The 72,089-nt window shown below is 43.7% G+C and overlaps 1 protein-coding gene across 1 annotated transcript; it reads right to left on the bottom strand.

Annotated features, from left to right (window-relative positions):
• Window positions 1-6,250: 6,250 nt before the first annotated feature.
• PTCHD1 (patched domain containing 1) lies at window positions 6,251-57,792 on the bottom strand. Its single transcript, XM_068962974.1, has 3 exons — window positions 57,442-57,792; window positions 19,910-20,570; window positions 6,251-7,905 (listed from the first exon to the last, which is right to left on the bottom strand). The coding sequence occupies exons 1-3, from the start codon at window positions 57,790-57,792 to the stop codon at window positions 6,251-6,253; spliced, it is 2,667 nt and encodes an 888-aa protein (XP_068819075.1).
• Window positions 57,793-72,089: the final 14,297 nt, after the last annotated feature.

Raw genomic sequence — 72,089 nt, forward strand, 5'->3', positions numbered from 1 at the left:
AAGAATAAAGATATGAAAATCTGCACCAAACATGTTGAAGTTTCACCCTGGAAATTAAATACATTGTTTTGCCAAAGAGAATCCTATGGGTTTTCCCCAGGATGAACCTGGAATTGGTAATGGAAATGGGCTGAATCTTTGCCATTTTGTAGGAATTAAACAAAGCATTTTATAGATCTCAGTGAGCAAAGCCTTCAGGCTTCAAATAACATGCTACAAAGTGGGGCTCATACTCTTCCCCCTCATCAGAAGACTTCCCTCGTCATGGCTGGACAGAGAACTGTGTAAATGTCACCAGTGCCACCTCTCTGCTTCAGGGAGGGCCAAGCAGTGTTCCCTCAGCCTGGCCCTTTGGACAACCCAGCTGCATTCTGCTGTGCCTAAACTTGTTCCAGAAGAAGCACAACAAACAGTACGAGTAGAGTCATTTATTCTTCAGCTTGCTCCATCAATGGCCACTACATCTAACTTATGGCTGACAGTCAAGAGAACTGAGCTTCAATTTGCACATACACCTGTCCTTAAGTGGAATCATATGTCCATGGATATGATTTCCTGTTTGTTCACTGCAAATATCTCCAAGATGAATGAGACACATTCTCTCCCTATCTTGAATAGGGATCACTTGGGAGCAGCCCTTCAAGGCTGTGGCATGCTGCTGCCACAAGTGTAGACCTAGAAAGCTCAGAAATAAGTTGCTCAGCTCTTCCTTCTCTCACCTCCACGTGTATTCTTTCTGCCAATGAAAGCATGATGCAGAGGGGTCCTTTACCTGTCTTGCCCTGGAGTGTGTTTAACTGGTGCTGGAACATGAATTGGACAAGGAAAATGTATGCAGATTAAATGAATGAATGAATGAGGAAAAAAGAGTAGTGACAGGCACTTCACTGGGCATGAAGAGACCAATACCTAGAAGCAGTTCTGGCTCCTTGGAGAAAAGATGGTTGAGAAATTCTTGATTGCCCATTAGCCAAAATGAGGACACCAGGATGACACCCCCAATGAGGTCTTTATTAATTTAGGACAGTGGTTCTTTACTCTTTTGGGGTCGTAGACCTCTTTTGATATCTGATGACAACTATGAACTCTCTTTAGGAAAATGCACATAGGGAACATATACACACATTTTTGCATATAATTTAATTTTAGGGAGTGCAGAGTCCACCCTCCCACCAACTCATCTATGTCCCCAGGTGAAGACCCCATGATATAGACATATAGAATTTGGCAGTAAAGTGGCAGAGTGGAGAAAGGAGTGAGGCTAGGAACTAGGAGACTGCAGTCACAGCCCTGTATCTGCTTCTAACTAGCTCTGTGCATGTCATTTCACTTCTCCAGCTTTCCATTTTCTTAAGTGAGAAACAGGAGACTAAGCTTGATTCTCTCCAAAGGTTCATCTCATGTCAACATTTTGGAGGGAGGAGAGGCTGGTGCCTCTCACAGCAACAGCATTCCATCCACCAAGGGCCCTTCATTGGTTGCCTCCTTGGTGGACACTGCTTTTTTTGTACTTTGCAAAGAAGCCTTCTTTCTCCAGATCAACTCCTCCAAACCTTTGCCATGCTAATTTTAATCTAACCTGAAAATCGACACACAGGCCAGAGCTCTCTGCTCCTTCACTTCGTCTTCCTTGCATGGCACCCTCACAGATATCAAAGAGGGCTTCAAACACATCACCTGGGCAGCAGTGGGGCAGGTGAGAAACAGGCTGGGGAGGACATCCTGACAACTGCCTATTCAGGTGAATGGATTTTAGCTCATTCACTTTCCTCTTTGCTTTTTCCTGGACTGGCATGAAACAGAAATAAACAGTTGTAACCACCACAGGGAGGAACTCTGCAATGTGTTGGCTGAAGCAATTCTCAGTTCTTTGCCAGAGAATCCAGTAGTACTAATTTAATGTTTTCCTTCTGTGTGGAAAATAGGAACTTTGTCTTCAAATACCTGATGCTTTTTATGTAGCTAAGACTCAAAAGCAAATTACCGTAAAGGAGTGTCTTCAGACAAGCCAGGCACAGTAATGAAATATGTGCCGCCCCCAACTCCATCCCGGACTGCCTGTGCCTCTTTCTTTCAAGGATTACTATCCAACTCCACCATCTAGAGCCTGTGCCCCCTTCCCACTCGCCCCACTAAGTGATGATCTAGCCAAATTTTGAATGTCTTAAAATGACCAGGACAATTCATTGCATTTTTATATAGCCCTAATCCTGGGCTCAAGCCTACAGAAATCTGCTTCTCTGTAGCTTTACATCCTGAGCTCAAGTGCTACTGTGTGGGATGGACAAATTACAAATAATAATGTCTTGAGTTCCTTCTTTACACGAGGCCTTGCCACAAGTGCTTTCTGAACACCTTCTCATTTAATCCTTTCAGTAAATCCGCAACATCACTCAAATGTACACTCTCGAGGGCAGATTTTTTTAACAGTCTCATTAGTTCACTGCTGTCCACAGTCTCCAGAACAGTACCTGGGTGATATTAGGCACTCAGTAAGTATTTGATGTATTGAAAGATAGTTACTGTATTATCGCCATTTTACAAATGAGAAAACAGATTCACAGAAAGCAAACACTACTATAAGCTGCAGGGCTGCTTTAATAGGATCCGAAGGAATAAAAAGCCATTTGGAGGAGGATATCATTTGTGTCCAAGAGGCTCTGCCTCACACCACACCCCCCAGGGCGGCTGCCCAGTCCACCCGTTCTTGAGATAGACACAGCCACGCTTCATTGCTGGGGCTGGAGGAAAGTGATGTCATGGTCCCAGAATGCCACTTAGAACAATTGGGTGGTGGTTAGTTAAAATAAAAGAGTTATCAAGGGCCTTGTTCAGAGCAGCATATTGCATAAGTAACTGTAGCCATGGAGGATGGCATCAGATGGGATTATCTCACTTCTGCCTGAAAATTGAGGGAATAAAAATGGTAGGACAGGCAGGAGGAAAACAAGCTAACACAAACATCACAGCCAAAGGAAAACAACCCCCCCAAACCTTAAAATCCCCAAACCCCAAAACCCAAAACAAAACTTATGAGCTGGAACAGTGGAGAAGGAGTTGCATTGGCATTTATCTTATTTTTTTTTCCTGTGGAACAGACATACTCTTTTTAGCCTGAGGAGCCCTCATGCTGTTTGCTGGGCCATTGCTATAGGGCTAACAATAACGCCCTATTTCAAGTATCATTTTCTTTCTTGCAAACCCCAAGTTTCTTGTGAATTTACACCTTCTGCTGTTTCACTCATTGAAAGAATATCACCCTTACCCTGATTTTTCTTTTTTTCCTTATGGATGGCCAAGAAAGCCCAAGTATCAGTTTTTTTCTTTTAGTTGAGCAGGAGAAATATTTCTGATGGATGGAATATTTTCTTTGGTAAACAAACAATAAATAGCAACTCAAAACCAACCAAATCAGTTTCTTTGGTAAAGTGAACATTAATGTCTTGGTTGGAATTAATTGAAAAAGAAAACTTTTGCAAGTGTTTGCTAGGATCGTTCCCTCCCTCTTGATAGCAATTGTAAAAGTAAAACTTCATGAAGTAAGGACTTAAATTTGCAGATGTGATTCTGAGCTATTTCTAAAATGTCTTATCCATGGTGGGGCTAAACCAATGTTATTAGAGCAATTATCAATAATCAATATTAACAAATAAATAATAATGATCTCACAATAAATAATAAGTAGTAAATCTTGGCATGCAGAGTCCCCCAGTAAAAATAATTCATTCTTTTCACAGTCAGAATTCCATAAGCTTTGATTTCAAGTGCTGAAAAGAGAAGTTGACAAGTTTTAAAATGCCCTTCATTTAAAAATACAATATCCCAAGGTATACAGAGACCCAGTCAAGTTGGAAAACTACTATCTGTCATAAAATAAAGTTCCACACTAAGTCATTCTGGTTGACCCAATTGAATGCTTAAATTCTCAACAAAATCCACTTAATTGGTGTGTGTGTTGTATCAATTTTATGGAGTCACTGTAACCCAAGGTATTCCACGTGGCCAACACTAAATCAATGGCTGATTTAGAACACATTTTTCAGAAAATGACTTAGCAACATATGATTTAGGAATAAAACCAATCCCCTCTTCAGCTGTGTTTTATCAGTAACCGCCTAGTTGCAGGCCCCTTGGAGAGAGAATTGATCACAGATCTATTATGAGAACTTGCCCTTTCTCGAGGATTGCATTTGTCCTTAGATTAAAGCTCATTATCTTCTAGTTGAGTGCATAACACGTTGGTATGATCACTTAGTGTGTTTGCAGGAGAGATTGAACAAGTGTGTAATGCACTAGCTATGATCCCCTGCACATATATTTAGAACTGTGTGAACAACAGTACATGAAATAGAAAGCACAGGTTTGCACTTGGTGTAGTTACATCTGAATCATTTGGGCATTTTTGCTGTCTGGGAAGACAATGGTAAACCTAAATCCCAAACATTACCCAGACATTTGAAAAAAAAAGTCTGCCTTGTGGCCAATAAGTCCTATGTTTCTTCCTTGGAAATGTACTTTGAAGGGAGTAATAGCCCTCTTATGAGAAGATCTAAAATTGGCCTGCCCTGTCTTAGGCATGCTGAAATGATGGAAACCCTCCAGTGGTGTGACCCTGGGTGAGTCGCTTTATTCTCCTAGGTCTCAGTTTCCTCCTCTGCAGGGATGGGGAAGTTGCACAGTACGTCCGCTAAGGTCCAGAAAGGCAAGGTGCTTTGGGGAAATGCTTATCACTACAGATGTCTAAATAAGCTACGTCTCTAAAAGGGAAAAATACTGTAGACATTTGCCTCAAGTGTGACCAGGTTTTAGCTTCATTTTTATAGACTGAAAGAAATGCAGGGATCTGGGGTGACATACACAGCCTCTTCAGATCAAACCATTTCTGTTTAGATCCTGTAGATACTGCAAGCCCACAGTATAAACATCTAGGCTTGATAATGTACAGAAAGGCCGTGCACGGAAGGAGAGGGGGCACCAACGAAGGTGTAGGGGGGCCAGGAGGATTAAAGTGCAGCCAGGTGAGCAGGAAAGCTTGACTGTCATCATTGATAGATTTATATTGGTGATTACATCTTCCCATCAGTTCCATTTTTGTCATTTTCAGCCCTTTGTGTCTTTGCCTGAAGTTCTCAGTTTCAGGACTTACACAGTTTCAGGACTTTTCTTCTCTGTGTCTCTGAGCAGGCAGGTCTCCTGAGCAAAGGTGGACTGGCACTACAAGTGGCAAGCTGTGGCCGATAACTTTTCCTTCCTCAGCTATGCGTGGGCAGATGTTGTTTCTGGGCATCCATGCAAAAATGCATGTAGGGCCAAACCACAAACAGCTGTACCAGCTGGCCATTTTTTGTTGTTAAAATGGAAACACTGTCTCTGGGTTCATTTAGACACCTGCTTTTTCTCCATCATGCCAGGTATTTGGGTTTGGCTTTGTGGTTCTGGGTACTCAGAGCCTCCTGCCAAAAGCTGCAATTACTATTGCAGATCCATTTGGTGACAAGCGACAAAATATTCCAAAATAGACTGCCCTTAACTTTGCATTACTGAAGCTGTCACTGGTTTAAAGGTATATTAACCAAATCATACAAACATTAAAAGTATATTGATGGTGGGTGCGTGGGGGGTATGATAAATTAACTCTCAACAAGAAAACTGCCTCACCTGGGTGACTTTAGAGGTGACTCAGTTTCAGCCCATAGGTGATGGCCATTCCACCGCATGTCAGTTTCTGAGGTTCTGGCTGCTTTTTCTGGCCAGAACTTTTACAAGCATCTCCTTGGGGTGTTGGGGAGCTAGATGAGATGGTGAAGACCTTAAACCATAGACCCTGCTTGGAGCTACTGCTTTGCAAAAGTTCTGGAAGCCTTATTGTTTGAACAGTGCTCAAAGCTATTTCTGCCTTGGCAGCTGACCTTTCAATCAGAAGGGTTTTGTCACCATACCAGCAACATCTGCAGTGTGAATAAAATAGGATTCTGCTTGTTAATAAGCTTTCTCTTATTCAATCTTAGTTTAAGAGACTATGAGTCTCCTAGGGTGTGTGTGTGTGTGTGTGTGTAAGTAAATTTTCTCTGATGACAACCTTTTGTTTTAAAGGTTGACAATTTCCCCATTTCCCCTAGTCCTTTACTGTTTTTGGCAATGCCTGTTTCTTATCCTTAAAAACCAAAAAACAACTTTAAATGTGTTGCCATGAACATCATCCCTTTGCTCTTGATAAGACCTAGGGTGAAACTGTAACAGGCAGATGCCCTCACACTGTTGTAATCTGGTCAACCACTCGGGTGCTATCGATATCCACCATTTCGACACACTCAATTTCCTCCCGATTTTCAGGATTTTTCTTCTCTTTCCTTTTTTTCTTAGAGGGTGGCAGGAAAGTCAGTATCACAGGTAAAATGGCAAAGCAGTGAAAGAAGGTGACCAACGCTATTAAAAACAAGCACCTGAACAGTGTACAGGTCAGATTTGAAGGCACAGCTGCAAGAGGAATCAGACCAACAAGATAGCAGAGGTAACTCTGTAAAATCGCTACCCCATGCACTTCCAGGGCATTTTTTACCCACTTCGTTCTTGTGAAATCCTTGCCCAGAACAAAGGTGGATAAGAGTGGAGCACAGTTGTCAATTGTGTAGTTAATTCCATATATTAAGCATAGCACGGAAATGCAGTCCAGTTGCACTTTCCATAATGTCATGAAACCTATAACTCCAAACTCCACGGACACAACCGTTAGAGTGAGCCAGACGTTAATCAGAGAGTCTGCCACCAGGAATGCCGAGAAGAAGAGCAGGAACAAAGCACTGATGCAGGAGTTGTGCAGGGGGGCTCCCAGGGAGGAGGCGTATCGATCCATGTACACGAAGGACGGGTTGAAGACAATGAACTTCACCTTGGAGGTGACAGAAAGTCTCCTCAGGGTCTCCAGGAGATCATAGAGTTCTTCTCTGTTCGTTTCCATGGTCTTGGCCACCAAGAACATTCTGGAGGCCACTACGTCAACCTCATCATTATACTTTTTAGAGAAGATTATGTCCTCTTGAAAATGGGAAAATTGGGGGGCTTTCAGGAAGGAATTTCTCAACATGTCTGTGAAGTTTTTCTTAGGCAAGCCAGTGGACACATTGAGTTTCCGAAGGTAATTTAAGTAGCTCTCAAACCAGGATATTCGCACAAACCCCTTGGTGTATTCTAGCACGTCTTCTTGGACACTAGTGTTCCAGTATTCTATAGATTCGTATATGTAAAATCCAATCACCGGACTGTAGTTGCTAAAGTACTTTTGCTGGGCAGTAGTGTACTCAATGGTTTGTGTCGCCGTCGCTACGATGTTACTAAGGTCTGACCCTTCACTGACCTGCAGATAGCCCATTAAGGCAAAGGAAATATAAATAAGGTAAAATAGAACTACAAAAGGCTTGACATAGGTGTTGGTTATCCAGTCACAGTAATAGCGTTTGAGGAAACATACCAATAGGTGACTCTCGTAAGTGTTCGCTTCCTCACCGTCTGCAGTGTCCTCGCTGAATCTGGCCGTTAGGAGAAACCTGTACCATGCCGGCTTCTCCTGCAATGCCTCAGGCTTTGGGACTTTCCTACAGAAGATACTATGCTGGTAATTGTTTTCTATGTAGCCAGTGAATACCAGGCTGGAACCATAAAACGAGAGTACATAGAGGTAGTTGAAGAAAATTGCGATACAAGAATTGCAGCAGAAAATCCTGGCTGCCTCAATGTTCGTGAAAGGGCTGGCCCCTATGCCGAAGGTGACCAGGTACATGGCAGTGGTGAGAGAAAAGGAGAGCATGGAGTCTGCATAGACTGCTGCAGTTCTCTCTTTAACATGTTGGTCTTCTCTAGTTTTCCTCCAGGAGGATAACATTTCAAAAGTCCCATATAATCCATGACCTGAGGGGGCAGAAAAAGACCAGATCAAAAGTTTAAAATACTAAGGTCTCTAAAGAGGGGAACCGACTTGGTCCTGGGGAACAACTGGGTCAAAGGACACGTAACCCATCCTAGCGGTGACAGGTCAATGTCAGTGCTTTCTCCTGTGGAGACCACACTTGTGTTTTGGTGAGTCAGACATGTTAAGGGAGAGAGGGCAGATAGAGGAGCTAAGATCTTCATGCTTCCTTCTGGCTGAAGAAAGCTGGGTGGACTTTTGCCTAAGAGATCTGAGTAGACTTGCACCTGTGTCTCTTGGGGCTTATGCACATTGATGGTTTAGGACTCTGGTTGCAGTTTTCAGAGTATTTGGTTGGTCAGCACTCCAGAGAGGATGCCTGGCCACTCAGCATTTGGCTTGTCATCCCCACAAGGCTGGAGGTTAGCACAGAGGAAGGCAGTGGGCAGGGGGTCTGAGTTAGTGTCTCATCACCTCATTTAAGTTTGGCCAAGTGGAAGGCTTTAGGGAGAAAGAAGCACTGTATTTAATCTGAGCCTTGACAGGAACTAAATCACAGCCTCTTTTTTTTTTTTTCCTTCTTCTCCAAGAATCAATGCAGGATGCAATAAATCTGAGAAACAGAGGGGAACAAAATAAGTAGGGACAAGTTTGTGTGAACAGGAAGGATGGAAGAAGGAACAAGATTCACAGGAACTCTCCCTGCAGTGGATAAAAATGAATTCAGGTTGAAGGTTTATGGCTTGTCTCTGGTCTTCGGGGACCTGTCCAATCCATTTGGGTTGGATGATGTCTCAAGCTAGTGGTGACTGCTGGCTTCTTTACACTACTTGGCAATGGCCTCTGAGGGCCAGGGCCGGATCAGTAAACTCTCTCCTGAACTACTTAATGCCCTTCCTCCTTGGTTAGTATTCCAGTAACCCTGCAACAGCAGACTTACAGTAAGTGCTCCTGTTTGACTTTACTGCCTGCAACTAGATCTAGTTTAACTTCTCTCATCTCTCTTGGTGGGGGCCAGACATTTCCCAGAGGGGCTTCCCTGGGTTTCTAGGCCACCGTAACATTGAAACCCGCCCCCCCTCCCACAAGTGACCTGTTGTGGCTTTCTCTCACCCCTATCTTGGCACTGGGATCTGCAGATCTCATTTTCTGCTCCTCTGCCTTGGCATATTCAATCCCATTACTGAGGATAATAAAATCTTTACCCTGTGGTACAACGTCTTGTTTTTAAAAAGGAATTTAAAATCTCCAGCCAAGCGTAATGCTGAGTGAAGTGAGTCACTGTGCTCTTGTGTGTACAATAACTGAGCGCTCGTCTGCCCTCGTGCCCAGGCTGGTATTTATATACTGATTGTGAAGTCTTGGCCTCAAACCCACATACCCATTTCACAGTCATGATATAGGCCTGTTTCCTCAGAGGAATTTGGCATTTATCTTAATTTACTGGGCATCATTTTACAGCCACTTTTAGAGGTCAGGTCAAGACTGTCAATTTGATAACTAGCACCATGACCCCTATTAAAGTGAAGACACCTAAACTCCCTAGACAAGAAGTAAAAAGTCCACTTGTTGACTGACATACTGTTTTTAATTATGTTTTAGATAGTTAACATCTAGTCTTAAGAGGGAAAACTGTTTATTAAGTTTGTTTCCACTGGGTTCTCTGGAAGGATCAGCCAACCTTTGATTAAAATAACTGATCCCTTGAAATGAGGGTAAAGAAAGTACCTCCGAGGCACCTGCCCCCTGGGGAAACAGTACTGACCATTTCATCTGGGGCCAGGGAGAATAAGTTCTGATAGGAAAACACACTTTAGAGTTTCACTGAAAAGGCAAATGGAATTGTATAAGTGTTTTCTTTCTAGAAAGAAAAAGAATTTTTAAAACAAGGCTTTGGTGCTGAGTCATTAAATGTGGTAAGAAAATAAAGATGCATAAAGCAGGATTAGAATTACTGGTATGGTAGGATTTAAATTAAATCTGTTTTGCAGCCCTTTTTACAGTGGGTATGTTTTATAATGACATTATCTGACCCTGACTCTTGTTGGAAAATACAATAAGAATTCCTTTATTACCTTGGTATTGAATAATCTTAGAAGCTAATTGAGAAAAGGATTTTGAATTAACAGAGCTATTAGGTAAAAAGAGTAAGACTTTTGAGGGTCCTGAATGAAAATAATCAAACTCAAGGAATGTGGAAGTAGGCTGTTAGTGTATCTCTTGAGTTCTGTTGCTGCATTTTTTTGAATACTGCTACAAAATTTTAATATTATAGCAAAAATTCAATACAATATTAAAAGAATATCATACCATATCAAAGATGTTTATATCAGGAAATCTCCTAATCAGCTGACTTTATTTTTTTTTAACTTTTTGGTTCATATTGGAGTATAACTGATTAACGGTGTTGTGATAGTATCAGGTGAACGGCAAAGGGACTCAGCCACATGGCTGCTGCATTTTAAATGCCTTGTCCTTCTGAGTCTGATCACTTTCCTTGTGCATGACATGTTCTTGGTTCTGGGGGCAGTTCCAGAAGATTCAGATTTTACTCATAGGGGCTTTTGGAAACTCTGCTTCTCCTTCATTCTTCTCAGGGGTGTGCCTGCATGACTTAGAGAGGCCAGAAGAGGAGGCCCTGAGAAAGAGTCTGTTTTACCTGATCATTCAGCCTTTGTTGCTAGTGGTTGTTGGCCCAGTGCCGAGGCCCCCACCATTACTTCTGATAGGCCAGACTCTTGTTTCTCAAGCCCACCTTCCCACTAGCAGATGCCTACACCCTCAACTCCAAATTCTAGTTGTGCACTGTCTTTAGAGAACTCTTTGGATTTCAGGGACAACTGGTAACACTTTACCTGGGCCTCCTCACTGAAGCTCAGTCAGTCAAGGGGGGAAGGCATACCAACATGGCTGCTGGTGCCTCCCAGGGAAGAATAGCCTGGAGTGCCTAGCTAGCACCAGACCTGATTCACAGCTGGGCACTTGTGTTGAAGAGGTTAGCCTGTTACCGTAATGGAAAGCTCAACTGTGGGGCTCCTGTTCTCTGGCCTGGACTCCAGGGAGACATGTTCCATAAGCTGTAGGACTTGAAGAATGCCCTGTTCCCCAAGAAGGCCTGCTCTGTCTGTCACCACAGCTGAATTCCCTTTGGTTTGACCTTCACGGGATTCTTTTAAATGCAACCCCCTGTGCAATAGTTGTCTATTGAAGCCACTTCCCTTTACTCAGGGGAGTGGGACAAAGAAGGGAGATGGGGAGGGAGGGCAGAGAACATCACAGGTAAGAGGATCTCACAGAGACTTAACTCCTTCACAGTGTTTCCTGCAGCCAGCCCTGGGCTTCATTTTGATATCCATGTCAGAAACTGGGACAGTGGAAATCAAGGAAAGGCAGGGAGGAAAGATTTGAGGAGATTCTGTTCCTCTCCACTTTCTTCTCTCAGCAGCTGCCTCCCAGCACCCAGAGATCCTCCTCTCTTTTGGTCACTGTACTTAAAGCTGAAGAGTTACCAGAGGGAACTGTTAAACTACACATACTGATGCTATCAAATTCTGAAGGTAAAGAAGACTTGAAAGCATTCAGTTAGTCTTTGAAAAGCACATTCAAGATGTTTGTTTCTGTTTTGGTTCAGTGCATGTCTGTATAGTTAAATGCATATGAACACGTCTATCAGTGTGCGTCAAGACATACGCACACCAGTCGAAGTTCTAATTATTCATGAGTGACTGCTTTGTGGCAGCACAGGCTTTTAGCCAGGCCCTGGGATAAGGACAGTAGAGCTCTTCGCTGGTGTTCAGACAGTTTGTACTAGGAATGCAATTTAAATTTTATTAGCAGTAGACTTTGGGATTTTCATCTAGTAAAATCAAATACTAAAGGGTTTAGGCTAATCAGTTTTATTCTTTTCCAAAGAATTTTCTATCTTTTTGTGCAGTTACCTTTCAGATTTTGGAGGCAGTGAAAAGACAGCACAGATGATAAATAACACTAATGGTGGAAAATCCTCCAATCATTTAGAGTGAGTCTCAGGAATACTCACAAATTAAATAAAATCTCACTCTTACCCAGACTCTTTTCTGGGACCTGACTGAAGCCTTCAGGATTGCTTACAATCCACTGACCCAGGAATTGACAAATGAATAGTGTAGTGTTCACCTAACTTTACCCAGTAGATACACTTCTGGAAGGTTATTCATAAAGTCAGTGATATTTTTAATGTATTTAATGGTTTTGCTATCAGAGGCAATCTGGGTGATTTGTTTATTTTTATTTTTTGTCAATGAATATCATAGGCAAATCAATCTACTTGGTACACTGGGATTTTGTAAGGCAGATTTTTCTTGAGGCCCAGAACCTCCTGCCTTCTCCAGCACACAGAGCCACAGCACAGAGGCTAATGCCTTTGGGCTCTCCTTGCATTTTAATCCTTTAATCCTAGCAGGATTTCCTCATCCTGAGTTCCTACAAGTAAGGAATAACTGAGAAGATTGGGAGGGAAAATGGGATGGCTCTAAGTTTCAATGTGAAAACATTTAATATCAGGAGATAATAAAGCCATTTATAGCATGCCTGGGCAGTGCCAGATTTCCTATATGAAAATAAAATTACTACATTCTTCTAGAAAATCCATAGAGTATAATGAATGCATGAGCAAAATCTGCTTAAAACATATTTTATTCTTAGACAAGCTCCACTAAGTAGCTCATGTTTATAAAAAGCTTTTCCTTCCATGACATCCACATAAATTCATGTTTTTTTTTTTAAAGAAATTTAAAGTGTGTATGTGTCTGGCTTGAGTAACATTTGTTTTTAGAGAGAAGTTCATTAATTGGGTTACATTTACACTTTTACTGTTATAAACATTTACTTTCTATGCTGAGTTGTTTGGTTTATCACAGCCTGTTTTGTCTCACAGTTAAGAGTGAGAGTAAAGGTGTACTTTGCTTAAGCTAAGACAGATGCTCACATCAGGGTGAATACATACAGCTAAACTCTTTCTACTAGAGGCTTGTCACATTTTGGTAATTCTAATCACAGCATTGACTTTTAATCTGAGAAATGATTTCCTTCACTCAAGAGCTGCAAATAAGAGTCCAGGAAATGAAAAGCTGTTTTGTGTTTAAAGATAAAGTATTTACATTCTCTGTGTGTGTGTGTGTGCGTGCACATGCACGCACTATATAAAATCAGTGTGTACAACTGAAGCTCATAATATATGCTACGGTCATTGTGTGATATCTCTTCATACAGAAGACATGTAGTATTTATATATGTCGCATATCTTATTCAAATACATTTAATATATTTACATATAAAATGTGTGAATATATACTATGTAATATAGAGAGAAATGTACTGAATTTCTCTTCAAACATTCAAACAATATGTATACATAATATGTTATAAACACATAAAATATATATACACAACATAAACTTATTATATAATATATCACATTACATATAATATAGGTAATGTGATGTATAATATATATTATACACCCAGATTATACACACACATACAGATATATGCACAAAATGACTAGTAGGTTGATGTGCAATTTATTTTACTGGTGAGGAAGAGAAATGTTAGTGTTGTTCCATCTACATTTTGGTTCATGGCTGGTGAAATAGTCTAGGTGAAATGCAGGGTTTCCTTGACAATGACTATGAATCTGCTTGCATCATGAGCTACTGCAAATCCATCTGGTCAATACTACCTGGCCCCAGCAATGACTTTCAGAGATGTTAATCCAAATGCAACAACCAACCAGGTGTCCCTCCTTCTGTTTTTTTTTTTTTTTTTACCAGCTCAGTGTCCTTGATTTCAGCTATGATACCTTCATGGAATCGGCCACCCCCTATTCCCTAGACTAGCTGGCTAGACCATCCAGAGGATGCCCAGGAGACCTGGGTCAGAGACGAATAGCCTTGCATTCCTCTGCCTGATTGTTCTCTGCCTCCCTGGACTTGTGCCCCTAGTCCCATTCTTGCCATCCTTTGTGGTTAAGGATAGAACAATAAAACGTGTCTGATCCATCCCCTCAGACCTATTTCTCCCCATCCACCTTGTACTGTAGTATGACTGGTGGAAGATAAGAATAAAAAGATGAGAACTAGACACAAAGTAACACAATATCCTTTTAAATTAGTCCCACAGTGATCATAGAGCATCACAAAAAGGATATTTGGGGGAAAAAACACTTTGAAAATAGTATATGGAATTACTCTCTTATATCAAATCAGATGTAAGCAACAATGGGAACAACAAAACACCTATAAATCAGTTTTTTTTGCAGACACCATAGAACCTGTTAGTAATTTATACCTAAGCAGAGTATTTCCACAGCATTCTTAACATACTTTTACTCCATCATGTCGATTGTCATATTGTTGCAAGTAATGAACGTATACCATAATGTAGGAGATTGAATCTTAAGAAATTCCTGCTTTTGGACATCAAAAATAGCCAGATATTGGCACCAATTTTGTAGGTGAAGAATGGTTGAATATTGACAATTTTGTATTTGCTTTGAACTTTAAGAGTTCCAGTTTCTTAGAACTAAATTTCTTGTGCTGGACCTTTTACCTCTTTGTAAGCCTGAGCTCTGTATACTGCATCACATTCCAGTTGGCAGCAAATAAAAACAATTTCTCAGAGAACTGAACCTTATCTTCTGGTTTCTGCTAAATACAGATAATCTTAGGATGTATACCTGAAGGAAGCCAAACATCCTTGCTATTAGTCTCTTCCTAGCATTTAATCGGAGAAGGCAATGGCACCCCACTCCAGCACTCTTGCCTGGAAAATCCCATGGATGGAGGAGCCTGGTGGGCTGCAGTCCATGGGGTCGCTAAGAGTTGGACACGACTGAGCGACATCCCTTTCACTTTTCACTTTCATGCATTGGAGAAGGAAATGGCAACCCACTCCAGTGTTCTTGCCTGGAGAATCCCAGGGTGGGCTGCCATCTATGGGGTCACACAGAGTCGGACATGACTGAAGTGACTTAGCAGCAGCAGCATTTAATCACATCCTTGCTTCTTTCCTATCCTTGAATTTGAATGGCCTGGCTGGATAATTTAGAAGGAAGAGGGAACCTTGGATCTGACATTAGACCTTCTCAAAATCCCAAACATTTTAAAGGGCTTGAAGAACATTTTTCTTAAAGAATATTTTTCATCTCATCTGATCTTTGAGGCTCTTGTATCTTAATAAATGCAAAGCCACCCTTATAAATTAGATTACCACATATAAACTAATATTCAAAATACCTTTCAGCACGACTTCAATTTTCCCCTTTTAGCTGTACAGAATATACATGAAACACCAAACCTACCAGATGAATAAGGAAGAAAACCTTCCTTCCGTTCCCTTCTATATTCCCCAACATTCCATTCCTTTCCTGATTTGTGTCTAATCAGCAAAGCTGTGGAAATATTAAGCCTGTAAGGAGAGCTGGCATGTACAAAACCTGTGCCAATTTCTTAAATCATACCCAACTGCCGGGCAATGTTGTAAATCCTTATCCCTTAAAGGAAATTCCATAATAGATTAACATGATGAGTGTCAAATGTTTACAAATGGCAGTTCAAGTACCTTGATGCCTGGTGTTAATATAGTTTGGAAAGAAAAGATATTACTTTACACACAAAGGGTGTGGATGAAATAAGCTCCTCTCCAAAGTATAATAACTAAAAAATGTCAATGAGCATTTATGATACTGTAGACCTTTAAGAATTTCAGCTCTAAATAAACTGATCTGACTCATGGACAGGGGTTTTGGCAGAAGTAGGGCTGTCTAATATGCCTGACACTGATTAAAAACATTCTAAATCCTGATGTATCTATGCTTACATCATTGCCCAAATGATTCATCTGTGTAGGATATATTCTTATTGCCAGAGATGTCACGTATCGTCTTGGCTACAAACACACAGTCACATCCCATTATGGTGAACTCTCAGAGTTTATCCAAATCCTTTCCTATTCTGGAATTTTGTCAGGTTAATACGGTTTGACACACGTGGTCTTAAAATTTTCCATTCTAAATCTGCTGCCATTTTGGCATTTGGCTGGGTCTGGCCTTAAGTGACCGGCATCACACTGAGAATGTTTAGTTTGTTGAATTTTAAATCTATAATTGTGTATCACATTATAGACCTATTGTCGGCCAAGGAAATTTCATCTGGAAAGGACTAAGAGATTTTTTTTCTAAGATACCTTTCCTTCTAAAAGAAGCCATATATTTTTTAGTTTTATTTGACTGTATATTAATACCACAGAAAATCAAGAAGTTTTGCTTAAATCTGCTTAGTTTAAGCATAACCATTTGATGCTATAGACGGGCAAATTTAGAAGCTGGACAAGTTTAGTGAGCCACACACTGCAAAACCCTTAGCACTGCATTTCTTCTTGGTCATTTGAAATATTTATTGGCATTTTAGGACTGGTCATCAAAAAAACAGAAACATTGGTACCGAACACAACATTTATGAACGTGCTCTTGCTTAGATTTCATTTTACAATCAAATCTGAGAATGATGAGTTTATCTGAGAAATACAGAAGGGCAGCCATCCTAAATCCAGGTGCTGCTGGCTTTATGAGCATATTAAGCACCCATTACATGGTGCAAAGTATTTATTGCAAATGGGCCTTAGCTACTAAAACACGTCGCTTCCTTTCATGTTGTGACTAAGTAATTTGAGATCTCTTTGAACTGAAAATGTACAGAATGGTTGTCTACTGACTGTCAGCAGGGAAAACTGCCATCAAATCAATTCATGTGACATTCCTCACAAATTACAAACAAGGGTTTTTTGGGCACTGCAGCGCTTGGTCTCTTTCGCTACAGATGCTAGGTTTTTCTGAGTTGAATTAATGTGAAATTCACTGATACTAGGTCTTGGTGAAGTTGTGGCACTACTCTTTCTGAATTTGTCTTTTAAAGATGCTCCCTGGCTAGCAGCATCTTTCCATCTCTTCCATCCCATCCCTCCCCATACCAGTACTGTCTGGTGTATTCCTTTTTGCATTCAGTTTTGCTTACAATATTTAAAACTTATTTAAAAAGGATAAAAATAAATTTTAAGAGATTTGAAATACTGTGATTTCTTTTACTTAATAAAATTCAAGACATCTTGAATATTTAATTTCATTTTTACTTACAATGAAATTGATTTTTAGTGAAATTATGGGGAGAAGTTTTAATGTTACTGTTGTATTTTGCTTAAAAATTAATTTTAAGAAGCTCTAAATATTGTAGTTTTACTGAATGCAATTAGTTTTTAGGAAGTTTTAAATATTGTACCCTTCTTTGAGCTCACGATAATTACTTAGTGAAGTTGCTCAGTCGTGTCCGACTCTTTGCAACCTGTAGCCTACCAGGCTCCTCTGTCCATGGGATTTTCCAGGCGATAGTCCTGGAGTGGATTGCCATTTCCTTCTCCAGAGGATCTTCCCAACCCAGGGATCGAACCTGGGTCTCCCGCATTGTAGACAGACACTTTACCATCTGAGCCACCAGGGAAGTCACTCAATAATTACTTAAGAGTGTCAAAAACCAGGAATGATACTTCTTTTTCTAGCCCTAACATCTTTTTTCCTCACTTAAGAACCTGTCTCCCTTCAGTTTCCTGTGAACCCTTATCCCTGTTTATCTTCCTCCCACAGAAACAATCACAGCAAAAAACACTGTATTTTTAAAATGAAAAGCTAAAAAAAAAAAAACAAAACACCCCAAGCATGTGACTAATCATGAGCAAAACATCTTAATTTAAATCTTGACTCAACCCTCTGTGGAAGCTACTCACAGCCACTCCTTACTCAGGCTGCAAGGAACCGCCCTGTATTCCACCATTGACCCACATCATCTTGAGGTTATTTTAAAGAGGCAAGTTATGCTGCCATCTTAGCAGACTGATTTCAGGAGGAAGTATAGCAGCTTCCTCCTCTGCTGTGTTCGGCAGAGATGAGTAAACTGATCTGGTAAATTCACAGCTCTCTCAGTCTCCACACAGTGCCCCACTTTTCCACAAAAGCTACTAGTATATGTTTATTGCTTGGGTCTCAGTTCCTGCTGCTGCTGCTGCTGCTGCTAAGTTGCTTCAGTTGTGTCCGACTCTGTGTGACCCCATAGACGGCAGCCCACCAGGATCCCCCGTCCCTGGGATTCTCCAGGCAAGAACACTGGAGTGGGTTGCCATTCCTTCTCCAATGCATGAAGGTGAAAAGTGAAAGTGAAGTTGCTCAGTTGTGTCTGACTCTTAGCGACCCCATGGACTACAGCCCACCAGGCTCCTCCGTCCATGGGATTTTCCAGGCAAGAGTACTGGAGTGCTTTGCCATTACCTTCTCCACAATTCCTGCAGAGCATGGAGTAAAAGTGAAAGTGAAAGTGGCTCAGTTGAGTCCAACTCTTTGTGACCCCATGGACTGTAGCCTGCCAGGCATCTCCATCCATGGAATTCTCCAGGCCAGAATAACTCAGGGATCAAACCCAGGTTTCCCGCATTGCAGGCTGATTCTTTACTGGCTGAGCCACCAGGGAAGTCCAGAATACTGGAGTTGGTAGCCTATCCCTTCTCCAACAGATCTTCCCGACCCAGGCATTGAACTGAGGTCTCCTGCATTGCAGGCGAATTCTTTACCAGCTGAGCTACTAGAGCAGAGCATGGAGGGCAGCACATAATTCTGTGGCCCCACCAGCCCCTGTGTATTATCATTTAACCATCATGCAGTTAAGATGTCCTGAGTAAATTCCTTTTTTTCCTACTACCTCTAAACGGGGCATCAGGCATACTTATGAACTCAATCAGAGTTATTTCTCAGCCAGTTAGAAATGCCACTTCATTTGTCATGTCAGTATCTGATTCCAAATGACATTTTAATTTTGCTAAAGGAATTGATGAGAAGTTGCCAAAGAAGAGGGAGAAGCTAAGTGTTTGGGTCCTTGGCCCATGAGAAACTCGGTACCAGGCTTGCTGGACCTCTGCCATCATCAATATCAGATGGACAGAGCAACTGACATTATATTATGAGCACTATGGCTTTACATATACCAGAATCTCCATGAGGAAATTTCTGCAGCCCCCAAGAGACTACATAATAGGATTCATTTTAAAATATTCTCCTGAGTTCATAGCAAAGACAAGAAAAAGTTACCTTCCTATTTATGTCTAGCTTGTTGCCTTCAGAGTTCTTGTCTACTGACCATATCCTTCCGTGTGATGTTCGCATCCACCCTGCCCATCGGGTAGGGAAACCAAGGGCTGGTGGACACTGTTGGTGCCCCACTCGTGGCCCTCCAAGTCCTCGTTCTTGAGCTCACAGAAGCCTTCTTACTCCAAATACTGGTGACCTGAGAGATTTCTCCAGCTTCAGGAATGTGATCAGTCTTTCCCGGGAAGTGCTGGGGAGCTAATGACCCAGGGGAGAACCCTCAATGAATCATACATAGGGTTTCTGGGTCCATACTGCAGCTGAAAGAGTCCTCACCCCTCAAGGACACCTCTGAGGTCTCTCCAAGGTCCCCAGTGGGACTGAACCACAGATGCCCACAGTGGTAACCTGCTGATTAACATACCTCAGATCGTCTTCCTTCCCCGTCTCATGTCCCTGCTTCCAGGTTGTGGTCTCCCGGGCTAACCTCCCCAATAAACTTATTTGTATCCAGATCCTTGTCTCAGGGTCTGCTCCTGGGGAAGCCCGACCTAAAACACTGATACACAGAGATTAATATCTGCTGAATTTAAATTAATATCTACAGCTACTTCATGGAGGTCCAGGACTAGAAGCCAGGGCTTTGGGCTTCTGGCACATCAACCAGATAAAGTTGCTTCTTGAGACCCAGCACCACCTTACAGAATTTGTCCCAGGGCTTCTGGACTAAAGGAAGATGCTATAAATGAAACAAAGTTGTTAGACAGCTGCTCCCAGCCTTTCAGGAACCCTGTCACCACCACAAGAAGGAGGAAATAGAAGGAAAAAAAAAGGACAATAATTACCTAGCATGACGAAAGGGACTCCCAGGAAGGTGGAATTGTATTTCCCACCAGTCAGATTGATGATCCCAGCCGCAGTGAGGGTGGCGAGGCTTATGGTCACCAGCCCGAGCAGGCCCAGCCAGGGTTTGCTGCGGACGCAGTCTTGCATGGAGCAGCAGAGGATGGCCATGGTGACCACCAGGATCAGGCTGGTGACCAGGTAACGTTCTGATACACGGCTGGTCTTCTGGAAGTCTTCCCTCAGCGAGGAGGATGTGTAAGGGTACATTTTGACTTTGCTGTTAGATTTCTGGAACAGTCGGACGGTGTCACAGAAGCTGGACTCCCACCTCTCTGCCACCATGTCGTTGAGACTGTTGATGGACTGCAGGTAGTAGGTGAGCTGGACGGCCTCTGCGGATTTCACTCGATCCTTGCTGTGCACAGTGACGCCTCCCAGCTGGTGCCCATTATAAACTGCCCTCCCATCTTTTAAGTGAGTGATCGGGTACGTGATAGCAAAATTGGTCCGGTTGGTGGCCCGAGCATTCTTTAGCTCCTCTAGGACATGCACGATGTCGTCCACAATGCAAGTCTTATCGTTATTCAGGATACAGATGTGAGCAAATGTGTAATTAAATCCAGGCCTTGGAACCTGGATCCTGGTCACAGCAGCATGCAACTATGGGGAAAAAAATGAAAGTCAGTGTTGATGACCAAAAATAAGACATTCCTAACTGACAGCTCTGTGGACCCAAAGGTCTCTATTTTTTTTTTTGTAGGAGAAGGGAAAGGGAGTCACTCATGCCATCTCCAAGCTAAAGAGTTCAAATGAAATGTTAGGACCTTACATCACAACTGAGTAGTAAGGATGTAGGACACCCATCTGACTCGAGGGCCTCCTAGTGTGGTCCCTGGACCAGCAGCATCAGCACCACCTGGGGACTTGTCAGAAATGAAAATTCCCAGGCCCCATCTCAGATCTGGTAAGTCACACTCTCTGGGGTGGGGCCTAGGAATCTGGGTTTTCACAAGCCCTCCAAGGGAGGCCGATACAAAAGTTGGAGAAGCACAGCATTATTTCTCCATGTTGTGTTCTTTAAGTGTGATTCAGTGGGCCTGTAACTATCTGAGAATCTCAACAGGTCTACCATTCAGTCTCCTCCTTGAAAATATAATGGCACAAGTGAATTAAAGCACAAGTCCAAGCACAGAGGTCCTATGTAGGCCCATCCCTTGTGGCTGATTTGGAGGGCAGTGATATGTTTTCCCCATTCAGTGCAATCACTTTGAGGCATACAAGACAAGCAGTTCACCTTGAGGATCCTCATAGTCCTGCTTCTACAGGAAGGGAGCTGTAGTTGCAGAGCTTGGCTGGGGTACAGGGCAGTCATGCTAAGGAAGTGCAGCAGGATTTATTCTGTAAAGCTTGCCCTAAGTCAAACATGCCCATGCCCTGGTTCTGTATGCCTGTGATCCAGGTGCCCGTGGGAATACAGACACTCATGTAACATCACCTACTACATACCAGGCACAGTTCCATGCCCTTCCTACAGATTATGTCATTTAATCCTTACAAGAAACTGCAGTAGGTACAAGTACCCGCCTTGTGTTACAAATGAGGAAACTGAGGCACAGAGAGGCCAAGTCACCTGCCCAAAGTTGCACAGAGCTGGGCTGCCCCAGGCAGTCTGGCTCTAATACTTGTCCTCCTAGCTCCTCACCAGACACCTCCAGGTTGGCAATGCCAGCAGCTGGATAAATCCTGATTTGGGGCTTTCACCACCTCACCCCTAAGAAATTACAAGTGCTCCATCAAGTTCAGATATGTAGGAACATGTGTATTCTGTGGTCTAAGGTGAGAAAGTAAGGCCTTCTCCCTGTGAAATGAGGCCAGTTTCCAAAATGAGGCCAGTGGTGGCCGTGAGAATTACATGAGCACACCTAGGACCATGCCGAGTGCAGAGCACTCTCCTGAGCAGAGCTGGCCATTGTTCCACACCTGGTGAGTGGAGAACACTTCCCACAGAAAGGGAATGAAAGCCTCACACCCAGAGTTGCCATACTGTTGCTGCACCATTGTGATTCATAACCTTCTGAGTGTCTCCATGACCCTGATAGATTTGCTTGGAAATCTGCTGTAGCTGGTTTATTTGCTAAGACATTTTGCTGTGCATGCCTGTGGCAGGGTGAATGGGATATTGATTATGGTTTTAGAAAATGTCTGAGGGGCACCAGCTATCAAAGTCCTTTAATTTGTGCAGAGCATGAGTTGTTAATCCTAATTCTCAGTGTCTCCTCCCTCACATCTCCTCATAGGCCACAACCCTGAGGTTCAGGAAACACTTCAGTGTATTACATTTGGCTGAAATATTCCGAGTCCTTTCCTACACACACGCACACACACACACACACACGCAGAGTTGATGTCCCAGAGATAGCTAGGAGACTGTTTTCACCAAACTCTAACCATATACTAAATTTTTGTTTTGATGCTTTGGGATTGATGAGGAGCAGAATGACTCAAATGGTTTTAAACATCGAGAGTGTGTTTAGACACACCAAGAGTGTGTTCTAAGCTTGGTCCAGTGAGTTTTGATTAAAAGAACTCCTAACTAAAAAAGAAAATTCCCAAATATGAAAGGTTACTGAGGAGGAGGGAAGAACCAAGAGGAATTTAGTGACAAGAGGGAGTTAAAAGAAAGACTTTGGGGGAAAGATTCAGAATAGGCTAGAAAAGGAGTGGTATTGAAAGCATGCATATGTGTAATATTTAGTGCATTGTTTGTTCCCATGAACGGTCTAATAAATCTCCCTTGGAGTGATTACTAAATATGTCAAGAGAAAAAGATTGCCAAATAAGATGGTGTTAAGCCACAGGGCTGAACCCAATTATAGCAAGGGGATATTTTCCATCCATTCTCTGAGGCGACCATGCCACGCTGGGTGGGGAGTTGTAAACCATTTAGTGATCTGGCAGCTCTGGGACTCCTGGGACCACAGACCAAAGAAAGCAGACATGCTGTTAACCCCTGTACCACCAGCACATAGGAGGGAAGCTTGGAAAGTGAGAACCTCAGTGAAATTAGAGAGGGGAGGTTTCTTAACTCTCAGTACCAAAGCTTCTGTGGGGTTCACCTGCTTTGAATTTCTGAAGGTCAGGTGGGTAGAACATGTGGCACTCCCACTTCTCAGTGGCAGGGACATGCTGGGTGACAAAGCAGCCAGAGACGGGGTGTTGGCTGAAGCCACCCACCTGGCAGGGGGCGTCTGCGTGATTCTCCTGGGGGTAAGAGGGGAGTGGATAGTGGGAGGCTTGGGAAAGGAGAGTGGAGATTCCCTCCTGGGACTTCTGGAGTGTGTGTGGCTCTTCCCGGAGCCATGGGCAGACACACTGCACATGCTACTTGGACTTCTTCCTGCATAGTGTTTTAGAATGCCCAGATTTACTTTCCTAAAGGAGCCCCACTCAGGACAGCAGACACATTAGTAGATGATCTTAGTCCATTCACAGGGGAGAATAGAAACCAGAGATCACAGCTATGTGTTGTCGTCATTGGTCTATACTTACTTTAAATTTCTGTACTGGAAAAGAAAAGCAAGATGAAAATGATGACAAGTTAGTTTACAGTGACTTCATCTTAGCCTTTAAATAAAATTTTGCTCTTAGGGGCAGAAGAGGGAAAGAAAGATAGGAAAACATCAAAGCATGATAGTAAAATGGTTACAACACACTTCAGTCTACAGAATGGACAGTCTCAGTTGCTGCAAGATTATTATTAGTTACAGACGCTTGGAAAAGAAAAGGAGAGGGAAACATCATGATGTAATAGTCCTGACCCTTAATATAGTCTGGATCTGTCATGTGGCCCAACATAGAATCCGTTTCTATAACTCTGTATAAGTTTTTAGATTATTCACTCAACACACATTCAATAAGTACTCATCAAATCTACTGTGTTGTCAATAATAGGATAAATTCCATGAATTTAGGGTGCTCACACTTACATATGGAAAATCACATAAAAGATCTGATGTCCAAAACAAAGGAATGATCCTAACAATAGACAATGCTGAGCACTCTAGCAAAGCATAATCCAGTGTCAGTCTTGATCACAATATGTTTATTGTAATTTGCTGCCAAAGAGGCCAGTGTTTGTACATGTGTGTGCTCAGTTGCATCTGACTCTTGTGATCCTATGAACTGTAGCCCACTGGGCTTCTCTGTCCATGGGATTTCCCAGGGAAGAATAGTGGAGTGGGTTGCCATTTTCTTCTTCAGGGGATCTTCCCAACCCAGGGATCAAACCCATATATACTGCATTGGCAGGCGGATTCTTTAGCACTGAGCCACCTGGGAAGCCCCTCAAAGAGGCCAGACTGAATGGTACATTGAGATTCATTCTAAGGCTCTGTTTAAATTGTTATATTCTTTGCTCTCATTACCCTTCAGGTTAAGAATGATGATAGTAATAGTAACTAGTCTGCTTAGTACTGTCTATACAGTTTTCAAATTTTATTGAATACAAGACTCTATGGAAATGGTTAAATCATTATTTTCATGTTATAACTGGAGCAACTGAGGCCTAGAGAATCTAGACCAGGACAGCTTTAGAACTTTAGTAAGGTTGAAGAGGACGTGGGGAAGAATGAAGAATTGTCTGCCCACCTGGTTCACATGACCTGCCTTCATGTGACTGAGCTGCGGGGCAGCTGCACCTGGGTTTATGGGGTCCATTGAGAGAGACCAGAAATAATCCAAAGAGCCAACTTCATGTTTAGGCAGCAACCGAATGTGGTGATGTGAACAAGTAATGAAGGATGGGTTTGAACTTACTGACTTTGCTTATTCTCCATCCAGCCTCTTCAGTTGCCAAAGAAAACTTTTAAAACAGACTTACCAAGCAAAGAGACTGTGGGGCATAATGGAATTCAGTAATAAGTTTTGAGTTGAAATCTGGCTTTTGCTGCTGAGATAGGAATGTCAGAGACCCTAGGAATGTCACTCTACTTCATATCTCAGATTTTTCAGTAAAAAACGGAGGTTGGTCCCACTAATCTCTGAGGACAGACCGTTTGGTTCTAACATGACATAATTCTAAGATGAGTGACATCCACAAAGTATACAATCAGATCCTCAGCAAGAGAAAGTTAACTCCATAAATATCAATTTGAGATTTATTACAGCTGCTTGAAGTATGCTTTTTCAACACACTGAAGTACCTTTTAGGTCAATGACAGATCTGATAGTAGATGAAACCCAGAAAGAAAACCACATGGTAGGGAAAAATAGGTTTACTGGAGAGAAAAAAAAAAAATTCCCTCCTCTGAGTGATTTCCCGGGCTGGGGAGGCACTGACTCTTATAATCCCCTTCTGCCAGAGCCTGGGACAAAGCCAGTGTGGGCTGCTGGGCACGACAGGCCAGAGTCTCATTTCCTCTCTGCCTCTCCTTGGCACAGGCAGATCTTCCTCAGAAGACAGCAGGGGCACCTTGTCGAGGAGAGTACAGAGGGATCCGGGAGGAAGTGTCTGCTCCTGAGTGGTAATTAACATAGGAAAAATACCTGTGGGTTCAGAAGAGCTCTTCTGACACCTTCCAGCTTTTTTTGTATTTGTTTCATGTTGAAAAGGGGGGACAGATAAAGGTGGAAGGCCATCCTGCCAGGCAGGGCAATTAACACCCTCTGCTGTCCCCCAGAAAGCTCAGCTGCACTGAGGCTGTGAGGAGGGTGCAGGTCCCCAGGGGTATCAGTCTGGTGACACCACCTTTATGGGCTCCCTTCCTTTCCCTATCTTACCTTGCTGCTCCCTCCTTTTGCTACTCCCAAATAAGCTGCTCACGGGACAATAGTTGAAAAGGGGAAATTATTGGTTTGCTTGACTAACCTAACCTATATTATTTGCCCCCAAATACTTCCTTCGAAGTGACATGAGATAAAAATTGCTTCAGAATGCTTTCAAGGAATATCAGGATTTCACCCCCAAGTGAAGCATTTTATTCACTGAACCCCTCCACATTCCATGCCTTGATCAAGGTTGATATTCTGCCCCTGTTAAGGGAGTAGGAACAGACTGGCAAGGTGTTCTCTCCCAGGACACAAGAAAACACCTTGAAGTGGATGGGTCTGGTCGCTGCAGTTCATCAATTACGCTAGTTCCCTTGGTGTTCTGTTCTGTAGCTGCATGATCTCACTCTCACCCACTCTCTTTCCTCTTCTTTTAATAGAAATGCATTACATCAGAACATCAGTCGCAAGTTGGGGATTGTTACTGTGATTCATTTGTAGTGCAGCCAAAAGCAAGTTAGTCATCCCTTAATAAGTGAACAGAAATATCATTCTGCCTTTGAAACATAACAAGTTCAGAGGATACCGAATTTAAGCTGTGGATATAGCTAAACAAATGACTGTCTATCCACACGCTTCCTCTACCCATGCGTGCCTGCTGTCATGCTGACCAGCTCCAGTGACAGGAGACAAATGGTCACCTTTGTCAGTACTGCAGAGCCAGTGCAGGTCTGAGAGAGTGGAATGTTTCTGTTTTTCTCCTTGTTTTACCAGGGGGTAAACACTGTACTGTGGGTACTGACACTTTTAAAAGCCCCACATTATAATTCCCTGAACAGGTTGTTTTGTCTTTGCAGCTCTGACTGGAAAGACACTGTAGCTCTGGATTTGAAGCAAATAAATCTGAGGTTTTCAAAACAAAATATAGTCATGACGAAGGAAAAGACAACTGCAATATCTCATTGTGACTTTTGCCTGACTCCACGTTGCTCTGGATGAGAAAGAATGCAATGAACCACAGGTTCAATACTCTCTTTTTTCCCCATAGCCTGGGAAGAAATTTGATTTGTTCTTGACTATTAAAATTCCTTGATAGGAAGACTCCTGGAGATCTGTAAAGTTAAACTTTCTGATTAGAATGGTTATTTTTGAATCCTGCTGTTCTTACTTGACTTTCATGGTCAAGCTTAAACTCTGCTTGAGCAAGTTTGTGGGTCATGAGTTTTGCTAGGTAACTCTAAGAGAACAGGACACTCTCAGAAATGGGAGAATGTTAAAGCTGATTGGCTAAGAGGCAAAGAGAAGTCCCAAAGAGCCAAATGCCTGGGGAACTGGCAACAACAGTTTTAGGATTTGGTCAGGAGATCACAAATAACTATGCAAGGGACAGGAAAACAAAAAGAACACCAAGGACATCTAGGTATGGAGAACAACTGTGAACTTAAGTGGGAAAACCACTGGATTGGAAGTCAGAAGAATTCCATTTGGGTCCCTGTTCTGGCTCTTGTTGGCCACATGAGTTAGAGATAAATAAAAAATGAACTTTTGAAAACATATACCATGCCACTTCGCTGCCCTCAATTCTCCAGTGATTCCTCATCATGCTGAGAGCAAAAGTCCAAGTCCTGACTGTAGCCAGCAAGATGAGACATTGCCCTGGGTGATTTCTCCGGATTCGTATCTCATGGTGCCCTAGTTATATGGCCTTTGTCATGACTCTGCCTGGAACATCTTTATTTCACTTCCCTCCTCAAATTTAATCATCTTCTCTGACCTCAGCCTGAATTAAAAAAAAACAACAGTGTCCCTGGCCATCACCATCTTGGCTGAAGTTTTTCATGACACCTGTTATGATATGGCATTCCATGATGCACCCCTTTGTTTCTTTTTTCTGCTGGCCCCACTAGAATTGGTGTTTTACCATGCTGGAGTGTTTATCTCTTTGGTCCACTTCTACCTCTCTATTACCTAGGATAGTTCCTGGAATGTATACTCAATAGTTATATAATATACACGTGACTATAATAATCTTGTGAGTGAGTAGATTTTAGTCTGTCTCATGGGCATGATGAGGGTCCATGAGGTGATAGATCTGCATGCATTTTGTAAACTCTGGAGGGCCACACACATGTAGTTATTCTTCAGCAGGGAAGCATGGAGTGGTGATTGTCTTCTAGCTGTCCAGCTACAACCCTAAAATTGATTCCCAGTTTTCCTGGAGCTTGTGATATTTCCTGTGATTTGACATCTTGTGCTTTAGTGGGAAAGGACATGAGGTCAGAAAACCACCAGTTCATACCCTGTCTATTGTTCTAGCTATGAGACCATAGAAAACACAGATAGCTGCCCTGTCTCCTTACCACTTCAGTGCACACCAGCCCTCTTTCCAGCCTGATGTGGAAATAATGAGGTATTAACATACTGTCCCAATCCCAAGAGGCCTGGATTGATGACTAAAAACAGTTTGTGTATAAACAGCCCAGCTCCCTTGTCCCCAAGGTGGGTTGACTCTGTGGCATATGTTCCTCATTGGCTCCTGGAGTTTCCCAGTGGGATTGGGCTCCAGTTGCCCACAGAGCCACCAGCTGGACAGTGTCCCCATAACTCACCTCTTCCCTTCCCTGTCTTATGCAGCCATTCTCTGACCAGAGCTTTACAAAGTTGTATTCCAAGATACTACTCGCATCAATTTCTTGACTCTGCGACAACTTTGGGGGTAACCCAAACTAAGACAGCTACTTTAGGCATTTAATTCAGTTTCATTATCTGTAAAGGAGGGATAAACCTGATCTCATAGGATCATTGTGAAGATCAAATGTGATAACATATAAAAGGTGTCTGATCTAGCATTCAATATTGGGTTAAACCATATGAAGTTGCTACTTCTATAGGTAAAAGAGTGGGTCAGTGTTGGCAATTTTATGTGGCTCACCTAACTAACCTTCAGTGAGGGTCTGTTCTTTCCCCGTTCTAGCCCCTGCTCCTTTCCAAAAGTCCTGTCAGAACCAGAGCTCCCTGTGGGGTGGGGGGAACAGATTTATATTTGGTTTCCAAGGGCCAGTTTGGTGGTTGCAGGACAGGCTTTTAGGAAAAAGACAACAGTTTAGGGTAGAATATCAACTCATTCCCTTTTACATGAGGAGAAGTAAGGCTTGGAGATAGTGTGGCCATGAGTCCCTGCATGCAACTGCAATGCATGCTTTTAGCAGATTTATCTTAAGAGAAAAAATGCTATATAACCCATACCCTTGAAATATTTGAAACTGCAGATAATTAATAACAACATTAAATCTACAAAATGATGAGCAAGTGTCTCCATCAGATGAGATCTTTGACTATTGTTTTTCTCCTTCAAAGGATTCACTGTTTCTAAGGGGCACGGGGCAAGGAAGAAGTTCCACCTTATGACGTGGTGATGGCACTCCTGAACGGTGGGCCAGAGTGAGTACTTGATTTAGTTCATGAAAGAGTGTGCTACTTGATAGCAGTTTTTCTTCCTGAAATATTTTTTTTCTCTGTCTCCCAATCTGCTGACCTTACAAAGCTACTGACCTTAAAAGTCACAGGGATGTTTCCTTCCTTTTGGGGATCTGAAAAGAGGTCCTACAGAGCAAATAGTTGATGCCATGACAGTTTCTGTGATTCAGCTTGCCAGGGCTTTGACCTTTCTGGGAGGTGTGAATGTTGGTGGCCTAGTGTGGGTGCAATTGCCAGTCGTGACTCTTAGTAGATGTGGGATCCTGAACACTAAGCTGTTAGTAGCTCTTCCTGTGCCTCAGCTTCCTCATCAGTAAGATGGGGTCACTCATAGGACCCATCTCCTTATGGTTGCTAGAGGATAAGTGAGAAACTGAATATAAACTACTCAATATGGTCTCTGACACACAAGTGGTACCCAGTAGAGGTTTGTTAGCAAAAATGAAAATGAGCCAGCGAAAAACCGCTTTTCTATCCTCTGGTTTGACTTGTCTCCCTTAATATTTTTCTTTAACCCATAGAACTTTCTCAGTTGTTCTTGAAAAGTTGGCCAAAACGTTCATTCAGTTACTGAATATATTGTTCAATGAAATTCTTGGTGAACACAAAAAATGTCTTTTATGTTTACTTAAAATCAAAGGAACTTTTTGGCCAACCCAATATAGTCAATGAAATGTGTAGGTGACAGAGTTTGGGTTAATAGCATGCATCAGTACAAATATCTTAAGACCTGGATGGTACATGTTTATAAGTTAGGACTCCCTAATTCCAGATAAGCTCCCAGCCTAAAACCACTCCACCTTTTCCATGTTAGCTCCCAGTTAGATTACCATGAGCATCCAACTAGGCTCTATGGCAGGTGGGGAAAAGGAGGAAACTAAAAGGTGTTAATTGCCTGCAAAGGGTTGGGCTTTGTAAGAGGTCACTGCTATACTGAATTTACAGAGAGGAAACTGAGCCTCAAGGAACTTATGTAACTTGCCCACAGTCATACATTTAGTAAGGCTTCCCAGGTGGCTTAGTGGTAAAGAATCCACCTGCCAATGCAGGAGACACAGGATCGGGAAGATCCTCTGGTGAAGGGAATGGCAACCCACTCCAGTACTGTTGCCTGGAAAATGCCATGGACAGAGGACCCACGGGTTGGCAGGCTATAATCCATGGAGTTGCAAAGAGTTGGACATGATTGAGAGCGCATGCACACATTTAGTAAGAGGATCGGCCCAGACTGAAATCCTGGGCTCAGAAAATTGTCCCCTCATGGGAGTTCTTTTGACAGTGTCAAGACTTTACCCCTCTTCTCTCTGCTTTGACCATCTGAATATTGATAAACCTGTTTAGTGGTATTAGGCCTAAGCACAGTCAAGCCAAAGGATGACATGGTTAGCAGCAGCTATGAATTAAAAGTGGTGATGATGTAACAAAGTCAAGGGGTCAAACATGACTGAGCAGTAGGACCCCAATGTTTACTGACCAGTGAGGCCCAGTGAATGCCAAGTATCTGTGACAGAGACTTCAGAGGGAAGCCACATTCTTGGTCCCAGTCACAGGCACATTGTCCTGAGCTGGAGATGAGCACCACAGGTGTATGAAGAAACAAGTGTGTCATCAGTCCAGATAGCATCCTTTGGATCCTGTATGTTTTCTGTGTGACCCCACCCCTACCCCATACACACACACACGCGCGGAAAAAGAAAAAAAAATATATTACAGAACATATTTATGGAAAGAGCTGGCAATTGGGGGATTTTTTTGCAAAACATCAGGTTGCAGCTGGGGGTTCCTACAGGATTTGAGTATTATCCCTCCCCAAAGGCAGTTTAACATCAGAATATAAATGCTCCGTGAGGGCAGGGACTCTGTTTCGCTCCATCCTGTCTCCCTGGCACATAAAGGAAGCCCAGCAAAGCCATGCCCCCTGAGCCTTCAATGTTTGTTCCTTCTTGATGATTTATATTTTCTCTGGTGACATTGAATGATACTTCATTTGTACCCAAAGGCTACTGTGCTACATGCATATCATTTCCATCTTAAATAAACAGATGACATTGAATTTAATCCTGTCACTTACACACTGCAGACAAATGGCTGACCTCATTAGACAAATGGATATGGTTAGACTATAATCTACAAAATATAAACGCAGAGAAACAATTTAGGTAGAAGAGATTGGGTTCTGAAATAATTATGTGTTATGCTTAATTATAGAGTAGTTTGAAGTTTTTCTAGTGTTTTTGTTTGTTGGATTTCTTTTTTTGGAGAGGGATAAGTTTTTTTAAAACACAGAAAAGTTTAGAGACTAATATAAAAAACTCCCATGTACCTATATCCAGTGTCATGTCTGTTTGAAGATTCTGGCCCTGTTGTTAATGCTGTCCATGGGTAGGGTGACCATATAATTTATCATGCAAACTAGAACACTTTCGAGAGTGCAAGAGACGGGCAGTAATTTCACAGGAACACCAGGCACAGAGTGGGATCATCATAAGCAAAGCAGAATGTTCTCCCTACTTGTGCAGTCTCGGAGGATGTGAGCATTGATGTTACTTCATCTATTTACGCCTCACAGTGGCTGTAAAACGGCAGTCCTTTGGTTTTTTGTTTTGGCTGTGTTGGGTCTTCATTGTGGTGCATGAGCTCTCCACTGAAGCATGTAGGCTTCTCATTGCAGTGGCTTCTCTTGTTGCAGAACGCAGGCTCTAGAGTGCGTGGGTTCAGGAGGTGTAGCATGCAGGTAGAGTTGCCCTGCGGCATGTGGGATTTTAGTTCCCTGACGAGGGATCAAACCCATTTTCCCTGCATTGGAAGGCAGATTCTTAACCACTGGACCACAAGGGAAGTACTGAGATGGCAGTCCTTTGGTTTGCAGACCCATCACTGCTGATGGAACCTAGACTATTGCATGTGATGCTATCCTGTCATCAGACAGGCCTCTGGGAATCTGGAGAAACTCCTTCTGTCTCTTAACTACTTCCAATCACACCTCCCTTCCCAGTGTTGTGAATTCCTTCCATCCACGTCAAGGCTCTGATGTTTTACAAGATTCAGCTCTCACGTAGCCTAGTTCTTTTCACTACTGCAGAGGCAGGGTGCATCCACAGCACCCTTAGAACATTCCATCCACCTGCCCTGAGCACACTGACCTTTCTGGAATCCACAGAGCACTTCCCCTTGGTTGTCTCAGTGACATGTGGCTTCATCCAGCCAGGAGCAGAGGTTGCTTTTATGTCCAAAGGTGTCACTCTGGGTGATTCTATCTTGATGTAATATGCCAACAGTGGCTCACAGACTTGGCTGATAAAGTTTCTAAATGGCTCCCAGATGTGAAGTCTGTGATGAGTCTCAGGCAGGTGGCAGGTGGGAGGCCAGAGAATTTTTGCTTTGTTGGGAGTTAGAGGTCATAGAGAGAAAGTCTTAGGCATTTGATCACCAATTAGAGCAATGGGCCATCTACTCAACAGGTACTAAGTCTCTGCACTATGCTGGACATTAATATAAGCCCTGGGGAGGTAAAGAATATTATGATGTAGTTTTACCCTCAATAAACTTAGAGTCTAGTGGAAGGACTTTAGACAGATTCTCAGAATTGGTTAGTAGAATGAAGTGTTACAATTCTGTGATAGGAGTAGCCAAAGGATGTAACAGGGGTACAGGGAGTCTAACATGATGGGATGTGTGTATTTGTTTGTGTGTAGCCATGGTGGGGGTGCAATGAAATACAAATATGGAGAGAAGATGGGCCAGGTGATGAAGGATCTTCCCATTCAACCATTTAATGCATATGTTTTAGTCACTGTTAGTAAATCTTACATCAAGCTATATGAACAAGATAGATATGGCTTCATCCATGCCTGCCAATGCAGGAGACACAAGAGACATGGGTTAAATCCCTGGGTTGGGAAGATACCTTCAAGAAAGAAATGGCAACCTACTCCAGTATTCTTGCCTGGAGAATCCCCATGGACAGAGGAGCCTGGTGAGCTACAGTCCATGGGGTTAAAAAGAGTTAGACATGACTGAGCGACTAAATAACAACAACAACCTACACGAACCTTGCTGACACCAGATAGACATGGCTTTCCCCTCAGAGAATATCCACCCTATGGGAGACAGACAAGCAGTGAGGCAATAACAAAATCTGCATGGAGTTCTAGGATGTGGGAAATACTGGATATTAAGGGAAGGGCACCTCTCCCAGGTGGCTCAGTGGTAAAGAACCTGCCATGATCCGCTGGATCACATGCCCTTTGAATCTCCTTCCCCTTTGTCTCACTACCCTGCATCCCTTCTGGTTTCCCTGTAACTCCCAAATAAACTACCTTTACTTGATTACTTGATTTCCAATACTTTGACCATCTAATATGAAGAGCTGACTCACTGGAAAAGACTCTGATTCTGGGAAAGACTGAAGGCAGGAGGAGAAGGGGATGACAGAGGATGAGATGGTTAGATAGCATCACCAACTCAATGGACATGAGTTTGGGCAAACTCCAGGAGATAGTGAAGGACAGGGAAGCCTGGTGTGCTACAGTCCATGGGGTCACAAAAAGCTGGACACAACTGAGTGACTGAACAAGAACAACAACAAAAACAACTTGATTTAAGGTCTGCTTCTGGGGGACCCCAAACCAAGACGTCTAATAATGCTCAAAGTGACTTAGCTGGTGATCGAGTGGTTCAAATTCTACACTTCCAATGTAGGGGGCATGGGTTCGATCCCTGGTTGGGGGAAGGGAGTCCCAGATGCCACATTGCACTGCCAGAAAACAAAACAAAATCCTTCAAGAAGACAGAGCCATCCTAATAATGCTCAAAGCCTCTGGAATTAATGTTTTCTAATATCCTCAAAACACCGCACCATTCTAAAACCACCCAACCCCCAGTTTCCTGTATATTCAAGAATTGGTTATGTCAAAACTCAACCCTTAGGGAGTAAATTCACGATCTTTTGAGCTTCTCTTCATATTGTCTTTTGATGGTGGAAACATTTCTTTGATGTTGGCAACTTGTGTGCAGTAGGTATGCAGCAAACATTTCTCAAGGGGCTCTGCTGTGTTCATAAATGTCAATGTCTGGATGCTGCCAACAGCACTTCTCCCTTGTCTGGGGCATAGTCCAGTCTTTTCATTAAGGTTGAGTCCCAGGTATATTGATGACAAGAACGCATCATAACCCCTCAAGAAAGGACAAGGCCTGCATCCTGCCAGGAATGGAGAGCTATGAGATGACATGCTCTCTCATCTTTCTTCTTGCTGGTGATAAAGGAAGCAGGCATTTCTTTATTTGAAAAAAAAAAAAGACCACTCAGAGACACAGTTAACAGCCTCTTTGCATCCTTCTAGAACATCTTAGCAGGTGAGGTCTTGGGCTTCAGTGTTCTCTGTTGACAGCAAGTGTTGGAATATTGCCCAAGTTGGATGAGAGTCTCTATCTTTACATTTCTGGATTTCTGCTCTCACGGAGGTAGGTGTGTGGGAGAGACAGCTGATGTGTTCACTGGATTCCTTCCCAGGCAGTGATGTGCCTGGGGAGGATGTGCTGGTGGAGGCAAATTCTTCATGCATCGGCAACGCTGCCAGGACAGGTGTTGAAAGCCTCCATGATGGCGGCATGTTGGATGTCAGTAAAACTGAGCTGACTGGTCTGCCAAGATTCAGACAGCTTTCCTTCATGTCGGTCCTCACCACTGGGGAACACTCTGCACTGCTGGGAGGGTGGTCACGTCTGCCTTAATTAACAGGGTCACTGAATAAAATGTGTATGTGTGTTCACTGTTCATTATTGAGGCATAACCTGTATACAGGGATGGGCACAAATCATAAATGGACAGCTCAATGAATTTTATATGTGCCTACCTATATAAACATTGCTCGGATCAAGACACTGAACATCCACAGCAGCCAGAAGGCCCCCTTGTGCCCCTTCTGGTCAGTACCTGCACAAACCCCCAGAGGAAAGTTATTCTGACTTCTATCAACATTGATTACCTTTGCTTATTCTTGAGTTTCCAATAAATGGAATCAGGCATTATGTACAGCTGACCCCTGAATAACATAGGTTTGAACTGCATGGATCCACATACATTCAGGTTTTTTTCAGGAAATATCAATATATTCTATAGTACTGCATGACCTGTGGTTGGCTGAATCTGTGGATGCAGAACCACAACTTTGGGAGGTCAAACTGTAAAGTTATATATGGATTTTCAATCATGCCGAGGGTTGGCGTCCCTAATCCCCGTGTTGTTCAAAGGTCAACTGTACTCTTTTGTGTCTGCCTTCTTTGACTCAGACTGTGGCCTAAGATTCATCCATATTGTGTTTATCTATAGCTTACAGTTTAATTTTTACTGCAGAGTATTTTATTGCATGAAACAATGCATTTGTTTCATTCTCTCATTAGTGGACCTTTAGGGTTGTTATCAATACAGCTGTAATGGCCATTCTTGTAAAGTCCTTTTGTGGACATCTGCACTCATTTCTCTCAGGTATACACAGTGGCGTGTTAGTAAATGTGCAAAAGTAAGTTCTCTAACAAAAATAGCTGACTTGTACCATTAGTAAACAACTCCCACCATGGTCAATGTCAGGGGGATGTAGGATGTAGGAAGAGAAGTGCCCAGTTAGCTTTTAGGAGCCAGCCTCAGCATACCACTGGGTGTAGAGACCCAGGAGTGGAAGTTCAGAATGGGAGAGTAGGCATATATTTTGTTGAAGTCTTCCAAGGTACAATTTTAAGTTCCCACCATCAATGCATACAGGTTCCAGTTGCCCTATATCCTCAGCAACACTTGGATTCCCAGTCTTTAAAAGTTGTATCATTCTGGAGGGTATGTGTAGTGGTATCTCACTTTGGTTTAAGGTACATTTCCATGATGTCTGAAGCCGAGCACCTCTGCATATGCTCACTAGCCATGTGGCTATACTCTTTCCCAAAGTGTCCCTTCAAGCTGTTTGTCCCTTTGGTTATAGGGTTGTTGTATCTTTATTGATTTGTAAGAGAATATCTAAGTTCAAGACAAGTGGGGCTGGCTGTAAAGAAAGCCAAAAAGAAGTGCTCCAGGGGAAGCCTGGCATGCTAAAAAGAACCTGACATTGGGGTCACACAGACATGCGTTCATATCCAGCCAAATTGGTGACCACTTGACAATGTTGAGCATATCTCCTTCTTGAGCCTCAGTTTCAACATCATCAAAATGGGCTTATTATCTAGAGTGTTGTTGATTTCTGAATGGGACAATGAAGACAGAGTGCCTGGCAGAGAGACATATCACAGGTTCTTAGTGTTGGAACCTCTAAGAGTCCAACACATCTCAGTCAGAATGTGAATCTGGCATCTTAACCTGTGAGCTTCTATTCATGAGGCATGTGATGGTTTTAATGCCTAGAAATCCCATGTTCTTCCTGGCTGTCTAGTAGTGTTCCTGTCATAGAGCTACCACCTGTCTCCTGATGTAGGGTTTAATTCTTCATGAGAAATAGCATTTCTTTTTGTGGGAGGCATGATGGCAAGGTTTACTAGACATAATATTCTACAGTAGTTTATTTGATGTGAGGCGGGAAGCATCTGCAGGGCACTTTTTAGAGCAATACTCTGTTTAGGGGGAGAAGGTGCTGCGGAGCAGGAATAATAAATAAGCAAGTGAGGCTGATTCAGAAAGGGCTGCAGAGTGAGCAAGCAGCCTGGTCGTGGTCCCCAGTCCTCCCTTCTCGGAGGGGTGATGGGCTCAGCTCCTGCATCACCTCCTCCAGGAAGCCTGTCCTGGAAATGCAGATGAGGTCCTCTCTGGTCCCCCTGCGTGTGGACACATCTGTCTTCTTTCAGCTCTTTGAGTTTTATTCTTTGTTGCAGCTGCATGCCGCACACAGTGCAGGCACACAGTACTCAAGACAGAAATGTTCCAGACAAGCCAACACACTGTGTCCAATCGCCTTGGCATCACTAGCATGCATTAAACAGCTTCCATTTGCATGCCCTGAAACCTAGTTAAATACTGAGAAGTGATCAAGCAGAAGAACTACCTAGTTCTCAAATACTCAGGGGGAAAAAAGAAAACAAACAGAAAGGCAAACACACAGCAAGAGGAACCAGAACACGTGGGGAGAGATGATGACTGTTACAAGGAGTGTACGTACTTTTATGTCTAAAAGTAAAGATGCTGTGACAATTTAAACACAACACAAAACAGCACTGTAATGCCTTTCCAGCTCAGCTCTCAAGGGAATACCCAGGCAGTTATTAATAAAGGCAGTTCTAGAAAGAATAGGATATTGGAATTAGGAATAAAGAGATTTTAAATTTTCAGTCTATCATTTCCTCTCTTCTTTTTCAAGCTGAAGTGGCTGCATCAGAATCAATCTAAAATAGCCTTCAGATCTCAAACTAAGTTTGAGTTTATTTAAAAAATGCATAAACTTAGACATTACTCTGTTACCTTGTAAATAACATAGTTAGTAGAAACCTGAGACATAAACACAGTAGTAGCCCTATAAATGCCACTTTAGTGTTTTCTATCTCACATTAACCATTTAAATAACTATTATACTCCATAGTGTATGTCTTATATGTTACGAGGTGCTTCTGCATTATTATGGAATAATAGTGAGCTTTGGATAGTAGTGAGCTTTGTAAATTTTTAAGTTCAAAAAGGGGCAGAAATATCTTAATGGGGAAAGTAGAAATGCTAAAAAAAAAAAAACAGACTGTTTTGAGATGGAAACATATTCATGGTGTTTTGCACACAAGTTTAGTTTAGGAAGACAGAGAGCTCCCAGTAGGGAGCAAGGGACTCTCAGTGGGGAAACTCCAGATTGTTTATGTGAGGTGGGGACTGGTGGCTTTGGGGGGGGGTCACCCTGAAAAAGATAAACCATTAGCTGCTTCTGACTCGAAGCTCTGAGGGCATAGTGAGTGCCCCTTGAAGCCCGTCCCTGGAATCTGGGGTTTATTAGCAGTGAGTGCTGACTGCAGAGGCTTCAATGCACCTGCTGCCCTGTTGGCCCAGGAGATTGGGGGGGCGAGGAGTAGTGAGTGAGTGGGTGAATTCCAAAAAAACAGCCACACCAACCCCAAAGGAGAGATTCATTCAGAAGAAAATGAGAGCGGTATCTGCAAAGATTTGGGAGAAAGGTGAGGAGGGGCATTCCAGAGTATGTAGACAGGCCACTAGCAGTCAAGACAAGGACTTTCACCTTGTTCTCAAAGCATTGAGCCTAGCTTCCTGAAGATTTGTTTGTATAAATCCTTCAGAATTGGGGGTTAACAGAATGTTGCTGTTGTCGTTGGTTTTTCTTTTTAACTGAAGTATAATTGATGTACAACACTATGTTAATTTCTGGTGTTGTCGTTTTTAAATAAGCCGAAGTTATGTTTGGATGGCAGAAACGACTGAACTAAGGTTTTATTTTCATTTAAAAGCATATGCTTAGATAAGCCATGGGAAGACAGCTAGGTTGCAAGGATAATGGCTTTACACATTTTAACTCGAGCGTTTTACAAATTTTACTCAAAACAAACGGGAGAGGACGGACTACCTCCCTAATTTATCCTGGCTGTCTCTCTGCTGCCTCCTCCTCATCCTCTGTTGGTTCCAGCACGACTGGATTGAAAACCTGTGAGGTTTACCCTGCACTTCCCGCCTCCTCAGTCGGAGCCAGCTGCTCTCAGCCCTGCCCATCTGAACCACCTGTGGAGTCCACAAACTCACATGCCTGGTCTCCCCTCACACCTTTCCATCAGCACCCCTTGGCAAAGGCTTGGGTATCTCTGAAAAAGCTTTCCAGGGCGGGTACACGCAGCCAAGGTTGACAATCCTAGAACCATTCATCAAATCCTGCTGATCTTCCCTGCCGGTCGCTCCAGTCCATCCTCGTGTGCTGTTTCCATTGCTCCTGGTTTGGTTCTAGCCCTCATCACCTATCTGAATGACAGAAACAGGTTCCTAACTCGATCTTTTTTGCTTTAAGTCAATCCTCCAAACTACCACCAGATTTATTTTTCTAGAACACAAATCCCAACCTGTCATCCCTCCACTTTAAATCCTCCAATGGCTCCGCTCCGAGTGAATGATGGAGCCTGTTTATTTCTTAGATGATGATGGAGAACAGCTGCTTCTTATCCTAGGCAGGCTTTCTCTTAGCTTAAAATGCTTTCTCTTTAACTTTTTATTTTAAAGTCATTTAAGACTCACAAGAAGTTGTAGCTACAGTTCAGAGTTCCTATGTATCCATCACTCAGCTTTCCCCTAATGAAAACATCTTATATAACCAGAGTATACGATAAAAGGCATGAAACAGATTTGGTACAAGCCTGTTAACTACAGATGTTTGGATTTCACTAGTTTTTACATATACTCTTTGTGTGTGTGTGTGTGTAATACCATGCCATTTTATCATGTGAGGTTAATTAAGACAGTGGCAAAAGAATCTCATTTTGTATGTAGCAGTGGTGCTCAAGTCTGGTTGGATATTAGAAATTCCTAGGGGAATTTAAAAAGGACCCATGATTGGCCCTGCTCTATACCATGCTTCAATCCAGCATTTCTCAGAGTTTAATATGTACACAACTCAGCTGGGGTGGAGCCTTGGTGGCGTCGGCAGACCTAACAAAGTCCCAGATGCTGCTGCTGTTGCTGTCAGTATGTAGACCACGTTTCGAGTAGGCCACCCTGTTTTCAGACCAGTGGGATGAGAATCCCTGGGTGTGAGACCTAGGCATGGTATGTCTGAATTCCTCCAGGATTCTACCATGTAGTCAGTGCTGAAAACCATTGAGATATGTGATGGAATTCTAAGGCCATATCACCCTTGGAGATCACACCATCCCAATTTCTGTTTGAACCATTCAAGGTCATTTCAGTCTCCTCTGATGAGCCATTCAAATGCCAGACAACTCTTGGAGTTAAGAAATCCTTGCTTTTATATGATTTATATTCTTCTGAAATTTAAATGTACTCAGTGTGAATTCTAACCTACCTGGTGGCTTAAACAGTAAAGAAGCTGCCTGCAATGCAGGAGATGCAGGTTTGACCCCTGGGTCAGGAAGATCCCCTGGAGAAGGGAATGGCTACCCACTTCAGTACTGTTGCTTGGGAAATCCCATGGACAGAAGAGCCTGGCAGGCTACAGTCCATGGGGTCAGAGAGTCTGACATGACTAACACCACCAACAGTGTGAGCTCTCTCAACTTGCCTTTCACTTGCACTTCAATTTCTTCTTTATATTGGCCTGCCCAAAAATTTCGTGTGAGTTTTTCCATGAGATGTTACAGAAAAACCTGAACAAACGTTTTCACCAACCCGATACTTTTTGCCCATCTTAAGAAAAAGGGAGGAAGAGATTGTCCCTTTACTCTCATACCCAAATTCCAGACAGCCTCCAATTTACCACTTGGTCTCATTCCCTTGTCAACTGGCCTCCAAGCCCATAGCTATTATGGCAGAGGCTCACTTTCTTCAGCACTTGACAAGACTTTCAGCTGCTGACCTTGAGTATCTTGCAGAGAAAATCCCAAGCCATCAAATGAAAATTATCCACAACTGGCTGCCACTGTATCTCTAAAAATACCCACATCCATCCGTTTCTCTCCTCCCCTCATGTGAAAATCAAGGCCATGACTCTCCCTCTAAGAACAATTGCTTCCATTGGCTTCTGGCTTTCCTTTCCTTCTTCATCTCTTCTCCTGTGTCCTCAAGCTTTTTCTACTAGTTCTTTCCCGTGAGCTTTGAAATGTGCTTGTCTTTTCCCATATTAAAAAAGCCTCATTGACCCCACTCCCCTTCCAACTCTTGCCATTGCTCTCCTTTAAAAAGCTCTTTACACTTGCTGTCTCTCACTGCACTTGAAAGAGTGATTCATGCTTGCTAACTTCATTTCCTCACCTCCTACTCACTTCTCAAACCACTCCATTCTGGACTCTGTCCCAGCACTCTACCAAAGTCCACGACGACTTCAAAGCAGGTAAATCCAATGACAACTTTTCACTCCTCATTTTCCTAAACTCTCAGCAGATATACACAGTGAAGTCAATCATGCAGGGCTTAAATAGTATTTTCAACATACTTAAGATGGTTAAGCATTTTGAGGTTTTCATGTGAATCCAGTAGGCCCCATTAAGGCATGGGGTTGGTTTCCTCACTGCTATATCCTTGACTATGTACCTGACAGACAAAGGTGCTTAATATGTGTGGTTTGACCAAAACCCTCCTTCTCAGCTATAATGAATTCCACAGTACAACTTTATCCTCTCCTCCTACCTCTCAACCTGGCTTTCCAGTATCTACCTAACTGAAAATATACCTTGTAAATTTAATATTACTCAAGATTCTATCTCTAGCACTTCTGATATTGTCACCTTCATCAACTCTTCTTGGGCAGTGAGTTCCATCTCACAGTTTGGCTTGTCATCTTTCTGCTGACCAATCCCCAGTTCACATCAATACTTACCCTCTCTTCCAAACTCCTAATCTGAATTTCCATCTGCCTTCTAAAGATTTGCAAATACATATTACAGCAATAGTTCAACTGGCATATATCCAACAGCTGAATCTTTTCCTGCAAATTTTTTCATGTTTCCTGTTATGGTTAACATCCTTCTCCTCTTTCTCCTTAGCCAGGTATGAAACTTCTAACCCGACATTATCCTTTTCCCTTTGTTTATATACCCTGATGCTGGGAAAGATTGAGGGCAGGAGGAGAAGGGGGTGACAGAGGATGAGATGGTTGGATGGCATCATTAACTCAATGGACATGAGTTCGAGCAGACTCCAAGAGATAGTGAAGGACAGGGAAGCCTGGCATGCTACAGTCTATGGGGTTGCAAAGAGTTGGGCACGACTTAGCAACTGAACAACAACAACAACAACAATACACAGATCCAGTGAATGTCAAATCCTGTTGATTCCATTTCCCTATTTTGGGGATGGTATTTTCAGTCTATATTCAGAAGCACATTAGTTCCTTGGGATATTAATAAGGGTCACCAAAAAAGCAAAAAGTATGCATGACCAAAACAAATTTCAGAAATGCTGAACTGGGTAGAGTTAAATAGATTTCTTTACAAAGGAACTTTTAAAAGCTTTTGATATGCTAATGTGCATTCAATATGGCCATCTGATATAGACTACTACATGCATTGTCTCCCAAAGTTATTTGGTCACAGAACCCAATTTCTTTTTGCAGTATCACAGAAAATTTTACTAAACACATTTTGGAAAATGGTGGTCTAATCTAGCCCCATTTTTCTCCTTCTGCAGCTATTCTATTCAAAGCCTCTTACTTACAAACTTACATTAAGTCTCATGGGTGGAGGAGCAGATGGCCCCCTCTCTAACATCTTGCCTCTCCAACTTAACCTCTATACTTCTGTAAGAACTATCCTTATAAAATTTGGGTCATGACTCTCCCCAGAGTATTATACATCCTGGCCCTTACTTCTGTCACAGTCATCCATATCCTTACTGATTTTCTGCCTGCTTGCTCTGTCAGTTACTAACAGAGGAATGTTGAAGTCTCTAGCTATAACACTGGGTTTGTCTGTTTCTCCTCTTAGTTCTTCCCTCACGTATTTTAATGCTGTTTTTAAAGTGTATATATGTTTAGGATTGTTATGTCTTCTTGGAGAATTAATCTCTTTATCATTATGTAATGCCCCTCTTTATTCCTGATAATCTTCCTTGTTCTGAAGTCAGCTGTACCTGACATTAATACAGCTACTCTAGCTTTCTTTTGATTAGTGTTAGCAAGATACATACAAATTTCTCTATCCCTTCATTTTTAACCTGAGTCTTTATATTTAAAGTAGGTTCCTTGTAGACAGCACTGAATTGGGTCTTGTTTTCTCTTGATCACTCTGATAATCACTGCCTTTTAATTGGTATATTTATACCATTCATGTTTAAAATAGTTATTGATATGGTTGGATTAATATCTACCATAGTTGTAACTATTCTCTATTTATTGCATTTGTTCATTATTTTTTCCCCTTTTTTGCCTTGTCTGGTTTTAATATATGATTAAAATAGAATGATTCTTTTTTGGGCTGTATTGAGTGTTCTGATGATAGCCAATCAAAGCCATTCTTCATTTTTGTTACACTTTTGATTTCTAGCATTTCCTTTTGATTCATCTGGAGAGTTTCCATCTCTCTGCTTACAGCATCTATCTGTTATTGATGTTGTCTCCTTTTTCCATTAAAGTTCATGATATATTGTAGTTAAATTTCCTGTCTGATAATGCTAACATCTGTATTATATCTGAGTATAGTTTTGATGCTTCCTTTGTCTCTTCAGACTATATTTTTTTCTTTTTTGCATGTCTTGTAATTTTTTTCCCAAAGCTGGACATGTTGTATCAGTTAGTGGGAACTGAGGTAAATAGAGTTTTATAGTAAAGACTTATGCTCTTCTAAGAGGTTGGATGTATTTAATGTTTCTTGTGGCTCTAGGTGCCAGGAGTTTCAAATTTCTCTGTTGTTATTCTTTTCGTCTCTTCTCTTAACTCTGTCTTCCCTAAGTACTCCTTCTCAGAGAGAATCTGTCTTGCAGCTCTTCACCTGTAACTCACTGTGATTATAACTGGAGCCCTGTTGCTGTGGTGGTAAGGTGTTGGGAAGGGAAATGCTTTGTAATCTTTTGAAGAAATCTCAGTCTTTAATGGGCCTTGCCCTGGGGCTATGGCCTTCACAGATATTTCTCCAGTGGTATAGTTTTCTTCCCTTGCCTTCTACTCCTTTTCCTGGCTGCAGCATCTACTCTATTTCCTTAAATTCCTGACACCTGTGAACTCCCCATCTTCAACTTATCTGAGACAGAAAAGCTACAGGGGCTTCTGTGGGAAGGAGAAACTTAGGATAAAGTTTTAGAATTGTGCTCTGGCAAAGTCCTCTTCCCTAGAGTGTAGCCCTTTGTTATGGAGAAGACAGGGTGAATTTCAGGAGGATGACTTCTCTTCCACTTCTTGCCAGATCTTTTCCTTGGGTATCTGGTGGGGTTTCTGGAGGGGAAGCTTAAGAAAGTATAAGCTCCCTCATCCCTCAGAGACTGCAACCCACTCTCCTGTTACTCCACCCTAAGGTTCATGCACTTTGTCAAAATTACCATTTAAGTGTTTCTACCAGTGACATCTGTTCCAGGTAAGCAGATTGTTTCTTTATCTCTATGGAAGTGACTGCCTCTGCAGATTTTGGGATGTCAGTTTGCCCCGTGACCTCAGTTCTCCGATGTGCTCAAGAAAAATCATTTATTTTCAGTTTGTCTAGACTTTTCCTTTTGTAAGGATGGGGATGACAACTTCCAAGCTCTTTACATGTTGAAACTGAAAGCTTCAGCTTACTCTGCTGCTAACTGAAATATTATTTCCAGGCCATCCAACGCAAGGAGCCATGCCTTACTTGTCTATTTCCTGGGGGCAGTGTGGGGTAGTTATTTTTTAATGATTCTTTCGAAGTCTGCTGGACTCCTCTGCTTGTTTGTTGGACTATGTGATGTATCAGTTTTTCATTGGTGAAAAGCAGCACTGTCGAGTAGAACTTTTCTGGTGATGAAAATGTTACCTGTTCTCTCTATTAGAGAAACATGGGGCTATTGAGCATTTGAAAAGTGGCTAGTGCAAGTGAGGAAATGAATTTCTCATTTTAGCTAATTTAGATTTAAATCAGCTAGCACCACATGGCTAGTGGCTTCTGAATCGGACAGTGTAGGTCTAAGGCTTTAGAAGTGTAGATGATGGATGATCAGATATGCTATTTTAAAATTCTCCTTGGGTAATTCAAAGTAAAAACACAGACTAATGTAATATTACATCATCTGGGAGCATGAGGCCATGTCAACAAAGCTTCTTGTTAGTAAAAGGCAGTCACTGATGGTACAGGCACTTTTTATAAAAGGAGATGGGAATGTGGAATGTGTCAGCTGAGTGACTAAGGTGGTTAGTCGTCTCCCCTAGGAATCCCCAGGAGCTTGTATTCTTGCCCCAGACAAACACGTGTGCATTCAGTGTAGCTCCTGGGAGATGTGTGTGGCTTTAGGCACGCTGCACTTTACAGAGTTTGTTTACACATTGTGTCTCCTTCTCTCTTCCAACACCATGATGATGATATTGCCAATCCAGTTTTATGGGTGAGGAAATTAAGACCCCAGGGAGGATAAATGACTTTATCATGGACACTTTGATGGTTCATAGCATCAAACACAGAACTTCAGGGCTCTGAAACAATGCTAATTCTACTGTTCCAAAATCAGTACTCACTAACCTTAGCTCCAGCTCGACTTCACCTCTCTCTAACTGTACCTGACAGCAGTCAGTTGTCAAAGCTGAACAGTAGCTTCCAGGGCCCTCCCCATGGACCCTTCACCTCTGGCAACCACAGAGCTGGGCCCTTGTCTCAGAAACACAGCATGTAGCTCCTATTTGTACCTGCTGTGCCTTCTGGTCTGATGTAAATTATGTTTCTGCAACAGCAAATGGCAGGTGGCCCTGTGTGGGAAGCTTCTGGAAGGAAGGAAGCTTTGGGAATCATACAGTGATGGTAGCAACACCATCCATACTGTATATGTGTGGAGTGGGGGCTCTCTCTCTCCCTCATCTCTGAGCATCTTTTCTTCTACTCAGCCCCTTTCTCCTAAACTCAAACTCCTGGAGATAGACAGCAGGGGCAGGTCCCTCTGTTCAATACGCATGTGTTAAACTGCCAGCTTCAAGGTTTAGGCTTAAACAGTATCCTTTGCATAATAGCTATGACAATATCACCCAGAATTAACGGCTAAACAAATAACTCTTTCATCCTGCTGTATATGTTGTCCAGGTTTCAACTGAGAGAAAAATGGCATTTTTAGGTTTAGTCCTGGCAGCTAATTACTAGGATGCTTTATAGTAGTGGTTCTCAAATTGTGGTCCTTGGACCAGCAGGTACAGCATCACCTTGTGAACCTGTTGGAAATGCATGTTCTCAGGCCCCACTCCAGACTCAAAGAATTGGAAACTCTGAGGTGAGATCTGAAATCTCTGTTTGGACAAGCCCTCCATGGGATATCCACTCAAGGTGAGGAACCGCTGCTTCAGAGTACGGAGGCAATTGAATGGTACTAGTTAGTCAGGATGCACAAAGGCTCTTCAGGCCCACCAATTCACTGGCTCTCAGACCAGCAGCAGCGCTGGGAGTGTGTTCAAAATGCACACAGGCCTATTGTCTCAGACCTACTGAATCAGAATATGAACATTAATAAAATTCCCAGGGAATTTGAAAGCATATTCAAATTTGAGAAGAATTGCTCATCTTCTCTTAACCTGAGGTTAGTTTCATTTGAAGAGTTTAGGTGTAGAGAATCAGGAAGGCTGAGACATTTTCTTTGGTGGATTTGATTTTGATCCTAAATAATTGTAGATTTCTTTCCTAACCCTTTGAAAAGAAATTGTAGAAAAGGGAAATGCACTGACCTAAATGGCTAAAACCCGTAGTCAGCAAAATTTTCCATTTCACAGTTTCAAAGGTCTTCACAATTATCACTTTGCCTGGTTCTCCTGGTCTCTGGCCATTCTGACACACTCCTCCCTTTGAAGTGCTTGCAGATCTACTTATGTGAGCAAGATCCCAGGGAAGCACTGTAGTCATGTAAATTAAGTGAGAGGGGAGAGTTACTGACTCTCTTAACTATGTTTCGGGAGAATCCCTTTCTAGCATGCGGTCTGTGTAAAATAGTGAAGAGAACCTTGACACAGGACCCCTCAGCCTCCCAGAGCTTTTCATCCCAAAGATACTTCTGGACAGGAAGTGAATGCTTCCTTTTTATGCAAAGCCCTGGCAAGCGTGAAGAAGAGGTTCTGAGCCCTGAGAAACCACCTCAATGAGCTGGGATGCAATCTGCCCATCTCCACTGACAGGCTCTGCCCACCGGCGAACTTAGGAGCTGTATGCTCAGCATATGATGAATCCAGTCATGTGTAATGACTCAGATGGAGTCATTAAAGACCAACAAATTGCCAATCTGAGTATTGAGAATGTAGATTGAGCACCCATTATTGCCTCCTGGATCAAAGGAAAAAAATGCCTATGTGTATTTACTCAACAGGCAATAATGGCTCTGAAAGAGCTGGCATATATGCAGAAATAACAGCCATTTTCAAAGTAAATACGAATGATGGTAACACACTTACAGAAGGAAATGGTTACGCAGTGCCTTCGCATATGTTATCGTGCTGCACCCTTCACCTTGAGCGGGTGTGCAGGATGCTGTTACACTCAGTGCAGATAGGAACCTGCTTCTCACGGAGGTTAGGCTGCTTCTTCAAAGTCACAATCCTTAGGAGAAATGGGATTTGAGCTTGGCTTTCCAGCTCCAGTGCTTTGTTCACAACAGCCAGATCTGAGCCCTGCTCCTCAATGTTGTGCTCCACTGACCAGCATCATCATCAGAGAGCTTGTCAGAAATGCCGAACAGCAGCTCCTACCCCAGGCTGATTCAGAATCTGTATTTTCACGAGATACCCAGGTGATGTGTGGGCATAAAGCATCTAAGAGCAGCCAATCTTTACTCAATATGACTACTTGCCTACATGCTGTACCAAAACTAGAATAAAAACAGGAGACAACAATGCAGAACCCAAAAAGTTAAGGTACTGAGCATCTGAAAAAATTTTTTTTGAGCATTTATGCTAGTTGTTTAGTAGAGATGCATTTTTATTGAGACAGTTATAAGAAACTGAGAAAGCCATGGTATTTGACAGATTTGTGGAGCCCATGGAAGAATGGGCAAAGGAATCTCACCTTGAATGCTGAGAAATGAACAGTTCTAGTGAGATGGTTGGATAGTATCACTGACTCAATGGATGTGAATTTGAGCAAACTCCGGGAGATAGTGAAGGACAGGGAAGCCTGGTGTGCTGCAGTCCATGGTGTCACAGTCAGACATGCCTTAGCAACTGAACAACAAGTGTGCCTGTTAAACTCACCAGAGATGCACTGATTTTGTACCAGCATCATTTTTAAAGTTTATCTCTAAGAACAAGTCTTTCTGTTACCCTGGGCTCCCTCTTGAAAAATGAAAGGCTGAATGACATCACAACAGTGATCTCTTGAACTCTGATGCTAATAGCTGTGAAAACCACTAGTTCTTGATTTTTTTTAAAAAAAGTGTTTCATGTTTACATTTGAGTATGGGTTTGGCCAGTGGTTTTTGAGACTTCATTTTATGCAAGTAAGGATGTGTGTAGTGGAGAGCTGACTTTGAGGGTGTTTGCTGGGAACTGCAGAGTGTTCTGCCCTCCCAAATGGGAATGGACCCCTGGAGACCTTGCCAAACTACTTGAACCAAAAGAGGTGTTCAGGGTTTGGGCTTGGTTTTTCTTTATATGAGTTTCTCCTCATATAAAGTAAGTGTCAGCAGATCCTGAGGCAGAATGGATGCTTATTGCTTATCATCAAGTTTGAAACCAAAATTTATCAAGGATGAGAAATAAAGACAGATCTGAAAAAATCACATGGTCATGCTATCTGGCAAAATTATATTTGAGCAAAATAAATGAATAGGGAAGGCCTATCACATTCTATACCCTATGAGCTGTCAAGCAGCAACAATTTATTAAGCACCTGCTGCACACTCCATATTATACTGGTTTCTAGGAGAGATTTGGGTGTATAAGACATGGTGCTACCCTTGAAGAGCTTTATGATGTTGCTTAAGAGAAAGTATCACATGACATTACAGCAAATTATATGAAAGAAAGTGAAAGTCACTCAGTCATGTCCGGCTCTTTGCGACCCCATGGACTATACAGTCCATGGAAGTCTCCAGGCCAGAATACTGGAGTGGGTAGCCTTTCCCTTCTCTAGGGAATCTTCCCAACCCAGGGATCGAACCCAGGTCTCCCACATTGCAGGCAGATTCTTTACCAGGTGAGCCACAAGGGAAGCCCAAGAATACTGGAGTTGGTAGCTTGTCCCTTCCCCAGGGGATCTTCCCGACCTAGGAATTGAACTGGGGTCTCCTGCATTGCAGACAGATTCTTTACCAACTGAGTTATCAGGGAAGCAAATTATATAATACTATCTAATTCAGCATTAAAGAATGTGGATACAACTGAAAGACAGATGGATTTAAGGGAAGGAGGGAGCCCTGAATTTGGGAAGGCCTATAAAGTAGGAGGCATGTAAGTCTGACCTCATGATAAGGAGTGAATGCATTTCTAGGGGAGAGAACAAGGCAGGTACATGTGTGAAGAAGGGGACTGTGGGAGGGGAAGAGGGGCTGGACACCGGCCACTCAAGTGTGGGGGCCTGTCTTATAAAACCACACATCCGGGTAGTGTCCAGGTCCAGCCTGGAATCCTCTTTACCACCATCCAGTGGCAAAACTGAAAATGGCAGTTACCTATCAAAATTCAGGAATAAGTGAACAGCTATGCTAGATGATTCTTGCCCAGAAGCGAGGAACACCCCTTAGCAATGCAGGCCCTACACTCCTAGCTGTCTGTCTCTAGATGGGTGGAGATGCTCTCGGAGTCCCACCCACATTCTCTCCTCTCACTCACCTCTACAGGTCAAGGCCACTCACCAGAACGTCTGCAGCTCTTTGCCTGTGCCTTGGTTAAAGCGTCTGCCTGCAATGCAGGAGATCTGGGTTCGACCCCTGGGTCGGGAAGATCCCCTGGAGAAGGAAATGGCAACCCACTCCAGTATTCTTGCCTGGAGAATCCCATGGATGGAGGAGCCTGGCGGGCTACAGCCCATGGGGTCGCAAAGAGTCGGACATGACTGAGCAACTTCACTTTCAGTTTCACTTCATTTTCATAAAAGAGCAACCACAAAAACAATTCTGATTACAGGGACACATGTGGCATCTCGGATCGCTAGAGACTATTTCATGTCCCAGATCAACTAATGGTTGCTGGAGACGTGGCAGGGGATGGGGGGGTGGTGGTGAACAGCCAGGTCCTTTACCCATAGCTGGGCTAAGTTGGACAGAAGTTATCCAGCATCGTCCAAAGTTCCCCAGTGAGGCTGGGCGCCAGGTGCTCACAGTGGATGCTGGTTTGAGAACACTCCCTTGACTCCTTCCCGCTACTCTACTTCACGTCCTCACTTCTTTGCCGATGTTTTGGGATATCACATCCCAAGGCGGCACTCCAGTCCTCACCTTGACTGTATCTGAAGCCCACAAGGTAAACCTAAAGTAGAAGACCTAACAAAGAGGCTCATTCAAAATACCCAAAACAATTTTCTCAGGAGGACTTCTTAGAGAGCAGGAAGATAAAAATAGCTTCTCTGCTCTCTCACTGCCTTCTTTTGTTCAAAATATGACTTCTGGAGTCAAAGGTATGACATATTATTCAGGGCTTCCCATATGAAATAACAACTGGTGTTGATTTCCTTTTTTTTTTTTTTTTGTCTTTTAAAGGTTAGAGATTACTCACCTCCCCTGCTGGTCATTAAATCAGTCTGGCAGGATTCCTCGGAAGTTCTGTGGCCTTCCGGGCATGTGGCGGCAGCACAGGCAGGGCTGCAGACAGGCCTGCTTGCTGTGATGTGCTAGCAAGCAGGTGACTTCAAAGGTCTGCTTCAAGCCTATCTCAGGTATCACTTGGGGCTCACACTGAGCCCCAAAGTCAGGTACCAGATGGTGTATACCACAGAGTCACAGCTGATTAGATCCCCAAGCTCGTGTGCCAGGGATGCTGCAACCTCTCAGGCAGGAAGCAAATAACTTCTGTTAGCTTTCTTCTCCTTCTCTTAGTTATTATCACAGGAAGTCACCGGCTAAATGCTCAGCTGCTGTAGTAGGGTTGTAAGTCTGGTGAATCCTGAGAGGTTCAGTCTTTGTGTTGGTAAAAAAAAAAAAAAAGCCTCCTTCTCTAACTCTAATGTGGCATCTGTCAAGATACTCTGAGCCATTAAAAAGGTGGGCTTCCTCTCACACGACAGCTTTATATTTAAATTCCAGTTTATTTTTATTTATTTTTTTAGAAAGGATACAGGGTATTTTTTATTGTTTTTTCCCAAAAGGTATATACAATGTACATATACAATTTTTTTAGTAACACCATAGCTACGGTCCTTCTGCTCACATTTTATGGCATGCAGCTGTCAATACCTCCTTGCTCACTTTCTCAGAATGCATACTTCGAACACATTCCATCATCTGAAACACAGATGAAAATTTTTCAGATAGAAACTAATAGCCTCTGTCTTTCAGAGGATATACTTGGGTGTGTATTATCTGAAGACTATTAAACTATCATAGTTAAAAATAATTGGGCTATCAATTATTATTATAGAAGATAAACACAATTTGACTTTCAGGATCCCTGGGGATTCTTTTTCCCACACGTGTCAGGATCCTAATGAACTTTCACTGTTGTTGAATGATTTCTATATAGAGACACATCGTTTAAATTAGCAGTTTACCCAAAGTTTGGCCCCAATGCTTATCTACACAGGAGAGTAAAAGATGGCACCTCAAATCTAAATGAGACCAACAGGGTGGGCACTGGAGGATGCTATTCACACACATGACATGTGCTTAGAAGTCAGACAACCCTAGAATGACACTGAACTTGGATTTTTCGGATGCACCTTCTATGAAATGCAAGGAGAATGAAACGAGATCTCATCCTCCCCTTACTTTGCTCCTGGTGCAGCCGACATACACACACGCCACTCTTTCAGGCCTGGCCTCAGTCTTCTCTAAGAGTATCTGCCACTTGGGTCACTCATTGAAGGGACTTGGGCTACCCAAAGCATCATAGTACCTGTCACCAGACAAAGCACCCTGAGATTCTAAGAGCACATTCCAGCGTCAGTGGAGGTGACCTTTAAGGTGCCTTCTAAACCCAAGGGTCTTCCATCTCTGTCCTCTGGATACAAGCCCTTCCTTTGTCACTTAATGTTCAGCAAAGCTAAGCAGCTAGGCCAGGCAATAAAGTGCTGCCTTCTGCCTCCTCGGCAGGTCACTGCTCACAGTGGGAGCTTACGTACCATCAGGAGAAGCCGGGCCTAGTGGGTGACGGCCAGGACTGGGGGCCAGGCCTGCCAGTAATAGACACTCTGACCAGTCTCAAGGCCAGCTTTACCATTCAGGCAGTTAGACTGTATTCAGTTTCCTGGGTTCCTCTGGAGTGGGATTTGGACCATAAAGGACAGAGCTGTATGAGAGCAAGACAGCTGTCTCTTGGGGAATGTTACGCTGGCAAATCTGGTCTTTGCCTCACCACCCATACGAGCATGCCCTCAGAGGTTGTACTATTTGTCCCCAGTCAAACTTCTATAAAATTTTTGGATGTGAACTTCTCTTTGGCATTTTTTCATTTTACATAATCAATGCAGATGAAAAAATCCTGACAGAACAAAAGAAATATACAAATGAACCCTTTCAGGCAGGACTTGGGACCAAATCATTCTTTGCTGTGGGAAGTGGCGGGGGGCTATTCTGCACTCAGAGGATGTTTAACAGCATCCATGACCTCCACCCACTAAACGCCGGGAGCAAGTCACCCCCAGATGTGAGCTAAAATGTCTCCAACCATTGCTAAATGTCCCCTGTAGGGCACAGTCCCCCCTGGTTCAGAACCACTGCCTTAGAGATGATTTAACAGCATTAACTTCTGAAATCATTCCAGTCAGGGAGGTTTGGAATACAGTATAGAAGGTTTGGAATACAGTAGAGGAACTTCTTTATGTAAATATTATGAGCAAATATTTTAGGCTTTGAGAGACATGGGCTATCTCTGTCTCATATTATTCTTTGTTTTTGTTACAATTTTTTAAAAATGTAAAAATGCCTAAGCTCAAAAAAAGGCTGGCATTTGCCAATCCTTAGACTGGAGAGAAAGAAATGATGGCACTTCCTGTAATGATTGAAAGTGCTGAGACAGTATTTGGAAAAACTGAGATCTTGATCCAGCTACCAGGTCTCTGTGACCCTGAGCTAGCAGTTGTGCTGCCCTTCGTGGAAAGCTTGAGTTAAAGAGTTCCAACTTAAATTCTATTAATCTCATTTCGCAACTTTTTTGCTCCTTAGTACATTTAAACATAAAAAGTTTGTATAACATAGACACTTGATATTTGAACAAAATGAGATTCCCCAGTAAAAGAAAGAATGTCTGTAGAGTGAGTACGTGACCTCCCCTTGGTTTGGAGTCAAACAGCCTATGAGGTTCTTCTGAAGAAGGGGACAAGATGTGAAGGAGATGCCCCTACCCAATCTCAAAATTGAGATGGGTTTTGATATGACTACAGAGGTGATCTTGGAAAAAGAGAAAGGGAGAATGGAAGGAAGGATGGTATCTTGGAAGAAGAAAAGCCTTAGAAGCTGCCTGTAAAGTTGTAAACATAAAAATGTCATTTTGAAAATACCTTTCAGAGTAGTTCTGGTGGCATTTTCTTTGCCCATCACGTAAACATCTGAGCAGATGGGGGCAGATCCCTTAGACAGTTACTGAAGGTCTGTCATGTGGTGGGGACTGTGTTAGTGAGCACTGGGGTTCAATCCACCCCGACCTGGCCTGTGGACAGCACTCAAACAGGAAATCGCGGTTCAATCATCCAGAGATTTTTCCCCTAAAATATTCTCTCTTTGTATATTGCTAATGATAAATGTATTACTTTGGGCATGTGGACTTTCTATTAGTGGATTTCCATTGACACGGGGCAGCATCAGTCAAGAGAATGTCCTTATGATTCTACTGTCACTGTTAGATGGCGATGAGATTTTGATCAAATATATTTGGATACCAGAAATGTACATTTTAAATCACTCAAGGAGTTTATTATATGATAGTGAGAAGAGCAGTGGGCTGGGAGTCAAAATCCTGGGTCACAGTCCTGGTTCTGTCCTTGGTTTTTTATTTTTTCTATAGTATGTCAGTTAATTTCTAAGGAGCAGTTTTCTCAACTGTATAATGGAACCACACCATTTCTCCTGCCTGCCTACCCTTTGGTGTTTGCTGTATTTAAATGTATTACAGGTTTATAACTAAGCTGTTATAAAGGTGATACCATTATTAGAAGGAGTAAGCTGAACTGGTTCTTTACACAGATGATCCTGGAAGAAATCAAGTACTGTCGTAGTTACAGCCAGATCAGTTATCAACTAGGTCTTGCTCACACTTCACTTTGGGTGATCAGAAAGAAGCATGTCCATATAAGCCCGTGAGGCACTACTCTGAAAGTTGCTCTGAGATGAACATCCTGGATTTTCTGTTAAGATATAATAATGAGCTAAATTTAATCTTCTAGCAAAAATGAAGACTTTTGAAGATCAACATGTATTTAAAAGGGTTCAAAAATTAATGGCTGGCTTCTTACCAGCATTATCAGGCCCCACCTACTTTCACCCCAAATTACATCTTTGCTTTGTAGCCTTCAGAGGAAACCGTTGCTAGGGAGAATCCCTCTTCTTGTAGTTTGTGATCAGATTCTACACTGCAGAGGTCATTGTATGGCAGTCATGCCACTTGCACGAATTTGGGAAAGCTCCTCCAAGGCAGATGAGCTGAGTTTGCAAATGTGGATTATTTTTTTTTTTTCTGTGATACTCCCGATTATATTGGGTTGGCCAAAAAGTTCATTTGGGTTTTCTTGTAGCAGCATGCTGAAAACCCAAATGAACTTTTGGGCCAGCCCAATATTTTAAAAAACACCAAACGGGTGTTCACTTTTTGTCATCATCCCTTCCTTAGTCTGTTTTGGATCAGACAGTGGCTGGACTAATATTCCAAGCCGGCTCGCCTTCATTGCATAGGTACACCCCCAGAGCCTGAGGAGGAGTAAATGACACAACCCTGGGAGCTACTTCTTCAGTTTTGTCATGGGGCCTGAGAAAGCCTCAAAGCCTGGTTCTGCTTTGTCCACTTCACTTCCCCTGTGATGTGATAAAACAGGCAGGGGCAGGCTGGTGTTGTGTACAATGTTAAGCGTCAGGTCTCCTTGATGCCAGCCACAAAGTATCAGAGAAACACCAGAAAGGGTAGAAAACTGTGACTCTCACTCCTAAGACCTTTTGTAAAGGACTAATCTATCATGTCTCTCATAGAAAAAGAGTGGAAGAAAGTCAGTGCTTGTTCCTACACTTTTCATTACCGTGACTACCAAGGGTCCATTTTTCTGGTCCTCAGCTCCACACCTACCACATAGAGAGGTTGGATATAAGAAGAAAACAATGGGTATATAAAATTGAAGGCAATTCCCTCAGTTGCCCGAGTCTGGGTTTTCATAAGCTCTGTGAATTCATTTTCACCAGAGAGCCATCAGCTAGAAATGAGTTTTCACCACTATTCTACTTGGATTGATCTTCCCCAGAAACCTAGAGCATGAAAAAACACCCAATTTCTTAAAACAATTCACTCACAAGACCGCAGTCCTTTAAAGTTGCCCTTTAGGTATGAAGCAAAGCCAGCCTCCCTGTCTCTCCACTCCCAACTTTCTCGTCTAATACGGTTTTCTGTCCTGAACAGATCAAAATCAAATCCGAGAGAAACAATCCAGTTGAAAAGAGATCTGACGTGCCTGTTGATGTCTCATTAACCTTGAGAGTCAATGTAACTGGTGACTGCCCATCACAGTTGCGTGACGGATTGTTAGGGGAAATAAACAGCCAGTGGAACCATCACCTCAAAAAATAAAATAAAAACAAAGAGAAACATCATTTAAATAGATCATATATCAAAAAATGGAGCAGTTTTCTAACTGTCAGGACTGGCTAAAGTATAGTTTCCTTAAGCCTATGGTGAAATTATTACATATTTTCTGGGAAAAGCATTTGTAGCAGTATTTATGTGTGTGTCAAAATACATTAACTGAAGGGTGGGGGGGGAACACTTTGATGTTGGGAGTGTAATCATCAGAAAAGCAAACAACTCAGGATTGATGTTACTAAGGTTCTGTGATGAGTATGTGTGATGATGTGTGTGTCGTTAAAAATATCACGAGCCACCCAATGTGGGAAGGTCCTAATTCCATTGAGTCTCTACTCAGATTCCCCTCATTACTAATTACTGATGTCAACAAATAGACAGTGGAAAATTATAGAGGAAAAAGAGCTTGTCTCTAGGGGGTTACCTGCAGAGGGAAAGAGAAGGAAAGAGTTCCCTGGGCTCACTGGCTGACTCCCAGTGGGAGAAGTAGATTAGAAATCTACCCAGCCTCCAGTCCTAGATCTGGACCCACACAAGACCAGCACCTTCCACCCCTCCACCCCAGGGTTCCAGCAGGACTGGTTCCTGTGTGCCCTCTCCAGAGGAGGCCCTTCAGTAAACAAGACCCAGAATCCCCACCAGGACTGGGATGGAACATTCTAACCTATCTTGGCTTTTCTTTCCTAAGGTCTTCACTTTTCCATCTCTAGTCCTCACTCTTCTGCTTTTCTTGGGAACTTCCTGAAAGTTATCACCACTGACCTCACTTTTTACACCAAATCCTCACCTAGGGCTGTGGCACAGCCTGTTTCTCCCAGTGTCACCCTTTAAGTAGCTGCTCGGACTACTGTGCTCTTGTCATGGCCACGCAGCCTGGCTTCTGTCCTTACTCTCTTGCTCTGACTCTCACCCTCACCCCCAAACGCACCCACATACAAGTGGATCAGTGAACCACCCCCCCACCCCTTCCCAGAGAACTTTTTGCATCTTGAAGGAGGAGAGCTACTGTGAAATATGAACCGACTGCGAATTACAAACATTTCCCACTCGGGAAAACAGAGATGGCCACCTTGCCCGGGGAAGAGGGGAAGAGGGCAGCCCCTGCTTTCCGGGAACACACTTCTTTACCTTCCCGCTTCACATTCCTCGGCCCACCCACAGCCCCTCGGAGCAGCCTTTTCCAAAACACTCCACTACCTGACTGGAGCAATGAAGAAGAAACGAGGACAAGGGGAGCAGGCTCTCTGAATCCGCCCCGTGCCCCCCTCCCAGAGAGTATTTTGTTTTCAAGTAGCAGGACTTTCTAGAATGTCTTCTCTAGTTGGGCTCCTTCTGGCCCAGTTACCCCACAGTCTCCCCGCCCCCAAGACCACTGCATCCAAAACAAGCGCACCGATCACAACACGGTGGCCGCCGCCGCCCCAACTGTTGCAGCGACTGCTGGGGTGGCGGCGACGGCGGCCAGGGCCGGGCCGGGCCCGGACACTACCCGTCCGGGAGGCTGGGAGGCTCCGGGCGGCCTTCGAGGGGCGCGCGGTGCAGCAGAGCCCCTGCGGCAGTCGCCTGGGATGGGAGAGGCGGCGCTCTCAGCCCGGACCCCTGCGCACAGCCAGCCCCACCGCAGCAGCGGCGCCGGCAGAGGCTGCCCGCGCCCGCCCCCCTCTCACCTTTAAGATCAGGTCAGTGTGATGCTGGTCCAGCATGTTGGCTTTCTGGAAGGAGGTGACGATGACCCGGCCGTAGCGCCCAGGGGTCTGCAGGTCCGAGTACAGCCGGTGCTTGGAGCGGTTGACCGGGAAGAGGCTGTTGACGAGGTTGCGCTCGATCTTGGCGAGGCTGTGCTGGGGCGCCAGCAGGTGCTCCACGCTCTCCTCGACCTGGTAGCGGCTGAAGCTGGCGCCGAGCAGGATGGAGATGAGCACCGGCGCCGAGGCGAAGAAGACAGGGTGACTGGCAATGAAGTGGCCGAGCCGGGAGAAACACGTCCTCAAGCCCCTGTGTAGAACCTGCCGCAGCATCCTAGAGCAGAGCGGGCGCGGGAGGAGGGCGAGGCGCACGCTCGGCGCGGGCTCGGGCGGCGGCGGCGGCGGCGGCGGCGGTGGTGGCGCCCGCGGCGGCGACGGCGGCGGCGGCGGCGGCGGCGGAGGCGAGACCCGGTGCTCTCCCGGAGCCGCGGCACCACCATCGGGGAGTCCCGCGCCGCGCCTCGGGAGGGTCCCCTCGGGCCAGAGACACGCCCTCCTGCCCGCGGCCGCGCCCGCCCGGAGAGCCCCCCAGCTTGGCGGCCTCCGCGCCGCCCCCACCCCGCCCTACCGCGTGCGCCCTCCCCACCCCCCGCCGCCTCCCCGTCCGAGGGGCTCCGGGCGGCGGGGCAGCGTCCCGGCTCAGCGCGGGAGGGGCCCGGGGCGGCCCCCGCGGCGCGTCATGACCCCACTCACCCGACCCCCGAAGCCAACGACGGGGTGGCGCGGGGAGCGGCGGCGGCGCTATCGCGGGGAGACTCTGCGCGCCAGCCTAGGAACACGAGGACGGAGAATTCCAGGCTACACCCAGTCCCCTCCTCTCCCAGCACTCCCCTCCCCTGGCCCGGCCCGCCGCGCGCGCCCTCCCCTCCCCTGTCCTCCTCCGGGGAGACCCAGAGACGAATAAAGAAATGGCCCCGATTTTCCAAACAAAAAGTAAAGAGTTGTCCCTGGGGGCGTCGGGCAGACGGGCTTAGAGCCGAATCCCCCCCAGAGGCGAAAAGGAGGAGGCTGAAGACTGCGTGCGCCCCGGCTCTCGCCAGGCTCAGGTGGTGGCGCGCACTGGCTGGTGCGGAGAGGGGGTGGGGAGCGAAGACGCTCGAACGTGGAAATCACGCCTCCTCTCAAGTAAGAGCCATTTAAAATATCCCCAACACTGCAGCTTCCGCGGGACCAGAGTCCGCTTGTGCGTCTGGGACACGTCCACTCCGAAGGCGCCTGTAGAGAGTCTCCTCGTTCTCCATGAGGGTCTCTCCAGAGTGGGTTAGACAGTTCTGCTGTGCGCCCCTCAACCTCCCCACCCCGACCCCAGTAATAAAAGTGGCTGATAATGGTGTTCAGTCCGTGGAGCCGCCAGTCTCCAGGGCTCTGGTGCTGCCGGACTCCCGCCTCTCCGCACTGCCTCCTCCTCTCTTTGTCGTCACTGGCGAGTCTGGGGGACCTGGCGGGGCTGGAGCGGGCGCCCCTGCGGGCGTAGAGTGTTTGTGAACAGCTGGTCAGGGAGTCAGTAGCGTTACTTCCCTTCTCTCCTCCACCCTGCCCTCTCCTCCTCAAATGCGAGAGTGTGGGAGTGGGGAACACCTTATCTCAGACCTGGAGAGCTCTGGTCTCCGAGAGTGCCGAGCCGCAGGGGGCGCGGGGGAACTCGGGGAGGGGGGGGCGCTGACAGCTCGGCAAAGTTGGGCGTGTGCTTGTGCGCGCCAGGCGTGAGCTAGCAGGCGGCCACGGTGGTTCCCCTCGCACACCCCCTCCAGAGAATTCCCCGAGAAGGCGGGCGCCGGCTTCGGGCCCGGGATAGACCTGCGGCGGCGGCGGGAACGGCCACGCACAGGTACAATTTAGCGCGGTTTGTTGCGCGCTCCAAGCCGCGGGATCCATCCATTGCCACGCAGACCGAGCGGAACCTCGGAGTCTGGGCCACTGAGGCGCTCTGTCCAGCTAGGGGGGTGGGGACCGGGGCGCGGAGAGGGGTCCCCGGGCTTCGCGCTCTGAGCGCTCGGTCTTCTCATCCCACGCCTCCAGCCTTTCCCGCTTGGCCTCTTGGTGCCAAGGGTCTAGCGAAAGGCGGCGGTGACAGGAGGCGCGGTCCCTGGAGTGTGGCCCGCACTACTGAGCATGGACATGCATATTAATCAAAGCTGAAGGAAGACGGGATAGGGAGAGGAGGACGAGGAAGAGGAAGAAGCCGGAGAGAGAGACAGGAGAAAGAAGAGAGGGACAGGGGAACGGATGGGAGAACGCGACTGAGGGAGGTATTTCCCTAACGTTCCCATCGCAGATTCCCCAATGCCTAGCGGCCCTCCACTTCTCCAACTGAACTTGGGAACTTGCACGTTAGAAACAGGAAGTCGTGGGCCGGGAAATCCTCCTTTTTTTGGTTCCTCTCCTCCCTTCCCCCACTCCAGACCCTCCATCCTATATTCCCTCAGCAACACCTGCAGCGGCCGGGCTGCCTACCCCGAGGGCGCACCGGCTCAGCTCAGCCTGCGCTCCCGGGGTCCTCCTGCCTAGCCAGACTCCCGTCCACTTTCTCAGCTTAGCCTCACTCTTCCCCACACCGCTCTCTGTTTCCAAAGGCTCCCTCTGGTTCATCGCTCTCGATTTCCAAAGGTTCCCTCTGGCAGCTTCCAGCTGACATCGCCCCCCGCCCCCTTCAACCCCGAACTGCCATTCCCGGGAGGGGCTAGAAATTCCCCTGCAACACTCTACTTGTGCCCTTCCCCCATCATCTTAATTTCTGCCCGCGGAGACGCCGCGGCTCTGCAGCGCTTTGCTGATTCACGATGATCGCGGAGGGAAAAGCCTCATTGACTTGTGCCCCTGCAAGCGGCGACTCGAGCGCGAGCGGCTGCGAGGGCACACGTTTTGGGAAACCACCCACCATTGCGCAGCCGAGGTGCTAAATGGCAGGGAGGCTGCCTCTCGTGGCTCTCGGCCGGGGCAGACGCAAAGAAGGAAAGGGCCGGGGGAGTGGGGTGGAGGGGGGGGGGTGCGATGGCAGCGGGAATGACTGCGAGCCCAGTTCTTTGCGGCCAAGCCAGCGGCAGCTGGTGGGTGGGCACCTCTCAGGAGGCCTGAAGTCGGTCTCTGCGCGGGGAGCAAACAAAGATGTTTCGTGTGCTCTGCCGCCAGCGCAGTGAGAGAAGGGAAAGCAGCCGACAGGTCTGATCGGGAGCCTTTAACATTTCCACAAAGCTCTTTTCATTCTGAAGTCTTTGTCCCTCCCAATGGTTCCCGCCTAACCTCGGTTCACTGCCCTCCCTAGAATTTTCAGCCCTTTCATGTAAGCCCTCACGCAGCCTGCAGTGCTGGCGTCCCGCTCTCAGTGCCTGGGCTGCGTCCTAGAGCGGGACAAACTCAGCAGAGCTCACCTGACGAGTGGGAGTGTTGTTCTCCCACCAGGAAAGGGTCTTTCGTTGGAGACCAAGGTATTTGGTTCTAGTCCTCCCAATTCAATTCCTAATTGTTCTTCTGTATATGGGGCATGTTGGGGGACTTCCACTCTCCCGGCTTTAATTCAGAGACACGGAATGGCCCCAGAGTGGGTCTTCCTGCCACTTTTTAATGCGGGAAATCCAGTTAATATGATCTAAACTGAGTTGGAGTAATTGAGTTGGAGTAAGAGAGAGAGAGAAAGCGCGTGTGCAGAGAGGGCGTTGCCTCCTCCCCATTTGATGTCTTCTCTTTTGATTCAGACATTCAGGGGAGCTTTGACAGCACCCAAGACTTGGGTTTGCATTAGGACGGTGACCTTGGCTTGGGTACAGAGCTTCCATAAGTACATTCGTAAATTATTCCTTTTTCTGATTGAAAATGAATACGTATTAATTGTAGATAATATAGAAAATAAGGACAAGAAAGCGAAGAGAAAAAGGCACCTGTATCCCTGTACTCCCATTGTCTTTGAAAGGTAATCTCTGCTCATAATTTATTGTACACATAGACAGTAACCTCTACAATAGGTAGAGGTTGAGGCTGTTGGTCTATAGCCGCTAAGTTGAATTCTTGCTCTATTGCTTATATTGGGTAGTAACTTAACCTCTTTATGCCACACTTTTCACTTCTGGAAAATGGGAATATTGGTTGTACTTACTCCATAGAGTCGCTGTGAAGATTAAATAGATTGAAGATGTAGGGCACTTAACACTGTGCTGCTGCTGCTAAGTCACTTCAGTCGTGTCCGACTCTGTGTGACCCCATAGACGGCAGCCCACCAGGCTCCTCTGTCCATGGGACACTGTGCTGGAGTATCACAAACAGTAAATGATATTTGTGACATTCTAGTCTTTTCTGACTGAATATGTTCAGTTCAGTTCAGTTGCTCAGTCGTGTCCGACTCTTTGTGATCCCATGAATCGCAGTACGCCAGGCCTCCCTGTCCATCACCACCTCCCGGAGTTCACTCACACTCACGTCCATCGAGTCCATGATGCCATCCAGCCATCTCATCCTCTGTCATCCCCTTCTCCTCCTGCCCCCAATCCCTCCCAGCATCAGAATCTTTTCCAATGAGTCCACTCTTTGCATGAGGTGGCCAAAGTACTAGAGTTTCAGCTTTAGCATCATTCCTTCCAAAGAAATCCCAGAGCTGATCTCCTTCAGAATAGGCTGGTTGGATCTCCTTGCAGTCCAAGGGACTCTCAAGAGTCTTCTCCAACACCACAGTTCAAAAGCATCAATTCTTCAGCGCTCAGCTTTCTTCACAGTCCAACTCTCACATCCATACATGACCACTGGAAAAACCATAGCCTTGACTAGATGGATCTTTGTTGGCAAAGTAATGTCTCTGCTTTTGAATATGCTATCTAGGTTGGTCATAACTTTTATTCCAAGGAGTAAGCGTCTTTCAATTTCATGGCTGCAGTCACCATCTGCAGTGATTTTGGAGCCCCTCAAAATAAAGTCTGACACTGTTTCCACTGTTTTCCCATCTATTTGCCACGAAGTGATGGGACCGGATGCCATGATCTTAGTTTTCTGAATGTTGAGCTTTAAGCCAACTTTTTCACTCTCCTCTTTCACTTTCATCAAGAGGCTTTTTAGTTCCTCTTAACTTTCTGCCATAAGGGTGGTGTTATCTGCATATCTGAGGTGATTGATATTTCTCCCAGCAGTCTTCCAGCTTGTGCTTCCTCCAGCCCAGTATTTCTCATGATGTACTCTGCATATAAGTTAAATAAGCAGGGTGACAATATACAGCCTTGACATACTCCTTTTCCTATTTGGAACCAGTCTGTTGTTCCATGTCCAGTTCTAACTATTGCTTCCTGACCTGCATATAGGTTTCTCAAGAGGCAGATCAGGTGGTCTGGTATTCCTATCTCTTTCAGAAGTTTCTGAAATGTGTGTGTGGGAAAAAGAAAATCAGTCCCTGCCATCCACAAGTTGGCCTGGTATAACCTGCTGGGACTTGGGGTTACTAGGACCTGTCATGGTACTCACAGCTAAGCTTTGGTGTTCTGTGGAGCAATATCCATTCCCGCAAACACTAATGGCAGATAAGGTCATTTTGTAACTGTGATGGATCTAGACAAAATTAGAAACACTCCATAATCATGTCTGAACATGGACAAAACAGGAACTTTATCCAAGCCACAGAAATGATCAAACATGTTTCTACCCTGGCTAATAAGAGAGACTACTGTGGCATGTTGAAAAACACATTATAGCTTTAGCCTTGCTCTAGTCTTCTGTCCCTCCAGATAAAGATTCAGTAAGATACCCAGTGATAAAACTATGCAATTTCCGAAGAGCACTGAAACCAGAACAAGCCCCACTGCCTTAAACTTTATCCCAAATCTTTAACACGAGCTCAAATCCGCTAATAAGTCCTTTCTAACAACTACTTCTTGAGACGCCCTTCAGTTCTCCATGGTGCAAGTTCTCCATGGCTGCAAAGAAAAATGATACCAACATGTGCAATTACTGGCATGGTCCTGGTGGTCTTTGGCAGGAGAGATTTGCCAAGGCATATGCAATGTTTGTTGTTGTTTGGTCACTCAGTCGTGTTTTACTCCTTTCAACCCCATGGACTGCAGCACGCCAGGCTTCCCTGTCCTTCATCATCTCCTGGAGCTTGCTCAAACTCATATCCATTGAGTTGGTGATGCCATCCAACCGTCTCATCCTCTGTTGTCCCCTTCTCCTCCTGTCTTCAATCTTTCCCAGCATCAGAGTCTTTTCTAATAAATCGGCTCTTCACATCAGGTAGCCAGAGTATTGGAGCTTCAACTTTAGCATCAGTCCTTCCAATGAATATTCAGGATTTATTTCCTTTAGGATCGACTGGTTTGATCTCCTTGCAGTCCAAGTGACTTTCAAGAGTGTTCTCCAACATCACAGTTTGAAAGCATCAGTTCTTCGGTGCTCAGCCTTCTTTATGGTCCAAGTCTCACATCCATACATGACTACTGGAAACACCATGTTGTTTAGTCACTAAGTCATGTCTGACTCTTTGTGACCCCATGGACTGTAGCCTGCCAGGCTTCTCTGTCCATGGGATTTACCAGGCAAGAATACTGGAGTGGGTTGCCATTTCCTTCTTCAGGGAATCTTCTTGGCCCAGGGATCGAACCCGAGTCTCCTTCTTTGCAGGTGGATTCTTTACCATGAACCACCTGGGAAGCTAAATTCCTTGGTCAAATAAGTGAAGAATTCCTGCTTGGAGGGCAAGATGGGAAATTTCTGTCATCTGTTACATTTGGAATCAGTGTCTTGGCTCACTATTGCTCAGAGATGGTAGAGGGATTGATGATGGTGTGGAGGGAATGTGGACCCAAAACAAAAGTTTTTTTGGTTTGAAAAGGTTAGAAACAAGTATGTCAAGCACTAGCTTTCAATAATCACACCATCATTGTCTGCCTGAGAAACAACAAAATATTTTCATGTATTAATATATCTCTTAAACCTAAACTGATCTCTGTCAACCATGAAGTCATTGTGCATAGCAGGGTCATGCAAAGGATATTTGGGTGGCTACAATTTAGGGTGGTTCTTAGCATAGTGTGTTTATCATCACTTTATGCTATCCTAATCTCAAGAACCCTGATAGATTTCTAAGTGTTGGGTGCTTCTGCCATCCTAAAAGATGCCATCCAGGTAAGATTTCTGGAGAATGGGAACACATTCTTTACATGCAGGGAAGGAAAGAGTGTAACTTTTTTTTTCAGAATGGGGAAGGTCCCCTGGCAAATATCAGGTTTTTGTTGTTGTTGTTGTTTTTTGTGTGTGTATGTCTGAGGATGCCTGTATAAAATATCTACTGGCACTCAGCCCTGTTTTGACCAAAAAACAATTTTATGTAAAGCAACACTGTATTCACAGAAGTTTACACAAAGGGGGACTTGCAAAGAGAGAACTTGCAGCTGAAGAGAGAACTTGTGTGTGGCATGTCCTAATAGATTGCTTAAGATAAAGAGGTACACTGCTTTGTGTAGATGATCCCCTCTCAAAAGTGTGCTGATTGGATATCTGAGTCTTTCAGGATATCCTGCCAACTCAGTAGGCTCTCCTATCATCATGAGTCTTTTAGAAAAATGATCAGTCATGACAAAAGAAAAAAAGTCATGCAAAATTATTTTTTGAATAAACATAGGACTCAGGGCTAAGGGAATGAATGATATTTCATGCACTGATTCAGGAAGAAACATTTTGAAAGACACTATTTGGATGTCTGGGCTCACTATGTCATCATTAGGTTCCAGATCTTTGCTTTGCTTTTTTTTCCTCCTAAAAAGCTGAAAGCATGGCCTTAACATTTTTCTGTATCTTTCAAAATTCTTCCGTCCTTCAAGATTCTCTTAAAATCCTAGCTTGTATATCTAATAAGAATTTTCTGACTGCCAAAACAACATTGATTAATTTAACTCAATTGAACAATTTTATTTGAATTATTTCAGTGAGAAAGTTTCTACTGTGGTCAACAGCTAGGAGAAACTGAGCAAGGGATTCCCTACTGTTATGAAATTTTTAGTCTAATGGGTTGAATAAATATACTGAGTGTTAAAGTAGGAACCAGAGTAAGGGAAATGTTTAGAGGAGAGGTCACAACCAAAAAGACATAAATGATATCTTGTTGGTCTCCGGTCTTAGAATACTTTTAGCCCAGAGTTAACATCTTTCTGTTTTGAGCTTCTTTATTATCTAGTGTTATAGATATCTACATGTTAATGAGATGTAAATATTATGTCAGTTTTTGATAGGCTTTTGATTGCTGGGCTAGGCTGATAGATGTCCCCTTCTCTCTTCCCTTGGAATGGTCCTAAAGTTTTGAGCTTGGTCAAAGAAGATGACCACTTCTCATTCTGGGAATTCCTGAGTAATGCCACTTTGTTGAAATCTAAGTGCAACTTAGGTTTTTCTTTAAGTTAAACTAGCTTTCCTTCCACTGTATCTAAATGAGGAGAGTTTAGGTACTTTATTAACTTTCAGAACCATGGACAGATCCATTCAAACCGAGTTACTCCTTCCTTTTCAAGCCTCTATCACTTTTTAAGGAAATTATAGAGCTAAAGAGTTTCTTTGAACTAACATAATCAGGGAGTTGATAACTTTTTCTAAACCAGGTTAATTAAAGTGAAAATAAATTTAAACACAGCTAAATTCAATATGATCATATTTAAAATTGTGCCTAATAATTTTATTCATTTGTGATATGTTTGTATCGGGGGCAACATTTAAAGGAAAACATTAGAACTAATTCTAAAATATAATCTTTTGAAGTTTGGGAGTGATTATTATGAAAGCTCACAAGAATGATAGAAAATTGGGAAAATGATATTTTCATGTGTTTTATGTGCAAAGTTTAACCCTAGGCACTTTCCCCTATCTTAGCCTATGCAATTTGCAAAAATCACTCTGTGAGCTATTAAGTATTGTCAAACCCATTTTAAAGAGAGGAAATTGAGGATTAAGGAGATTAACTGTCTTGTGCAGTGTTGTACTGTAATGGAAGTATAAATAGAACCCAGGCCTATCTGATATAAAAATCCATGTTTTTCTGTTGAATCATTCTTTTAAGCAGAAAATCACTTAATTCCTTTTCTAAAATACCTTGACTTGATATCATACTTGTCAGTCAGAAACATTGTAATCAGATAATATAATGTGCCCTGAATATTATAAAAAATTTGATGCTATTTCTGTATTTGCCACTCATTTAATAGTGTTGTAAAGTGGCAATATCAATGGCTGATCCATTAATCAGTTTTTCAGTGTTTGTATTCATTTCTGATGTTGGTGCTCCTTAGAGGAGTTCTGTGGACCAACAAAAATATTGTTGTGGAACCCAAAGTGTTTGCTGATCTAATCCAACCCACTCTTTTTGCAGATGGCAAAACTTCTGCAGTCCTTGTCTGGATTCTACCAAGGAAAATCCCTCAAAATATTAAAATGGAAAACTTTCAAGTGGTTTCCAAAATACATAGCAGAAAAAGCAACCAAATAGACTCTGATCTTATGTCTGTTGAAATTCTTCCATTTTTTAGTGGTTCACCACTAGTCATTAGAATGCAAAGGGAAAGATTCTTTAATTCTCTTCCTTTGCTTTGCTGTATAAAGTGAACAGAGACCATTATAATCACCAGATGCATTGTCTTATGTATGAGCATAGGGGACATAAAAAAGCAGGGGGTTTCCTGATACAGTTCTTAGCTTCAGGGCAGTCTTTCTTTGATGTTTATATACTTAATCCCTTTAAAAATTGGACTCCAGAGCATAACCTAAGAACAAAGCACTTCATCCCTTCTGTTATTAGAACTGTGTACTTCTTGCTTTGACTTTTAAAAATACAGAGCTATAAGGCATTCTGTTCCCCATGGCTGATCACTTCCTTCTAGTGAATGGCATGATGCTGGTGAATTAATTAATAGTAAAATCTGATTTACATATTCACAAATATTAGAATTGTAGAAAAGTTACATCAGGAGGCAGCTCCTAGGAGAGTGTAGATGAGAGAAGAAAAAAAAATCAAAGAATCCTTTTTCAGACAAAGCACACGACTTGGCATTTCTAGGGCTGCTTTGCTTCCACCTTCAGGCATCTTCTGAATATTGTAAAGGGGACTATTCTAGATGTGAAAAGCCTTTTCTACTGTGAGTTGAAAGGTTTAGCCTCGGGTGAATGCCATTACCTCCTGTGGTCCACCTCCAGCAGAAACTGAAGTTGTTTGGCTACTGGCCTAGCCATCAGCAAATATGGTCTTCCATCTAGCTCTCTCTCATCACTGGATTTCAGAATTCTATCCGTAAAAATCAGAATAATAAAGATGATGATGTCTCCAGAGCAGGGAGATTTTTGGGTATAAAACATGATAATGAATATGAAGTGCTTTGAAACAATCATATCCATTATTGAACTTGATAAATCCAAGGTATCTTGCTAAATATGGAGAATGAAGACATGTAAAGACCTTGCTTTTGAGATGTCTACATTACAGTGGCCAGAGGTCAACTAGTGAAACAAGAAAATTGTGTAGTGTGGCAAGGATATTGGTGTTATGGGTCCAGTGAGAAGGTTCCTCTAACCCAATCTGAAAGGCAGAGGTAGGATTTGGAAAGGCTGCAAAGAGTGTGTGTGGAGCTGCTATCTGGTGCTCCATCCTTATCCTCTTGGCCTGCTCTAGAAGTTCACTCTAGGTAGTTCCTATGTATACTGATGGCTTCCTCTCTCTGGCTGAGATATTCTCTGACGACGGCAGGCATGCTGGAAGTGCCAGAGAGCCAACACCTCTAGGAGTGACCCTCAATTAATGAGGGACAGGAAAAAAAAATACCCCAATGTCTTTGGCTCTGTAGGACAACTCAGAGAGGTGTTTCACACAGGCCCTCAAAGACACTGCAGTGAATTGACCACCTCCCTCAGTTGCCCACAGTAAGAACCCAATTGTGAACACACCCTTTACTGACTTTTCTCTCTTCTCTATCTCCCTTTTCCACTCCCTCACTCTGTTTTCTGAAAATCCCATCCAAAATAAACCACCCACCCCCACATCTTGGTTTCAGGATCTGTCTTTGAGGGAACCCATATGAAAACAGGAGATGACATCCAAATGGACTCTCAAAGGTTAGTGGTTAGTCAAGCCTAGTGAATTTTATGGTATGTAAATTATACTTTAGTAAATCTGTTGGGGGAAAAAAAAAAGGAATTGGCTAACCTACCATGGAGGGAAAGAATATTTCCTGTAGAGAGAATAACATTTGAAATGATAAGGGTGGCCATAGAGAGTTTAGCTTCTGCAGGCAGTGAATTGTCATTTTTTTGGTCTAAGAAAGTTTTTATATCTCCTTCACCTTGAAGCATAGCCTGTTGTGGGAACTACAGATAGCTCAAGATGGATGGGCAGTAGTTTGCAACAGTAGAGAGGAGCTGGGTTAAAAAAGGACTTATAAGCCTAGATGAAGAGCTTTGTGTTGATTCTGAAGGTCTTGGGGAGTCATTTCAGGGCTTTAAATGGGAGAGTTTATGGCCAGGTTTATGGAGAAGGCAATGGCAACCCACTCCAGTACTCTTGCCTGGAAAATCCCATGGATTGAGGAGCCTGGTAGGCTGCAGTCCAAAGGGTTGCGAAGAGTCGGACATGACTTGAGCGACTTCACTTTCACTTTTCACTTTCATGCATTGGAGAAGGAAATGGCAACGCACTCCAGTGTTCTTGCCTGAAGAATACTGAGGAAGAGGGAGCCTGGTGGGCTGCCGTCTATGGGATGGCACAGAGTCGGACGTGACTGAAGCGACTTAGCAGCAGCATGCTTTGTGAAGTTATACCAGTGGCCATGTGGAAGGTGGATAAAGGGACAGCAGGATTGGAGGTCATGATAATAATTAGGACAAGAAGAGATTAATGCCTGAAGCAAGGTGGAGGTTAGTGGGATGGAGAGTAAGAGAGGGACTGATACATTTTTAGGGAGATAGAATTGATAGGACTGATGTGATTGCAGAATGGAGCTAAGTCACTGCATCATGAGTTTTGAAGACAGTTTCATTCCAAAGAGCTAGTCTAAACTATATCCAACCTTAGAACTTTTAGTTTGTTTTGCCAAATTCTTTTGGAGAACAGAGCTTCTTGCCAGGGTAAAGGAAGAAGGGAAAAATGGACTGTGCTAAACTCTAAGCTACACCAAGTAGAGATTGAATGTAATAGTTTGGGCATAAGAGTTGGACAAGAGAGGTCAGTAACCTGGAGGAGACAACAGTGTGGAGGCTAAAGTCAATTAGGTCAAATCCATAATATGGTGATTCATGTGGATTGAATTGTATCCTAAGGCCAGTTTGCTTAAATGAGACAACTTCACTGTGGGGAGAAAGAAAAGGAGATAAATAAGGAGGAGGTGCTGGGGGTGGGGAGGAAAGTGAAATGTATGGCTTTCATGAGTGGAATTTCCCAGAAACCTCCCTCTTTGGTTCATCTCATTTCTCTTCTTCTTTGTAGTGCACCCCTGAGGATTTCCCCTCTGATAACCTTTTAGAACCCATCCCTGAAGGGGACCAAAGACCATACCCTAAATATAAGGCCCCATTCCTTGGTGGAAACTTATATTTTTGTTAGGAAATGCACATGCAGGCAACATGTGGGTACTTTTATGGATGAAACTGGAGCCGATTATACAGAGTGAAGTAAGCCAGAAAGAAAAACACCAATACAGTATACTAATGCATATATATGGAATTTAGAAAGATGGCAATGACGACCCTGTATGCAAGACAGCAAAAAAGACACAGATGTATATAATGGACTTTTGGACTCAGAGGGAGAAGGAGAGGGTGGGATGATTTGGGAGAATGGCATTGTAACATGTATACTATCATGTAAGAATCGAATCGCCAGTCTATGTCCGACGTAGGATACAGCATGCTTGGGGCTGGTGCACGGTGATGACCCAGAGAGATGTTATGGGAGGGAGGTGGGAGGGGGGTTCATGTCTGGGAACGCATGTACACCCGTGGTGGATTCATGTCAATGTATGGCAAAAGCAATACAGTATTGTAAAGTAAAATAAAGTAAAAATAAAAATTAAAAAGAAAAAGAAAAATATGTTTTCCTGGAAAAAAAAATTTATACAATTAGCAATCACATTGAAGAGAATAGAAACCAACATTTTATAGTATTAGACCTCATTCTTTTATTGATGTCTGTATGAGGGCACTGTAAATATTAGACCATTTTAATGAAATATTTTTAATCCTATTATGAGTTATGCTGCTATCAACATTTGTGTACAAGTTTTTGTATGGATGTGTGTTCTTTCTTCTTTTGGTTACAAATAGAAATGTAATAGCTGGGTCATGTAGTAACTCCACGCTTAACACTTTGAGGGACTACTGAACTGTTTTCCAAAGGGCTTGAACCATTTTACATTAGCACCAGCAATGTTTTTTTGTTTCTTTGATTGTTTGTTTTAATCATTATTTATACTAGTTTTTTCTCTACTTATTATTAGATGGTGAGTGAATGTGAGTGAAGACTCTTTGTGACCCTGTGGACTATAGCCGACCAGGCTCCTCTGTCCATGGTACTTTCCAGGCAAGAGTACTGGAGTGGGGTGCCATTTCCTTCTCCAGGGAATCTTCCCGACCCAGGGATTGAAACCAGGTCTCCTGTGCTGTAGGCAGACGCTTAACCATCTGAGCCACAAGGGAAGACCATTATTAGATGGTAGTTTCACAAAACCTTTGCAATTTCTTTCTGGATTTGTCTGTCTTTTAAATTCTCCTTTTTTGGTGAAAGAGGTTTTTTTTTTTTTTTTTTTTTACATCTCAAAATGTTACTTGAAAATCCCCATGATATCATAAGAAAAATTCAAATAATGAGATTGTCTAGAAAATACACTAGATTACTACTAGTTGGACTACTGTATTAGTTAGATACATGTGGAAGCTCATTGTTTGGGGATTTTGAATTTCAGATTGTGAGGGCTTCGTCTTACCAGAGATGCCCAAACCTCCACAGAATCTCCAATCTGAGGGCATTCCTTTAAGTCATGCAACAGCAAAGATGGCAGTTGGGGCCATTGGGGCCACTATCTTTGCTCTCTCATTTTCCAATCAGAAGGGGAAAAAAAGGAGGGGGAGGCCAAAAGAAGATGAAAAACTCAGAGAGAGCTGTGGGAAGATCATGAAGACCTAATGTGCCAACTATCCTTTCTAGCTCTGAAGGTAGCCAGAGGCGTTAGTGCCTGAGGTACCATAGCGGGTCTGGTTTGAATCTACTTGGAAGCTTGTCAAATTCACTTCTTACCCTTTCTCCAGTTGAAACTACTTACCCCAGGTTACTCCTTCCAGTTCCACCCTGCATTTATGCATCCAGTCCCCATCAATCTGGCCCATGGGTGGTGAGGAAAATTAACGAGTATGTAAAAGAGAATAATATGAACATATGTGTTCATGACCCTTCCTCTATTTCTGCACCTCCCTATTTATTATCAGCCCAGTGGGCATTCTGTTTAATTTGCCTCACCTGAAGCGATAACACTTTGGTTTCCATAAAGCAGTTGTATTACCTAAGTCATGGTAATGAACTCCCCTATAGAACAATAAAGGTGAAATAAGGTGATGACAGAATCCCACAGGAAGGACTA

The sequence above is a fragment of the Capricornis sumatraensis genome, chromosome X (genome assembly GCF_032405125.1).
Source record: "Capricornis sumatraensis isolate serow.1 chromosome X, serow.2, whole genome shotgun sequence".
NCBI lineage: Eukaryota > Metazoa > Chordata > Mammalia > Artiodactyla > Bovidae > Capricornis > Capricornis sumatraensis.

Bases quoted from the DNA above. Each gene is read 5' to 3' on its own strand.
- PTCHD1 (XM_068962974.1), bottom strand. From the start codon at position 57,792: ATGCTGCGGCAGGTTCTACACAGGGGCTTGAGGACGTGTTTCTCCCGG. The intron at 20,571-57,441 runs GTGAGAGGGGGG...TTTTCCCCATAG, and splicing joins ACACTGACCTGATCTTAAAG to TTGCATGCTGCTGTGACCAG. The intron at 7,906-19,909 runs GTAATTATTGTC...CTGCCCCCTCAG, and splicing joins AGTCCCTTTCGTCATGCTAG to GTCATGGATTATATGGGACT.